This window comes from Solanum lycopersicum, chromosome 3, assembly GCF_036512215.1.
Source record: "Solanum lycopersicum chromosome 3, SLM_r2.1".
In the NCBI taxonomy this organism is placed as follows: Eukaryota; Viridiplantae; Streptophyta; class Magnoliopsida; order Solanales; family Solanaceae; genus Solanum; species Solanum lycopersicum.
In genome coordinates this window covers 11,464,688-11,527,889 of record NC_090802.1, presented here as the reverse complement: position 1 = coordinate 11,527,889, position 63,202 = coordinate 11,464,688, and the positions used below count along the sequence as shown (strand labels likewise).

Below are 63,202 nucleotides of genomic sequence, written 5' to 3'. Positions count from 1 at the left end.
CTACTCCGTAGCCCCGGTCATATTGTCAGATATATATCGCGCTTTGGGTAAGTGCAAAGAGGGACATCGGTACTTCCAAGGTTGTAATCTGCTCCTCCAATGGTGGATTCTCAGCCACTTGGCGAAGGGTGCCGGAACTCGAGAACTGCACACTCTCGACAACAAGAACACCCTCAAGGACTTGAACGACTTGTTATTCTGGGCAAACATGAACAATCGGAAAATGAGAGGGAGATGGGCCCAAATTTTCTCCGAGTTGAGAGAAGAGGACCTCCAATGGATGCTCGACCGCTTCATATCCAAAGAAGTTGTCGTAGAAAGTCGAAGATGTGTCGTGCTTCCTCTACCTGGCATTCGAGGAATTCGCCCTTACGCGCCATTCCGAGTCTTGCGACAGTTTGGAAGGAGGCAAACTGTGCCTAGAGAAGCGCATTATACCGCTTATGTGTACGATATTGGGGACGACAGGGTGGACGACGTTACAGAGATGCTCAGAGAATGGAAGAACGCCAGGCGTATGGGCAAAGACAGTATCGCCCCTGACCGATTCAACGCTGGATGTGACGAGGGCTACAAAGCATGGTTGAAGAGGGATATACAAAACATCTCCTTTCAAATTCCGCGTAGCTTTCGCAGTGTGACATACAAAGAGGCCAAAGTAGAGGCTGAATTGCGAGAGTTAAAGGAAGAAGCTAATGAGGTCTACGCCAAGTTCGTAGAGAATCAAGACGCACTCAAGAGGGCAACTCGAGAGATCGAGAGACTGAAGCAAGGGTATGAAGAGTTCGACAACTGGATCCAGCAGAAAATTGAGAGGATGCGATACGAGAGCCTGGAAGAGAAAGGGCGTCTGGGCGAAGGCTTTCTGTTGATGCTGAGGTACATGTTCCAACAACACAAAAACCAGAAAGACGACGACGGAGCGGGATCGTCCGGAGCAGCATAGTGGATATCGCCCCTGCGCGGGTTTTTTTCCTTGTTGTATTTGCATTACTTTAGCCCCTGCGTGGGCCTGATATTATCACACTTTCTAAATAGCCCCTGCGTGAGTTCGTTTATTTCCCTTTAAAACATTTCACTCCTTGTTAAATATTATTTTGGGGGGAATCACTTGACTGGTTTAAATTCACACGTACATCATTCGAATGCGTTAGGCCTACCCTTGACACAAAAAGGGTCCCCATGCATGATTAGGACGCGTTATCTATGTGCAGTTAAATGCTTATGTGTTACGTTGCTTTGAATGAGGATATTGTAAACCCACTCCTAGCTAAAATCCCAAAGAGTATACAGAAGCTACTATCACAAATGTCCGACCAAAATCCCCGAGTCTCAAGTTTCTCACGCAAAATCCATCTCCCACCACAAATCCTAAATACCGCTTTATCGTCTCAGGAAAGGTGAATCACCGCTATGGAAAAGGGCAAGAACGTCCAGACGGAGCTCATTGAGAAGGAAATGCGAAGAAAAATCGAGCGAGTTACTCGAGAAACTCAGAAGATTAAAGAGGAAGGGCTCAAGATAGAAATGACCACGGCAATCTACAAAGCTGCGGTCAGGACTTTGGATGAAGATCTGGCGTCGCAGATGAGAAGAAAGAAGGAGGTTGAGATGGAAACAGAAAGCCTAAGGAAAAGGTTGAACTTGCTCCGTTTGGAGATAAGCGAAGGAAAGGCGAGAGAGGCGAAGATAGATATCGAGACTGCCGTGTTGCTGGCCAGAAGTGCGGCGCTCGACGAGGAATTGGCAACCCATAGCAACCTAAAGGGCGGAAAATACCTCGCCCGTGATTAGGGAGCAGATAACAGTGGCCCTGACCGTGAAGTAATTGAGGAGGACGACGAGGAGGAAATCGTCTATAAGCCTCCATTCCCGACTGTTTGAAAGGAATGACGTAGCCACGAGACGAGAAATCGCCAAATGTTGTCTTCTAAAATTTCAATGTTGTTTTTCAATTCCCTTGTAATCGCGGTGAAAGAATGAATGAAAAATTCTCATCTCAAAATCCGAACTACGTTGGGCCTGAATTCTCCCCGTGAGATACGTAGGCAGCCTTCCCGGCCCGGCCCCTATCACAGAAATTTTCATTCTCCTCCATGTTTCGGAGATGCGAAGATGAGATCAACGGACGTCGAAAAGCAGCTTCAAGAAGACCATAGCTCAACGTGATTCATCTTTCCCGAGATGACGTCGAAACAAACAAATTCCTGTTTGTTCAAAATATATTTCCGTCCTCATTCGTGGGTTAAGATATCCTCAAACAAAGCGACCTGTGTGTTTATCTGTTTTATGTGCGATATTATGCATTTTGTACTCTAGATATGCACTAACAAATTTGCCTTTGAGTTGTTTTTACCTCTCAGGTACCTCTTACTGATCTGTGTCGATAAAGCTGGCAGATCACCACTACTTCACCAGATCAAAAGGTCACGCCGATTCCTTCCCCGGATCAAACGCAAATACAGACATGGGCGACAACAATGAACAAATCAGCCTCATAGATGTCGTGGTGGCTCAGCCAACTGTGGCAGAGCAGAATGAGCTTATTACGCAGTTGATGCAGCAAATAGCTGACATGAGGGTAGAGATGCAACGGAGGAAAGACACCCCTCCGCCCGGATTCGGCCCCAACTTTCTCGACGCAAGACCCCCTACATACTTCCCCTCGTCCAGCTCGGATCCTACTCAGCAACGTCCATCGACACCCGTGCACAACCCGTCTGGGGTAGACATGACAACCCAAAACCCCCAATACGTGTCGGTCTCCTATCAAACTCCCTCCCCACTTCCAAACAATCCTCCGCAAATGCCACCACATCCCCAAGATACTCAAACAGCCCCACTACCCCAAAATCAAACCCAAAATCCCACCACCTTCAATTCCCAAACACCACACCCCCACTTAAACCAAAATACCAATCCCCAAAATCATCCGCAAAACTATCAAACCGCACAGAATGTCCCAAGCCCTTCCATAGTTGCACCTCTCCCCAAAAGAACTACTTTCCAAGTCCCTGTCCCGACCGAGCATGAGGTGCACGGCTCTGAGTTGGACCATTATAAAGAGCAAGAAAGAGAATGGAGAGCGAGGGAAGAAGCGAAGGTAGACATAAAGGAAGAGATCAAGAGGGCGATGAGAGAATTGCAATGTACTCCAGACGTCGCCGGGTAAAGCTACGCAGAACTATGCATCCACCCAGACTTGAACCTACCTGAAGGGTTAAAGATCCCGAAGTTTGATACCTTCGGAGGGGTGGGCGACCCCATGGCACACCTCAGAGCATACTGTGACCAACTCGTGGGAGTTGGTAAAGATGAAGCCTTGCTGATGAGGTTATTCAGTCGGAGCCTGTGTGGTGAAGCCCTGGAATGGTTCACGTCACATGAGACTCAAAAGTGGCCCAGTTGGAGTGCACTGGCTAAGGATTTCATCGACAGATTCGCATATAACGTCGAGATAGTTCCTGATCGGTACTCCTTGGAGAAGATGAAGCAGAAGCCCACAGAAAGCTATCGAGAATTCGCGTACAGGTGGAGGAAAGAGGCAGCAAGGGTGAGGCCTCCGATGACAGAAAAAGAGATTGTGGAGGTGTTCGTGCGGGTGCAGGAGCCCGAGTATTATGACAGGATCATCTTGTTAATCGGCGCCAAGTTCGCCGAAATAGTCAAAGTGGGCGAGACTATTGAAGATGGCCTGAAGTCGGGGAAGATAGCCCGAGTGTCTGCATCGCTTGGATCTTCCGGACTGGTAAGGAAGAAAAGAGAGGAGGTTAACGCTATCTCGCACGGGGGAAGAAAAATCCCCAGAAACTTACCACGTCCCCAAGGCCGCTCCAATCCTCCATCAAAGCCTCATCGAGCCTACCATCCACACGCAAGTCACTCCAGCCACTACAATGCTGCCCCTCATTATCCAGATGCCCATATTGTGTCGTATCAAAATCCACCCCCGATTCCCCAAAATCTTCCCTCCACATATCCAAACTACCCCCAAGCTTATCAAGTCCCTCCTCATTACCAAAATGTCGCTCCTAGCTGCGCTAATGTACAACCAAGCTATCGAGCACCGTCCCCCGCATATCAAATACAAACCCCAGCATATCAAAACCCCCATCCGAATTACCGAGCCCCAATGCCAAACTACCAAACAAATCCCCATCCCAGAGCCCAAGCTCCACGACCAAATGCCCGCAGTTATCAACAAGTCCCTCCCCCACAGCAGGGCGGGTATGATCCCCCTCGCCCCAGGTCTGAGAAGAAGCCCTCCAGAAGCTTCACCGTGTTGGCTGAAAACAGAACTAAATTGTTCGAAAGATTATCCGCGGCCGGATACATCCACCCTGTGGGCCCCAAGCCCGTGGATGTCAATTCCAGATTCTACAGACCGGAGCAGAGATGTGCTTACCATTCCAACAGTGTTGGACATGATACAGAAGATTGTATCAATCTCAAGCACAAGATCCAGGACTTGATTGACCAGGAAGTGGTCTCTCTTCAGCCCACGGCGCCAAACGTCAACACGAATCTGTTGCCAAATCATGGGGGTGGAAACATCAACATGATAGAAACTGACGAAGATGAGCGTGAAGCCAAGAGAATTACTCCTTTTGTTCAGGAAGAGTTGAAGAGGGCTGTCGCTTCTTTGAGCGTCAGGGAGAAAGGAGAGTTTGTCATTCTGACACCTGCAAAGGCTATTGCCTTGGTGCCCGCAAAGACTCTCGCCAAGCCCAAGTCCGTTATAGAAACGGCCGTGGCTCAGGGCATGACTAGATCTGGAAGATGTTACACTCCTGATGAGCTTACTCTCGGAGGACAAAAGAAAGATCATGCCAAGAGACCGATCAGCGAAGCAGAAGCTGAGGAGTTCTGGAGGAGAATGCAACCCAAAGATTACTCCATCGTCAAGCACTTGGAGAAAACTCCAGCCCAAATTTCGGTGTGGGCCCTGCTGATGATCTCCTGGTCCCACAGACAGGCTTTGATGAAAGCCTTGGATGACACATATGTGCCCTCGGGTACGAGCAGCGAAAATGTAGCTGCTATGATTCACCGGGTCATTCGGGGACACCGTATCAGTTTCTGCGACGATGAACTGCCGGCCGAAGGGAGGGCCCACAACAAAGCTCTACACATCACCGTGATATGTCACGAAAAGGTCATCAACCGTGTTCTGGTAGACGACGGATCTGGTTTGAACATATGCCCCTTGTCCACATTGAAGCAGCTGAGGTTTGACCTCGGAAAGTTGGAGCAAAACCAGGTCAATGTGAGAGCATTCGATGGTGTGCAGAGAGACACGTTGGGAGTTGTGAACCTGACCATCCAAATGGGCCCCGCAGAGTTCGAGGAAAAGTTCCAGGTGTTGGACATCGACACCAGCTATAACCTTCTGTTGGGAAGGCCATTCATCCACGCGGCTGGGGCCATCCCCTCCACTCTCCACCAAATGATAAAACTGGTGTGGAAAAATGAAAAACTGGTGATTCATGGTGAAAAGGGTCAATCGGAAAGGCAAGTGCCAGTCTCGGACGAGACACCGCAAGGTTCGGACTTCTACACGGTGGAGTTGGTAAATGCCACCGATGAGGGCTTGGCCCCGCAGACTCCCATGCCGGCCGTGTACAAAATGATCGCCACGGTAATGCTGCAGAGCGGATTCGAACCAGGTTTCGAATTAGGAAGAAATGCGCAAGGGATCATCGAGCTAGTTCCGGTCCTTGCTACAGGATCAAGTTATGGTTTGGGGTACATCCCCACAGATGATGATATGAAGATGAAGAGGAAAAGGGATCAAGGGTTGACTAAGCCGATCCCGCATCTCTATCAATCCTTTCCAGTCCGGGAGCGTGCCGAGCCTGAAGACGATGGGGAAGGGATCTGTGACCTTTTCCAGGAGATCAATGCCATCATCGAGGAAGAGGCTGAGCCAGCTGGCATTCGTGACGCTGAACCAGGGGAGATGCTGCTGAATTGGACGTCCACACCAATCCTGATGTCCCGAACTCTGTGTAACGTAAGTTACAAACCTGCCAATATCATGTCATGTCATGGGCTAAATGAGCAAAACGAGGAAAATGACGACGACGTCGATGGCCATGACGAGGAAAATGGGGAACCGGACTATGTGGGCGAAGAATTTCAACACTTCGAGAACCAACATAAACCGAACCTGGAGGAAACAGAGACGGTGAATTTGGGCGATTCAGAATATGCCAAAGAGGTTAAGATCAGCACTCATTTGAGTGACACTCAGAAGGAGAGCCTGGTTCGCCTGCTTGCCGAATACCATGATGTGTTCGTTTGGGAAGTCGGTGACATGCAGGGGTTGAGTACTGATGTCGTGTCTCATAAGCTGCCTATCAATCCAGGGTTCGAACCGGTGAAGCAAAAGACTCAAAAGTTCAAGCCTGAATTGAGTCTGAAGATTAAAGAGGAAATCACCAAGCAGATAGAGTCCCGATTGGTAGAAGTGACACTATATCCCACCTGGTTGGCGAATGTCGTTCCGGTCGCCAAGAAAGATGGAAAAATCAGGATTTGTGTTGATTACAGAGATCTCAACAGGGCTAGTCCAAAGGATAATTTCCCGTTGCCAAATATCCATATTCTGATTGACAACTGTGCCAAACATGAGATGCAGCCATTTGTGGATTGCTACGCGGGTTATCACCAGATTCTGATGGATGAAGAAGACGCGGAGAAAACGGCCTTCATCACACCTTGGGGGGTATATCACTAAAGGGTGATGCCGTTTGGGCTCAAAAACGCCGGTGCCACTTACATGAGAGCCATGACGACGATCTTTCATGACATGATTCACAAGGAGATTGAAGTGTACGTGGACGACGTCATAATTAAATCCCGCGAGAGTTCGGATCATGTGACACACCTGAGGAAATTCTTTGAACGTTTGCGTCGGTACAACTTGAAACTAAATCCCGTCAAATGTGCTTTTGGAGTCCCAGCTGGGAAGTTGTTGGGGTTTATAGTCAGTAGAAGAGGCATTGAGCTCGACCCTTCCAAGATCAAAGCAATTCAAGAGTTACCTCCGCCGAAAACGAGAAAAGAGGTGATGAGTTTCTTAGGGATGTTAAACTATATCAGCCGGTTTATAGCACAATCGACAGTGGTGTGTGAGCCTATTTTTAAGTTGCTGAAGAAAGACGCCCCGACTAAATGGACTTTCGACGCTATCAAGAGCTATTTGTCTAACCCACCAGTATTGGTTCCTCCGCGAGAAGGGAGTCCTTTGTTGCTATATTTGTCTGTTTCAGATAACGCCTTTGGATGTGTACTTAATCAACACGACGAGACAGGGAAGAAGGAAAGGGCTATCTACTACATCAGTAAGAAATTTACTCCGTACGAGTCTCGCTACACTTTACTGGAGAGAACATGCTGTGCTCTGACGTGGCTTGCCCAGAAGCTGAGACACTATTTGTCGTCATATACTACATATCTTATCTCCAGAATGGACCCATTGAAGTACATTTTCCAGAAAGCGATGCCGACCGGGAAGTTAGCTAAATGGCAAATGCTGTTGAGTGAGTTCGATATCTTGTATGTGACTCAGAAGGCAATAAAGGCACAAGCTTTGGCTGATCATCTCGCGGAAAACCCCGTTGACGAAGAATATGAACCACTTAAGACGTATTTTCACGATGAAGAGGTGTCATTTGTGGGTGAATATATCTCTAAACCTTATCCAGGTTGGAGATTATTCTTTGACGGAGCGGCGAATCACCAGGGTAAAGGTGTTGGAGCGGTCTTAGTATCAGAATCTGGTCAACATTATCCTATGGCAGCTAAACTGCGATTCAACTGCACAAACAACATGGCTGAGTACGAAGCTTGCATTCTCGGTTTGAAAATGGCTATTGACATGAACGTCTACGAGCTACTGGTTATTGGAGATTCAGACCTCCTGATTCATCAGGTCCAAGGAGAATGGGCTGCGAAGAACCCAAAAATTGTACCTTACGTACAGTACGTCCAAAATCTGTGCAAAAGGTTCCGCAAGATTGAGTTCAAACATACTCCCAGAATACAGAATGAACTAGCTGATGCTCTCGCAACCATCGCTTCAATGATCAAACATCCGGATACTAATTACATCGACCCGCTGGATATAGACTTGAAGGAACATCCAGTCCATTGTTCGCACGTGGAATCAGAACCAGATGGTTTGCCTTAGTATTTTGACATAAAGAGATACCTGGAGTCTGGGACATATCCAGAAGATGCCACATCTAATCAAAAGAAGTCGATACGTTGTATGGCTCTCAATTTCTTTCTGAATGGAGAAGTCTTGTATAGGAGGACTCCAGATTTGGGTCTTTTAAGATGTGTAGATGCTGCTGAAGCTGTGAGGCTTATTGAACAGATACATGCTGGAGTTTGTGGTACACATATGAACGGGCTTACTTTAGCAAGAAAGGTTCTTCGAGCTGGTTATTTCTGGATGACTATGGAGAATGACTGTTGCAAATTCGTGCAAAAATGCCACAAATGTCAAGTTCACGGCGATTTGATACGGGTGCCACCTCACGAACTTAATGTTATGAGTTCACCTTGGCCATTTGTAGCTTGGGGAATGGATGTCATCGGTCCTATAGAGCCAACCACTTCTAATGGACACAGATTCATTTTGGTTGCCATCGATTATTTCACCAAGTGGGTGGAAGCAGCCTCTTACAAATCGGTAACCAAGAAAGTGGTGGCCGACTTTGTCCGCAACAATCTGATATGCCGATTTGGAGTTCCAGAATCCATCATCACTGATAACGGTGCAAATCTCAACAGTCATCTGATGAAAGAGACATGTGAACAATTTAAGATTATTCACCGAAGGTCCACTGCTTATCGCCCTCAAATGAACAGAGCTGTAGAGGCCGCCAACAAGAACATCAAGAAGATTCTGAGGAAAATGATTGATAAGCAGCGGGGTTGGCATGAAATGTTGCCATATGCTCTACTGGGTTATCGAACGATGGTCAGAACATCAACTGGGGCTACTCCATACTTGCTAGTATACGGAACAGAAGCAGTTGTACCTGTTGAAGTCGAGATACCGTCACTGAGGATCATCCAAGAAGCTGAGCTAAGTAATGCTGAGTGGGTTAGCAAACGGATTGATCAACTAGCTTTGATTGATGAGAAGAGGATGGTTGCTGTTTGCCATGGCCAGTTGTATAGACAAAGAATGACTCGCGCTTTTCACAAAAGAGTAAGAGCCAGAAATTTTGAAGTTGGTCAGTTGGTTCTTAAGCGTATTTTTCCTCATCAAGACGAGTACAAAGGAAAGTTCGCACCGAACTGGCAAGGTCCTTACATGGTTCGCAAAGTACTATCTGGAGGTGCTTTAGTCTTGTCAGAGATGGATGGCGCTGTATGGCCCAAGCCTATCAACTCAGATGCTGTCAAGAGATATTACGCGTGAAGTTCGTTTTGCATTTTCCATCATTTACTAGTAATCTTCTGTTTGCTTGTATTTGTTCGAATTTGAATTCTTATCCCTCCTGTAACGAACTACGTCTGACCTGAATTCTCGAGCACGAGATACGTAGGCGGCCTATGTCGGCTTCGGTCACCCCATTTACCCCCTTTAATTATTTTCCTTGTATTTGAACTACGTTCGACCTGAATTCTCAAGAATGAGATACGTAGGCGGCCTTTGTCGGCCTCGGTCGGTTTCTTTGTAAATTTTATTCTTGTTAACCTTTAAGGGGAACTACGTTTGACCTGATTCCTGCCTCAACGGGATACGTAGGCGCCACAAGGGCTCGGTCATATCTCTCGTAAGAATTTTATTTCCCTTCTACAATAAAAACTGGGACAGAATTTTTGAGAGGGACTCAAAAATTCTCCAGAAGAAGTCTCCTCTTCAGCAAGCCAAACTAGAGACATTTCAAAATTTGCGACTGGGACAGAATTTTTTGAGAAGATCTCAAAAATTCCGCGACTTGTTCGGTCACAATGGAAAGACAAGCAAGATACTAAACTGGGATAGAAATTTTGAGGATGGCCTCAAAATTTCGTCATGGGTCTTCCCTACAAGTCCGGAATGCCTTTATGTTCATTCAACAAGCGTCGGACTCAAAAGAGCTCGTTAAGCCTGACATGACATGACTTGGCAATGACTTTTTCAAGATACTATTTCTTAAGAAAATTTTTTTCTTGTTTCTCTTAAAAATTTCCCTTTTATATTTCATCTGTTTTGGCATAAGATATTTCCTTATCCATCAAGAGTCGAGAAATCAGAAAATCAACCGGAGACATCAAGACAAGGAGCAAACAACCGAAGGGATCGACACAGATCAGTATGTTTAAAACTGACAATTTTTCTGTGGATGCAGGTTTATAGCTTCGCTTCGAAATCGGCTGAATTCTACCGACTGATGAATACGGAGAAGGAGAGAACTATCTCCAAAACCAGTGATTTTATGGAAAGCAGGAATATTGTTTGCGTCAGGATGCTTATGAATGTGTTTGTTTATTTCAAACCATTCTCAGCAATGGGAAATTTACAAAGTATCCAGTCATATTCAAAGGTGAATCAAACGGGAATCTCAGCGAAGATTTTGTGATTTCTATAAAAGGCGCTATTTGCATTGCGTTATCAAAGCAAGATGATTATTGTGGATCAAGACCATGCATTACCTCAGAAGAGACAGTTATGCAATTATTATTTTGTCATTATCGATCAAGTCGATATATTATTTGGAGATCGTCTTACCGTTACTATTCACAGGGGCAATATAAATATTCATGTATCGCGGAATTTATACACTGAAAAATCATGCATAGCGGAATCATGCATCGTGAAATCATGAATCGCGGAAATCATGCATCGCGAGTCAATAATTATGCATGACGAGAAGATTTCATGCCTCATCAAAATTTATACATCGCGAGAAGAATTTATGCCTTGCTGGAATTCATGCATCGCGAAATCATGCATCGCGGAAATCATGCATCGCAAGTCAATAATTATGCATGACGAGAAGATTTCATGCCTCATCAAAATTTATACATCACGAGAAGAATTTATGCCTCGCTGACAATTATGTATGACGAGAAGATTTCATGCCTCGTCAAAATTTATACATCGCGAGAAGAATTTATGCCTCGCTGAAAATCATGCATAGCGGAATCATGCATCGCGGAAATCATGCATCGCGAGTCATTAATTATGCACGACGAGAAAATTTCATGCCTCGTCAAAATTTATGCATCGCGAGAGGACTCCATACCTCGCTGAGATTTATACATCGCGAGAAGACTTCATACCTCGCTGGAATTTATGCATCACGAGAAGAATCCATGCCTCGTTTAAAATCATGTATCATGGAAATCATGCATCGCGAGTCATTAATTATGCACGACGAGAAGATTTCATGCCTCGTCAAAATTTATGCACGATGAGAAGAATTCATTCCTCGTCAAATTTGCACATCGCGAGAAGGTTTTATTCCTCGCTGAAAGTTATGCATCACGAGAAGATTCATTTCTCGCGGGAATTTACGTATCGCGGGAAGATATTCATGCCCCGCAAGAGGACGTACATGGATAAAGAAAGAGCAATACTTATCCATTGGCCTCGACTGCATTCTGTTATTTCTTATAAAAGTAAACATCAAGGAGAGCATCGAAGATGACAACAAAAGAAACATCAATATCGCATCAGCATTTATTTATTTATTTCGACATCAAGTATAGAGTACACTGAAGATCTATTACAAAGCACAAGGCATAAGCTTTATTTGCCGGACGTCAGACCGATCGAGTCGACGTCAATTTGAGGAGAACAGTGAAGTATCGACACGGTAAAAAGACACTGTCACCCATCCAAATTGCATTTTTTAGCTGACGACTTTTATCTCAGTCTTTGTCGAGAGCATCAAAAAGGATGAATTCTCCAAAAACCACAGGTGCGGACGACACCAAAGGGATGCAGCACAACGTGGAACTTTTTCTTAGCAGCGAACTGGGACATAGTCCAAAGAGGAATGTCAAACTCTTAGGACGCGAGCAGAGGAGCGACTTCCACCACAATCGAACCACCCTCTCAAGGAGTTTCGGTCTTTCTTTAGTTCTGTCAGTTTCAGTCTCGCATCCAGAAGTTCCGACTTATCGGAAGCAGTTTCCGATCTGAGTGACAATGCGCCAAGAGCTTTGAAAATTATGTCTGTGTAAGTTCTTACCTATGGATATGAAGAGCTCCACATTCATGGCTAAGAGGTTACAAGCCTCCTTTTCACACTCGTTAATTTGTCACTTGTCCAAAACCAAAGGTTATCTAGCACAATAGATTTCCTTTTCCACCGATCGAGTCGAACTACACACAGCCTGATTCCAACGGTTTACGGGTATGTAGGCAGATTCAATGTTGAAAACTCGGCTGTATTCTAACATTCGCCCTCGAATTCCATTCTCGAGCATTTCGATACCTTCATAATTTGGTGTCGAGGTGGCTCTTGATCCCTTCAAACCGTGCGGCAAATCAAGCTTATCGAACTACAAGTGGCCTGAATTCTCATATAGCCTGAGATATGTAGGAGACCCGTGTTCAAGGGTTCGGCCATGGTTCCTAAACCCTTTGTCGAATCCTTCCTTTAAAACGAATGAGGTTGGTCAAAATTGGTTTGGTCAATTTCATTTTCCTTGAGTTGCTTGCATCAACCCAAGAAAAATGAGGGACAGTTGTTGACACCCAATTTTTGACCCACGTTGGTAAATTAGTTATCGAGCTTCGTGAGTTTTTCAAATTACTTAAGTTAATTAGTTTTAAATCTTGCGAATATATATATATATCCTAACGTTGGATAGTATATATATTATATAATTGTGTATATAGTTTGTATAATATATATATATATATATATATATATATATATATATATATATATATATATATACACATATTATACATATATGTATATGTATACATGTATATCCTAAGTCTACTCCTAATTTCCAGGCGGCCCATTTCTCTCCTCTTTCTATTCTCAACCCCTTTTACTCCAGCCCGACACCTAGGCCTACTCCATTTTAGACAACCATCCAATTTCCCAGCCCAACACGAATTGATCCCAAGCCCATTCTGTTAACCCAATTCCTTTCCCTACCCAACCCACTAACTTAAAATACCCGCCCAATACTTGACCCGACCCAATACCCTCTCCCTTCTTCCCCTCACCCACGCCATTTCCCAGAACGGAAAACCTCCAGACACACCAGAAAATGCAGAAAAAGCAAAAAACAGACCTGATAGTGAAAATACCTTTGTTATCAACATTTAACATCAACTTGTCCTTTTTTCTGTAAGGTTGAGATTTTGAGGGAGCGTATTCTAAAAGTCTATTATAAGTACACTTTCCAATCATTTAATTCCTTCTTAGGTGAAGATTTCAACCTTTCCCTGTCCATAGTTCAGCTGCAGTAGCATCTTGGACCTGGCATAAGTTGTAAAGTTCAAGAAAAGTTTGATTCAGAGGTCATTTCACACATCATATATCCTTTTAAGAAGTCACCTTCTCTCCATTTCCAAACTTGCAACTTGTTATTGCTGAAACTAGTTATCATAGTTTTCTGATGGATCTCCTACACTACAATTATAAGGAGTTGTCACCTCCTCTGTCATCTATCTATCCTTCATGTCATATTTTGACCTGATCACTTATTTCAGTAGAGTTTTTCTAGAAATTAAAACTTCCATAACCACTTCATCATCAAACTTTTGTCCCCCTCATTTCTTGTTTACCAGTATCTCCTCCCATATCACTAGATGATACTTTTGTTGTCGTCACTTCCTTTCCATATAAAGATTCTCCTAACAACTGTTGACACCCAATTTTTGACCCACGTTGGTAAATTAGTTATCGAACTTCGTGAGTTTTTCAAATTACTTAAGTTAATTAGTTTTAAATCTTGCGAATATATATATATATCCTAACGTTGGATAGTATATATATTATATAATTGTGTATATAGTTTGTATAATATATATATATATATATATATATATATATATATACACACACACACACACACACATATTATACATATATGTATATGTATATCCTAAGTCTACTCCTAATTTCCAGGCGGCCCATTTCTCTCCTTCTTTCTATTCTCAACCCCGTTTACTCCAGCCCGACATCTAGGCCCACTACATTTTAGAAAACCATCCAATTTCCCAGCCCAACACGAATTGATCCCAAGCCCATTCTGTTAACCCAATTCCTTTCCCTACCCAACCCACTAACTTAAAATACCCGCCCAATACTTGACCCGACCCAATACCCTCTCCCTTCTTCCCCTCACCCACGCCATTTCCCAGAACGGAAAACCTCCAGACACACCAGAAAACGCAGAAAAAGCAAAAAACAGACCTCCCAAAACGGAAACCTCCCTCCCCAGACGCGACCTCTCCCCGCGTCTCTCCCTTACGCTCTCTCCCTTCCTCTATCCCCTACTCGTTTTCCCTCCCCCCACGCGATGCCCCCAACGTTCCCAGAAAAGAACAAACAATTCCCAGAAACAAAAAAATGCAGAGAAACAGACACCCCCCGAAACGGAAATCCCTTCCCTTCACACGACCTCATCCCCCAAGCGCGACCCCTCTCCCTCTCTCCCCACGCTACTTTTGCCTCCCCCAACGTCTCTTTCTTCAACACTGTACCGTGTACAGTGCTTTTCGGCAAGCAGACCTGCATTTTCGTCCTTGAGACGGGAGATGAGGACACGTCGCATCGCCTAGGACACCCAACTGATCTCGACCGTCTCTCCTTCCTTCCTCGTTCGGAATGGAGTCGAATTTGCAGGAAAAGTGTGTTTCTCCTTTAAGGGAAAGGATTCGAATTTCAAATTGGAATCTGAAATGGGTCGAGAAATTCGTAATCCCTCCCTCCCTCTTCCGAAAACCCTAATATCCCCCTATATAAACCCCTTCCGTCCTCGAGAAAAGGGGTTAGAGATTTTCATCGAAAAAATCGGAAAAGCAGAACTTAGGTTGGACATTTTTTTGGTTTAAGAAATTTTCAAAGGGTTAGAAACTTTGGAGGTTTCTGAGCGTCGGAATTCTTGTGGGAAAAACTCTGAAAAAGCTTTGGTGTTTGACTTCTGCTCGTATAGAAGAACAGGGAATCTTGTGTCTAAAGGTTTAGTTTGAATTTTCGTGGTAATATTTGATTCGATTTCTACTATTTAACCAAGAAGAACAGTTGAGAAATTTGGAGAGAGTGTTCTGTTCCTCTCTTCGCTCGCTCTAAAGAAATTCACGAACAACAGTGGACTTCACCTGCGTTCCATCCTTCTTCCCCGCCTTGTCTTGTCGTTTGGAATAGCTCGCACCCGCTTGTCATCGTCCCAGTTGCTGCTATCGAAAAGGTAAACTTCCCCTGCCTCTTACTATCTTGTCGCCTCTTTTATCAAAAAAAAATGCTTCTTCGTCGCTTTGTGTTTTGAATGCCGTTGCTGGTCGATCTGCTATTTTTTTTTTGTTTGCTTATTTTCGTTGTGAAATCGAATCTGTTAAATGTTTGAATGTTGGGTACGGGACCTGTGTTGCCATGAAATATAAAATAGTATGTCTGTCTGTTTGCTCGATTCCGAGACTTAGTGCACGTTGTGATTTTGTGTTGTTATGCATGCTGGTCTTGTGTGGCCTCCTATTTTGAGTTTGTCATAGTTAGCTGCAATCGTTTTCATTGTTTTAGCCGTAGCTCAACAATGTGACATTGTATTTCTTCGCTCCTACGAGATTGCTGGTTATGCTCAAGTTTCCTTAAGCTGCTAAAGTTGTGTATATCCTATTTCTTTGATGTAATGGTTATTGTGTTTTTCTATCTCAATCTGAGAAAGAAACGATAATGAAAATCGAGTGAGCTTCTAGTTAGTCAGCATGTTCTTGATTTTCTGATGTTCTCCTTTTATCTCCTACTAGTATGGCTTTGCTTCACAATCTCTCGTCTAGATCCTGTTTAAATAATTGCTAGAATGACTCATTACGAGTTTTCACTTGAAGGAATTCCTAGTTTCTAGTTGCTTAGTCTAAGTCTTTGTATGGCATGAAGTGGTTAGCTATTAGTATTTATTTCGCATTGTTTAGGTAGTGAAAATGTATATACACAACACTATTGGATGTTTTCATGATCATGCTCATCACTTGTTCAAGATTAGTTTTTGGCCATTCTCTAGTCAGATTATCATTCTAATTCGACAGTATATGCATTCATTGTTTATCTTCTATGGCTTTTCGTTGTTTTGAGATCTAAAGGATATCACTTTAGTGCTTGGTTTTCCTTCGAGGCTAAATTGGTTATTGTTTATTGATAAATGATTTGTAAAGTTGCTTCAATTCATAGCTTGTTCCGTTGCTACTTTGCCTCATGCACTAATTCATGACGTTTGCTTGCATGTGAACCTCTTTTCGAGTCTATTTCGGACTCCATTTCGCTATTTACATTTTCGGGGAGCCATGGATGCTCAGAAATTTCTATCGAGTCAATCTTTCCGAGGCGTGATACATAAAGACTAGATTTTACGGAGATTGAAGAAATTTGAAGAAAGCAAATCAGAAGACCCTTTTTATATATATATATATATATATATATATATATATATATTTATTTTCGCATTTCTTTTGTAATGGGCATAAGCCCTTGTTGTTTTACTTTCTCGTACTCTATTTAGTATGTTTAAACTAGGACAGGTACAAATGGGTTTAAAAAAAACCCAAAAAGCAGGTGGGTTCAAGTTTCGGCCAAGGCGAACAGCATCCGAATCTTGGACCCGAATCTCTCTCTCTCTCTTTCTCTCTCTTTATTATTTGCTTATGTTGTCTTTTTGTTTTGAATGTCGTACAGTCTAGGATTAGAAACTCCAAACCCCACCGAACGCCTTTTACTTTATCGAAATTAAAACGTAAAATTGAAACTTTAAAGATAGATGTTTAAGTTTGAGTGAAAAGTTTAAAAGGTTTAACTTTAACGGAATCTTAAAATGATAAGCGTGCAAAACTTGTAACTTGTTTAGATGAAGCTTTAAAGGAGTTTAACTTCGGAATAGATTCGCAAATTACAAGATAAATAACAAATGTTTCAAATCTGTAAAGTTTGGCTAAGAAATTTTTGATAGAGTTTAAACTTCGATCGCAAAAGTTAAAACAAAAATAGTCAAATAGTTAGTCGCCGGAAAACCGTATTTAACGGAGTGTCTTAGGTACTTTAAACACCTTCCTAAGACACTAATATGAATCCCGAACCCCCTAAAAAATGTTTCAAAACAATTTTTTCTGTTTAAGTTGTTTAGAAACAAAGTTTTTTCTTGATTTTTCTTAAAAATTAAGTGGCTACTCCTAAAAAATACCTTAAAATAAAACGAACTCTTTTCGAAACCAATAAATTTTCGATAAAAGAACAACATCCAGTCTATCAGTAACATTGTGTGGGGTAGGAAAGAATGACATCATATATGAAGGGGTAGAGTCCATTACACTGCTTACCAAAGTGAGTTTGCTACCTATGGATATGTATTGGCTTTTTTAGTTTGCTAATCTTTTTTCACATCTCTCTATCACGCCATTCCATATGTTCTTGGGCTTGCTCTTAGCTCCCATGGGCATTCCTGGTTGGAAGTTCACACACTTTTCCCCCAAATTTTTCTGTCAGGTCTTCAATAATTGGCACTGTATTAGTTAGGTATATGAAACTTTTACCCTATTTATGTGCAAACCAGAAACCACTTCAAAGATGTTGAGAAAATAACTTTGAGAATTAAAATTTGTTCCCCTCTGGAACCATGAAAGACTAGAGTGTCATCTGCATATTGCAGATGTGTTATCTGTATATTATTGTTGTTATGCCTCCCACTTGACCCATCCTCTAACTTTTGCTATTTGTATGAGGTTGCTTAGTCCTTATATTGCAAGAATGAAGAGGAAAGGGGAAAAATGATCCCCTTTCCCTAAACCCCTACCACAAAATAAAAAGACACATGTACTTTTGTTTATCAAAATTGAGAATTTACAGTTAATAAACTGTTAGGTCCACCGGAGGTACCTTGAACCAAAACCCATCCCCTGCAACATATTCATTAAGAGTCCCACTTTGGGTGATCAACTGCTTTTTGAATGTCCAATTTATGTAGAATCCCTGCTTGTTTGTTCTTTTCTCTTCAGTCTGCACACTCGTTTGCCACCAATAGTGCACCATGATATGTCTATTCTTGATGAAAGCCATTTGTTGCCTGTCCACTAGCTTATGCATCACTTTTTTCAACCTTTCTATTAGGACCTTCATAATCATTTTATATAATCTCCCCAAAAGACTTATGGACCTAAAATCATTATGCTCCATTGCACCTAACTTTTTGGAGTTAATATCAAAAGTAGCATTTATGTTTTTCACAAAAGTCCCCTGCTTGTGGAAAGCCTTGATTGGTGCCACTACGTCATTATTGATGATATTTATGCAATGGCTGAAGAAAGTCATTGTGAAGCCATCTAGTCATGGTGTCTTGTTCCCATCACAGTATCTAATGGAATCTATGATTTCCTGTTCTTCAAAAGGGGTTGTTAGCATATTGTTGTCTTCTTATGACAATCTCTCATAGTCAAGTCAGACCTTCATTTTTCAGTTTTTCAGTTCTTGAATACAAATTTCGTAATACTCAATTATCAGCTTTTTTTTACCTCTTTTGGTTCATTCACTACCATATCATTGATTTTTAGCTTATCAATTGTGTTAAATCTCCAATGTGCATTAGCTATTTTATGGAAAAACCCCGTGTTTATATCTCTTTCTTTGAGCCAAGTTGTCCTAGATTTTTGCCTCCAGGTTGTTTCCTCATGGTTTATTGTCCCTTCAAACTCTAAAATGAGTACCACTTACACTATGTTTGCATCATTGTTATTCATTGTATTGTATTGTATCGTTACTAAAACTACAATGTTTTTTTATTGTTACTTAAAATGTATTGTATTGTATTGTCAAATTTCGTTGTTACGTAACAATGAGAACCCCTATTTTATGGAACAACCAATTTGGTGTGTTCCCATTGTTACTTAATTTCTTATTCTAATGATATATTTACATAATATTTCAAAATATTATTTTACCCTTCATCTTAATTATTTTAATCTAGTCAAACCTCCTACCCTAAATAATTAAAGATATTTTAGTATATTTATAATTTATGATACAGTACGATACGATCAAACCAAACAATTAAAATGTTATTAAACAAAAATAAATAGTATAGTCTAACCAAACATTGTATCTACCATACAATACAGTACAATAGAGTACAATACAATACAATACATTATTAAATAATGAGTAACAATGATCCAAACAAAGTTTTAGAGGCTATCTCCCATTCCTCTAAGCTTCTTTGTTCTTGTATAATTTCAAGATCAACTAACTTTTTCAAAACTTTTTGTTTTTGTAATTTCAAATCACCATTGACTGTTTTGTGCCATTATTTTTTCAAGGCCCTCAATTTTGATACTAGAATGAAATTAGGTTTACCCTGAAAGTTGTAAGATTCCCATCATCTCCTTATTCTGTCATTGAAACCCTTTGTATTTAACCACCAATTTTCAAATTTAAAGTATGGCTTAGTCACCTCTAATTCTGAGAATAAAAATCTGTCAAGTCTGGCAATTGTGGTGTGTCTCTCCCCTCTTCTCCCAGTATAATTTCCTCCAGCTAATTCTAGGTCCATAAACTCCATATCCTCAATAAACTCTGAGCTAATTCTAAGTATATTTCCAGACTACTAACCACCCCTTCTCAACTTCTTTTGTCCACATTATGACAATCCCTCCCCTTTCCCAGTTGTGTCCAATTGTAAAATTTTTAACTTTTGTAAACCTTTTCTTTTGTCGTTACACAGTTCATTTTTTTACCCTAGCACCTTGTTTATTTCTCTCTATCTTCATCAACAACTCCTTGATTTTCCTTCACATCCCTTAAAATTGACTCTAAACTCTACTCAATTTGACTATATTATGTTGTATCAATTCGGATATTATTGAATCAAATTCTTTTTTTTTTTTGGGAATTGGATTTGCAAGGGTACTACATCTTCTACTGTTAGGTTATGATTATTTTCTATTTTTTGTTTCGAGGTCACCATATCTTTCTCCCCCTAAACATCTCCTTGTTTCTCATCCGAAATTCCCATTAAGTTCCTTATCTACTATCTCCGTTGTAAATTATATTTCCATTGTATTAATTTTGCTTAGGCTGGTTGTTCCATTAAGATTGTTGCAATTTCAATATTAATTATGTCAAAATCTTAGTTCATCTCTGCAAATTTACTTTGTTGCCATGTTAATGGATCCTTGAATGGGCCAAATACCTTTTTTCTGGGTAAAAATTATGTAAATCACATAGTGTAAAACATAAATTACCTTCTATCCCTACTTTTTTTCAATTTATAAAAAATCCCTTATTTTTAAGAAGTTTCTGATACATAATAAAACAGTCGGATACATTCTATATTATGCTATTTTATCCGTTTGTTGAGTGATTTGGGGGATTAAAAACTAAAATTTGAATTAATTCCTACTTTTAATATGCTACAGTTATTAATCCCATAAAAAAAGCATTAACTTGTGTGTTTCAAAATCAGTTTTATCCAATATAAAACTCTAAATTAAATTATAATTTTTCATTAGTGATCTTCCCTTTTTTTTTTGGAACACTAATTCTTTTTTTTTTGTTAAACACTATTTAAATTTTATATTATATTTATATATCAAATACTTTATTTTATAATCTTTGTTCAAACTTACTTTAATCAATATTAATTGCGGATATTTCACCCAAATTATTGTCAGTTCTAATTTAATTTAATTTAGTAATATAGTATCATGTGTGTAGATACTTAAAAAAATTTCATATTTTGAAGGACAAATAATTGTTCGTAATATATATAAATCATAGTACTGAATATATCTTATTTGTACAAAAGATATTAATTTTTTTTTAAAAAAAAGTGGCGTGTATCTAGTGTAATAACTAGTATCACTGTTTGTGATATTATATATTTTTATATTTCATGTATCATATACAAAATATAATTACGTATATAATTTTCTTTTTTGTATCATGCAATATATTTACGTATATATAATAAGTGTTTTTTTATGACAATAATTACATTAATGTAATTATTATTATAGTTTTGATACAATAATGACATTCATGTCCCAATAATAGTATACATAATTCCTGAATTCATAACGGTAATAAAAATAAAATTAAAGTAATAGAATAAATAATTTTAAAAATCAAAACACTTTCATAATTTAACAATATGTGTTGTTATGTTAATAAATACTTCAAACATCTTGTTTAACTCCAAAAAACAAAAAAAAATCAAACATTGAAAACTAACTAGCCTACATTAACAATTTCATCTTCAGATGATGGGTTTAATACATTCTTCATTCTTGAAGGGTCATCACTGTTGCTAACATATCCAGCATTCATCTTGTCGAGACAATACTTCAATAAAAGAATCGCATATCTTTTGCGAAGATAGCTACTCTTAAAACTATTACATGACATGTTGATTTTGTCACTCAGAATTCTGCATATACAACTACGAATAGTCCGCAATCACTACAAAAACAATAAGAATAATTATAAGGATGAATAGATACAAAAAATAAAATAAAATAATAAACAATACTCACAGGCTATCACTTATTTGTTGCATGTTGTCTTGAGCAAACTCCACATTAAACGAATGTTGTGGACCCAAAAGTTCTCCAGTTTTCTTGTCTTTATATGCATCCAATGCTGCCCAATTTGTTCTAACAACATATCATAAGTTAGTCAAAATGATACTTAACAGACACTTTATAGCCTAACATGATACAAAAAATGCAAAGTTGTACTTGATACGTAAAGGTAACTACAATTATAAGTCTGTCTACTTGATACTAACAAATGCAAAGTTGTTAATATGATACATAAAATGCAAAAATAAACTTGATACATAATTCTAACAACATATCATACGTCAGTCGAAATGATACTTAACAGGCACTTTATAGCCTAACATGATACAAAAAATGCAAAGTTGTACTTGATACATAAGTGTAACTTCAGTTATAAGTCTGTCTACTTGATACTAACATGATACAAAAAATGCAAAGTTGTACTTGATACATACGTGTAACTATAGTTATAAGTCTGTCTACTTGATACTTTATATAAACGACAAACTTTAAAGTATAGATTTGTTTAGAGTTTGAAGTGATTATTTGAGTAATCCCAATACTAAATGACAGATGATCCATGAAATATTAGAAAAATAGAAGAATGAAAAGAGAGAATCGAAGAAGAACACAATACCTTTCAAGAATATTGGACGAAAATGACGGAAAGAGTAGACGAAATTGGCGATTTGATTTTTTAAGGCGGATAGAGTAGACAAAAATGGCGGACAGATTAGACGAAGACGGACGGACGGAGAACACAATTTTGATTTTCAAAGGCTGACAAAGTAGACAAAAATGGCGGACAGATTAGACGAAGGCTGACGGATGGAGAACACAAATTTTGATTTTCAAAATTGAGAAGATGAACCGTTGAGAAATTGACGCATTAATTTTGGGAGTGGTGTAAATGGGTTCTTTATTTGGGGAAAATAAAGAGTAAAATTAGGGATAAGATTTAATTGGTTAGGATTTATTAGGATTCTAATTTAATAATGTATCTATTAAATTAGACTTATTAAAAAATAAGAATTTTAGTATTTTTTAAAAAAATAAGGGAAATATGGAGAATATGTAAACTTAAGTTGTATATTCAGGTAATTAATCCTTTTTCTGGCCCATACCCCTTTTATCTTTCCTTTTACCCGCTGATTCTCTTAAAATTGGTCCTACTTTGGATCTTGCCCTTCACGTGATATGCCCACGTGCCCCTCCACAAATTTTGTTGACAAATATTTTAAAAACCTTTGACCTATCTGTCTTTAGTTAATATCGAGTGGATATTTTATTTTTCCCTTTCCTTTGTCCTCTTATGTGAAATTCTCACTGTCACCACAACTTCACACCACACTGAAATTGTGAATGTGATTCCATCGCTGGTCACCTCTACCTCCTCAGGAACATCATTTTTGTCCCCTCTCACTTTAATTTTGGCTAGTGAAGATGATTTTTCGTGATATGTTCTCAGTCGTCTCGATGTATCCTCCACAGATATTTCCAATTTCCTAGAAAAACTTTTTGGAAAATAGATTCATGTGTTAACCCCTTAATTTGATCCAGACTCAATCTCTCTTGATTTCTACCAACTAACATCCAATGGTTGGCTTAAACCAATCAAGATCGAACTTCATCTTCTTCTAGATCCATCTATTTTCCAGGACATGCTCTATTGCTCTCCTTATCGAAAGTTCAAACAAAAAGTGTCCATCATCATCATAAATGCATTGACTTCTATCGCTAATTTAGAGGACTTGCAAGCCTATCTCCTTACATCATTCAAATAGAGAGTTTCTTAACCTGGGTTGTGAAATTTTTCGACGATGTATCTGCCCATGAAGTCATTCTCTTTTTGTGATGTTTCTTCGTTGATGTCGATGTTGTTTTTGGTGTTGGTCTGCCACTGTTATCCATCTGCTACATTAGCAACTTTTTTGTATGATTTCTGTTGTTGCAATTTCTCCAATTTGTTCGTCCGATATACTCTTGTTGGTTCATAATTTAAACTAGCTATATTGAATATCCAACACCCTTTGTTACTTGTTTCAGGTGTAATAATGATTGATCTGCTCATGCCCTGAATGGAAATGAAAATGATGTATCTCCCTATTTCATTGTATATAAAAGTGCTATAAAACTTAGCAAAGTGGTTCTTCACGCTCCACCTCTCAACTATCCTCCCCTGTATTTTTGAAGCTTCAATAAATATAGCTACCAACCATCTCAAGACCTTAATGTTGACTTTCACTCTTCTCATATGGTATTGGCTGTTCTCCATCCATTCGAACCAAACTTTCGCTCCATTCTTAAATCTAGTAATCTCACACAACTTGAAACTTATGTTATAATGGATTCTCTCATTCCCCGCTTGATGTGCTTTGGCTGGGTTGTCGAGGGCACCCAATAGAACTCTAAATAATAGTGTTTTTTGTTTAAAAGCTGCTAGACCTCGATTTTTGTGCCTGGGAAACTCTCAGAAATTCTAAATTGCAAGTTAAAAAGATGTATCCATAATTAGTCTCAATGATTCTTCCTTAGCAGAGGAAAAAATTATAGTGTCATCAGCATATTTTAAATGATTTATGTACGGGCTCTATTTTGGCATGCCAAATCCTAAGAACCTATGATCTGAGTGCAAGGCATTTAATGCACTTGACATGCATTCTGAGGCCAAGATAAATACGGTTAGGGATAATGGATCACCTCGTTTCACCTCTCTAGTTGACTTGAAAAAACCACATGGTTGCCCATTTATCAGAATGGAGTACCAATTATTATAAATAATTATGTATCCCACGTAAATGAGTATCTCTCCGAATCCCATTCTCCTCAACTGTTTAGTAACAAATAACTACGAGACTTTATCATAAGCTTTTTGTCATGTCAAGTTTCATTACTACATTGTTAGTCTACCCCTCGATCGCATATCATGTACGATCTCTTGAGAAAGTACTATATTCTCTACAATACTTTTTCCTTTAACAAAACCAGCTTGTTGAGATGATATTAATCCAGGTAGCAACTGGACTACCCTTTCATGCATAATCCTAGAAAATATTTTGGATGTGAAGTTGTTGAGACTAATAGGTATCAAATATGAGAAAGTATTAATTTCCTTTTTCTTTGGAATTGACACCAAATTAGTACAAGTGATGTATCTAGACAGTTCATGGCCACAAAAGAATGCTTTGACCATCTTCACTATATCCTTAGCAACGATATCCCAACAAGTTTGGGAAAATTTCCCAGTGAAACCATCAGGACCACTTGCACTATTTGAGTTCAATCAAAATACTATCTTCCTTACCTCTTGATCCTATGGTAGTTCATTAATAATTGTGGTTTGTTGTAATTATCATAGGAATATGATCCAATATTTCAAAATTAGTCAGAATCTATTCTTCTGAGAATTGCTCCCCACAGAATCTAATAGCTTCTTGAAAATTTCTGGTTCTTGCTCTAGCCATACCCCTTGTTGATCTTTGATCCTTTTAATATGTAGTTTCTTTATTTTACCACTAACATGAGCATGAAAAAAAAATTGTGTCTCTTCCTCCATTTTTAAACCACTGCATATCAGCTATTTGTTTTCAAAATTTCTCTTCTAAAGCATAGAATCTAATTTTCTTGGCTTGTACTTTTTGCATTTCTCTAATATTTTAGGTGGAATTTTGTTCAAATTCAATTTCATGATCCTTTACTACCTCCTCCAAAGTGGTCACCTGTTTAAAAATGTCACTGAAGGTTTTTTTTACTCGATTTTGTTAATGCTCCACTCAACTTTGTCATCTTATTGTGAAAGTTAAAAAAAAAGGTCCTGGTTGTACCAAACTTCCCTATTTGTTTTGATTGTTTCCTCAAAGCTTTCATGGTCTGTCCAATAGTTGAGAAACCTATTGAAGAGTAAGTATGACACCGAAGAGGTTAGAGCGAAAAAAGATGTAACTAGTAAATTTTTTTATTTTACAAATGGTGACAACAAATCAATGGTAGACCAAGCTCAAGACTTTATAATGATTGTTGGAGAGCTTAGATCTGAGGAAGTCAAAATTGGAGATAATCTTATTGTTGTGGTATAATAGATAAACTTCCACCTTCTTGAAAGGAATTTCAAAAAAGTATGTGTTACAAACAAAAGAAAACCTCTCTTGAATGATAATGAAAATCTGCATGAAAGAAGAGGCAAGGGGTCAAGATGCACTTTTACAATCATAAGAGATAAACATTGCAACGAAGGCAAATTTAATCACTTCAAATAATCCTACTCTTGAATCTCACAAAAAAAAAATTCTTTGAAGCCTACAAAGAAAAGAAATGTTAGACCTCCCCAAAAAAATAATGCTGAAAATAATCAAGCACAAAATTAACTAATTCAAGATAAGATTGTGCTTTGTTTATGGCAAGAGTGAGCATATTACTTGACTTTACAGATTTTGAGAATATGTTCCTAACCCTCATGTAAACGTTATCGAAGAACCTTTAGTGGCGGTGAATACCGACATAAACATAATTAAAAGTATTGATGGATGATGAACTGATCCTGATGCAAACTATCATGTCTATTATGACAAAGATTGATTTAAAAATAATACTCATTTAAGGAACCCAAAACCATCATGCTTGGTGATTCACACATTACTCAAGTGCTTGGAATTGGAGATGTCGAATTGTGTTTTACCTCTGGAAGGGTGTTAACTTTGAAAGATATACTTTATACTCCTTCCATGAGAAAAAAATTGATGTCTAGTTTTCTTCTTAATAAAGCAGACTTTAAACCTATTGTTGAATTCGATCAATATATAATTGTGAAGAAATATTTTTTTGTGAGAAAATGATATGCTTGTGATAATGATATGCTTGTGATGGAATGTATTAGCTGAATGTTGTAATAAATAAAGTGTTTGCTTATGTTTATATCCATTCTTCTACCAATTTTTGGCATATGTCCATTTTTCTCATATCGATGATCGTTGTGTTGGAAATATGAGTAGTTTAGGATTAATCTCAATGGTTAAAAAGAACTTTAAAAAGTGTGGGGCTTGTAATAAAGCCAAAATCACTCTCATTTTCAAGTTGAAAGAAAAACTAATTTGTTAGAATTAGTTCATACTGATATTTGTGAATTTGGAGAAATTTTAACTCATGAAGGTAATAGATATTTTATCACTTTAATTGATGATTTTTCTAAGTTACATATTTTTACTTGATAAAAATAAAAGTGATGCTTTTGAAATTTTTTTAAAAATTATCTCCATGAATTTGAAAATCAGTTTAGAAGAAAAATAAAAAAATTAAAGCGATAGAGATCATGAATATGAATCAAATAAGATTAATTCTTTTGCTAGATCATTGAGAATAATTTATGAAACTATCTCTCCTTATTCTCCTTTAACTAATAGAGTAGAAGAAAGGAAAAATAAAATTTGATTGAATTGACTAATGTTATGCTTATTGAGTCACATGAACATTTAAATTTATGAGGTGAAACTATTTCGACGGCTTGTTACGTATTGAATTGTGTGCCTCATAAAAAATTTAAATAGACACCTTTTGAATTGTAGAAAGATCACAAACCAAGTTTGGATAATGGATATCTAAGAGATTGAGGTTGACTAGCTTTTGAAAGACTAATAGATCTCAGTACTCCTTCACTCTCTTGTTCTATTATGTAATTATCATATTAGTTTCTAGTTTTAACTTCTTCTTTTTTATGGACTCTGTCCATTCATGAATCTATTATTACTGTTCATCTCTTTCTCTTAGCCTTTGTTCTTAAAAGTAATCTTCTTTAACCACACCCCGAATTTGGTTATTCATAGTTCTTTTCTCAGAACATTAAACCTAAAAATTTCCTAGGAATTTAAAGGTTAATCCGTCGATACTTTTAAGAATCTAAGAGACTAACCATATACTAGGTAATATAGATTCATGAAAATATTAATAAATTTACATAAATTTAAGTAATTAACCTATTACAAGTAATTTACCAAACACACATAATTTACATATATGGGAAGTTTACTAGAAACATAAATGTGAAAACTTACATTATTTAGAACAGAGTGGAGTTTCCCTTTCGGAAACGAAAAGCTTCCAATTGACTTTACACAAGCTTTGAAATAAAGAACTGAAAACTTTTTTATATTCAAACTTTATAATTTTAAAGAAGAAAAAGATTTGGCTTTTTTGGAGATTTTAGAATATTGATGGTTGTGGATTTCTTCGCCTTTTTTCGCCTTCTACTTTTCCTCTTCTGATTATTTCTTCTTATATACACACACTTCTGGACTTCAAACTCCAGACTTCAAAATGAAAAAGAATCTTATCTTCTCGGTCGGGTACACATTGGGCCCCATTGCACGTGAAATTTTGTTCTTTCTGCATTATTATCAGTCCTTTGTCTGATGTATTGTCTGTCAATACTTATCTCTTACCTATTTTTTTTTAATTAAAGTAAAGACGCGTCCCAACAGTTTTTCCACATGTGAGGTAGTGAGTAAAGTGGGACTCACATTTTTTGACAAAGAGGCATTCCTCTTTAAAACTATAATAATAGATTTTTTTTTCAAGTGTCTAAGTTATGTAATGCAACTGAATCAAAAATCATACCAGAGTCATCATCGTTTGGGTCTTGAGCAAATTGCATTGAGTCTGAAATATTATCTGAATTATTTGAGCTTGAAACAAAATCTGTCTTGGGCTTTCTATTGGGCTTGGGTTTATATTTTATCTTTTTCTTGTTGTTGTTTAAGTAATTTTTCTACGGTTTGGGTTATAAGAGATTCTAGATCTTTATTTTTTGGGGAATTTTTTATTTTTTCTCTAAGAGTCTGGTTAAAGGAAAGAGGTAACCTTCTTTTGGAAGATGAACCTTCATCCTTTTCACTTTTTGGCGAAGTGACAATCATCAACGGATTTGAGAAGTCTTTACTGGCTACCGTTTGAACCGGACTAGCTGTATCTTCATCCGATATAGTGGATTTCTTAACATTCAGTGGTGAATGCACACCCATCTCATCCATTTTTATTTGGGATGGAAAATCCTGTATATCTGTCTGAGTTTGTACATCTTGTTTAGTCTTACCTTTGCTTTCCATTCTTTGGAGTCTTTCCCTGAGCTTGGCATTTTCTTGTGTTAGAGCTTCATTTCTTAGATTTAGCCTTCTGAATGCTTTGGTCATGGATGAGCAATGATCAGAGAATATTATTTTGTCTGTATCTTTTTGGATGTTGTATTGTGGAGTTTTATCGGGGTTTTGTCTAAGGGCTGGAGAAATATAGTAATTTGGCCCTAATATCCCTCTAGCATAATCTAAAGCTTATGTAAAAATCATTAAAACCTTTAAAAAGGGGTTTTTGAAAACCGTTAATAGAGTCTAAAACTTCTATCCATGTCTGAAAAACACCATTTATTTTACCATGAATTACCACATAATATTTAAATCTATTTTCTTTATTTTTGCTAGTAAAATAATATCCTAAAGCATTTAAAACAGTATTTACATATTTAGTGTCTTTTTTATTATGTGCTATCCATATATTATCTATGAGGCATGTTTGTTGTTTGTCTAGTTGACAGTTAGATAAGTGTCTGAATGTCCAGTTAGACGGCTCATGCTATTAAGTTTTGTTGTCCAAACTGTAGTCTTTCTATTCTAACATCATTAATTTTATCTAGAGGTTTAAAATGCAAATTTGATAACATTGTCTGTTTGTAAGAGTCTGCAAAATCTGAGGTTGAAGGTTGAACCCTTTTACCTTTGTCTGATAGTAGAGGTCTCATTCTGTAAAATTTAAACTTTGATTAGTAATCTACTTAGTTGATCTGCAATACTATTATCATTTCCCTTGATATGCTCATAAATTATAGAATGATAAATTGATATAGTATCTAAAAAATTTAGCAATCGTCTTCTATTGCTAGTTTTATCATTAATTTTTTGATGGAATTTTACTATAGCTTCACAATCTGTTCTTATTAATATTTCTGGTTTATTTAGAATATAAATTCTAAAACTATTTAAACCATATATTACAGCTAAAATTTCAACATCTATACTAGCTTTATTACCCTTTTCTTTGAATTTTCCACTTTGGTAAGCACATATTTTTTCTTCTTGTTTAGAACTGTATTTATGTGGTCTTGATTTTAATACTGCACCCTATCCCTCAAAACTTTCATCTGTCTCTATTATTAAATAGTCTGATTCTAATGGCATATTAAGATCGGGAATATTTTTTATTTTTTCTTTTATTTTTTGTACTAATTTTATGTCTTCGATATTAAAATTTCTTTGTCCCTTAGTTCCTGTCTTAGAGTATAATGGTCCTGCCATTTTTCCTAAATCTTTAATAAAAGGTCTTGCATAATTAATTATACCTAGAAATTTTTGTAAATCTTTTAAATTATTTAATTTATCTGGCATGACTAGAACTTTTTTAGCTATATGAGGTTGTAGTTTAACCTAAAGTAATTCCTAAAATGTTTATATAGTTTTTACATAATTCTATTTTCTTTTTGCTAATTATTATTCCATTATTAACAAATAGCCTGAAAACTGTTTGTAAATGTCCTAAGTGTTCTTTTATATCTTTACTAAATACTAAAATATCATCTACATAGACTAAAACAAAATTTTTATATTCTCCAAATATTTGATCCATTTTTCTTTGGAAAATTGGAGGTGCGGTTTTTAACCCAAATGTCATAACTAACCATTCAAAATGTCCTTCAGGACAGGTAAAAGTAATCATTCTATACTATCAGGATGCATTTTTATCTGCCAATATCCTGACTTACAATCAAATTTGCTAACAATTGTTTTTCCTTGGATTCTATTTATTAATTCTGCTTTGTCTGGTAATTTATAACCGTCTGTTCTGGTATTATCATTTAGTCTTTTGTAATTTATAACCATTCTAGCTTTTCCTCTAACTATTTCACTATGATTTCTTACCATAAATGTTGCAGATCTATGTTTTGAAGTAGATCTTCTTATTACTCCTAATTCTAATAGTTCTTTAATTTGTATTTTAAAATCTTCTTGATTTTGATTTGTAGCTTCTATTGAGGCTGTTTTTATTACATATTGTGGGTTTATTATATCTAACTTGCATACTATGTGATTATTCTCCCAATGTTGTAAGGGTTTTTCTCTTATTATTTCTATTTGATCTTATCAAGATCTCATTGATTCTTTATTTGTCATATTTGCTGAATTTAAGACTTGCATACTATGTGATTATTCTCCCAATGTTTTAAGGGTTTTTCTCCTATTATTTCTATTTGATCTTATCAAGATCTCATTGGTTCTTTATTTGTCATATTTGCTGAATTCATGTCTTAAAATTATATAATTCTGTTTCCATTTCTATTAGAACATAGTTTTTATTAACTATTTCATCTTCTTTATCTATCTCTAGTATATTCTCATATAATGTATTGCATTCTGTTTTAGTACATTGTGTATTATTTTCACAATTCTCACAACATTTTTCTTTATGTCTTATTTTAGTATTAATTTTATCAGTTAAGACAACAGTATAAGTAATGTTTTTCATAAAAAGTATTCCATCTTTTGTTATTAAAATTCCTACTTTATTGTATAGTATAAAATCTAATCCTAACACAAAATCTACTCTTATATCTAAATCTCTTACCCATATCTTATCCATCTTATAGGTAGGTTTATAGAATTTTGAACAAGTATTTAAAAAAACTTATTTGTGCTTTATCTATGTAGTATCTATATATATTATGTGTTCCGTCCATTTGCATAGCTGCAAGTGGTTTTTCTAAAGTTTTTATTAATTCTGGAGGTACAATTTTTTTATTTAAAATACTTTTGGTACATCCTGAATCTATTAATGCTAAAGTCTCTATTTCATATTTTCCAATTTGAAGTTTTGCTAATATTTTAACAGTATTTATATTTTTATCTTCATTACATATTAAAGTATTAGATTCTTCATTCATTAATTCTTGATTATCTAGTGGTAGTTTTTGTTCAACATTTTTTCCTTTTTCTAATCTTACTATTCTTTCTTCTAGTTCTTTAACTTTTGCTTCTAATACTAATACTTTTAAATTTATTAGAGGTTCATTTGTATGTACCTCTTTTCTTTTCTGAGTTATTATTCCTAATTGTGTTTCTATACAACTTATACATCCTTCTATAAAGCATTTATTACATTTAGCTCTTTTATATTTACTTGGATGCCATTTACACCAATTACATGGATTGCTGTCTAATCCTGTATTATGTTCACATTCTATTATATTCATAAAATTAAATTTTAAGTCATTTATATTTAAATTTTCTATTCCTATTTCATTAATTAATTCTTCTCCTTCTGAATTGGAAGAATCTTCTTCTTTGTTATTCTCATCTATGTCAATACTTACTATAAAGTAGATGTTTACATTATCTAACATATATTCATCTACATTTAATAATGCTTCGTTAAATTCTTCTACTAATTGAGCATTTCTAGTCTTAGCATTATATCTTTTAGGACAAGTATTTGCTAGATGTTCTATACTTCCACATGTAAAACATTCTAACTTATTTTTATAATTTCTATCTGTTCTATATTTTCTAACATGTCTATCCCTATTCAAATATGGTTTCCTTGCTGAAGATTTTCTAAGAAAATATCCTTTTTCATTATATCTCTTATTGTTTTGTGGGTTATATTTCTCATACTTTTTCTTTTTATATTGATTTTTATCATAATTTTGGGTTGTATATATTATATTTTTTCAGAAATTCATTTCATTTTGCTTTAATTATTTTTGTATTTGTAAATTAGTACATTTTTCTTGTAATATTTCCATTATATGTTGTATTCTATGTCCTATTGACCACTTTGCTTGAGGGTTTTGTGCTACTCCTTCTCTTTTAATTCTTCTTTCTTCTATTTCTCTTCCTAAAGCTCCCGGTATTTTGTTAAATAATTTTTTACCTAAATCTTGGTCAAAGGCATTTCCACTAATTGTACAATAATAGAAATAATCATTTAAAAATTTCTTTATATAATACCAATTACTTATACTTAATTGTTCTAGTTTTATTACTGCATTTCGTTGTAAGGCTACTAATCCACTATTTGGGTCTTCTCCTGTTATTAAAGTATGTATTTTATTTGTAAAATTATATGGGTTTGGTCCTAATGATACTAAATACTGAAATTCTGATGGGAATTCTACTTTATAAGCTTCTCATAGAGCTTTGGTTGATTCTGCTAGGAATGTTTTTAAGTATTTATACATTGTTTTCAGCATCAGTTTCTGTATAATTTTTTATAAAATCTGCTACTACTATTCCTTTCCATAAGTCTATTACTGAATTCCATCTTTGTGGATCATGTGCCGCTATATTTAAAAATTTTCCTTTACTTCCTCCTTCTTGGAGTATTATTGGTTCTTCTATAGGCATTCTTTTTCCCATAGGTTTAACTTCTATTATTGGAGTATCTCCTTGTCTATATACTCTTCTACGTGGTATATTTCCTGTGCTATTATCGGCAGTATATCCTTGTTCATTTGTTCTTTGGAATGGACTACTAGAACTTGTTGTTTCCATTAATTCTTTTTGACTTAGTATAGATTCTAACTCAGATATTTCACTATCATTATCTTGTATTTCTGTCATTATATTATTACCTTTTTCTAATTTATCTTGTAAACTCTTTTTTAATCTATATCCTTTATTATCAGTTCTTTGTTCACATATTTTAAAATGGGATATTGTTTGTTCTAAATTTAAGTCTCTTAATTTACATCCTTTGCATGTACATAATCTATTCTTATTGTTTTTACTTATTTCTTTAGCTTTTTCTATAGCCAAATCTACTGCAAAATCTTCTTCTAATATTATTCATATATTCATTCCTTCTAAAGGCATTTCTTCTACAACACTTTCTTCTTCAAAGTCTTTTTGAGCTTCGTAATTGTAATCTGTAAATTTAATTGAAGGTTCTCCTTTAGAATTTGTATATATTAAATGAGCATCTGGTATTAATGCTTCTTTTTCTTTAAAATCTTCTAATTTCCATTCTAATCCTGCATATTCTTCAGAATTTATTTTTATAGGTTTTATTAATTTTATCTCTTTATTTCCCATTACTTCTACTACATCTTTTATTTGTAATTTAAATCTAGTGCTACTATAATCTGTCATTTTTCCTAAAAATCCTACACACATTAATAAATTCTTTCCACTATGCATTTCTTCATATCCTTTAGTTTGTATTCCTATTCTTATTTGGGTTCCAAATTCATTTAAATTCATCATAAAATCTGGACTTATGTAGAAAATTCCTCCATTATTAGTCATATCTACTTCTGTTAATCCTATAATTGCCTTTTTTATGTCTGACCATCTATTATCATATATTGTAATTAATGTCTTTGTTCTTAAGTTTTTTCTAGTTAATCCTTTAATTCCTATAACTATTAATCCTATATGCATTAAGTCTTTTTTAGCATGTTTTATTTCTTTTACAGATTCAGAGTTTATGAGTAGTAGAGATACAGAATTTTTTCCTAATACTGATAATTGTTCTTCTCTATAATATCTATATAGTTGAGATTTTGAATTTATATTATATAAAACTTTTGGATTCAATAAATTTAATTGATTTTGTTGGAAGATTTGTATATTTTTATCTGTATCTATTATTTCTTCTAATTGTGGATTATTTTCTTCTTTTGTCTTTCTATTTAATATTCTTGACAAAAAATTATTGTTTATCATATTTTAGGAGTAACATGGTCTTGGTCTTTCTTGTCTTTTATCTCTTGGTCTAGTTAGAAAAATATCCGTTTTTTCTGTTTTTTAATTATTTTTTCTTTTTGAGGAGTAATTTCTATTTTATTTAACTTTTCTATTAATTCTTCTATTCCATTTGTGTTTATATTTTTACCTTCTACTTTTTTTTTAAAGTTTTTATCTATCTTATTATGTAGTTGTAATAAAAGTGATATTATTATATTGTTCTGTTGTATAATAATTTGATCTGATTTTGAAGATGGACTAAAATCTTTATAATCTGATGGAAAGACTATTCTTTTTTTTATTAATTTTATCACTTCTCTATATGTCTCTGACTCTACTAAATCTATCATGAAAGAACTATTTCTTTTATTGATGCTAATTCTGTCTTTATTTCTTGTACTTTTATTATTAATGTATTACTAACTTCTTCTTTAGATTTATTTTTTAACTCGTTTAGTTTTTTACTTAAATCTACTCCTTGTTCCTTGAGGTAATCTAAATTATTTTTTATCTTACTAAAGAGTTGTTTTTGTTTATTTTGCGTTTCTTCTTGTTCACTTAATGTTTTTATAATTTTGTTGTTTGATTCTTTTATTTTTTCACTGAGATTGATTATTAAATCTATTAAAGTATTATACTCAGCGTCTTCTGTATGTAAGCAATGATTTTTGTTCTCAAAGTTACACTTAATTATATTGTCTGATTTTAATCTTTGAAATCTTTTTTCTATATTGATTTGTAAGTCTAAATATTCTATACTTTTTAATGAAGCTATTGTTACTATTGTTATTTTATCCTAAAGTAGTTGGGTAATAATATTCATAAAAATTTTCTATTCTTTTATTGTAATTATCTATAACATGACTAATTCCTTGTAATTCTCATTTTAAAGCACTTATATATTTGTCGTTATTTATAGTTTTTTCGAAGTAAAAAGCTTGTGGTATGAAAAATTCATTTTCGTATATATATATATATATATATATATATATATATATGTATATATATATATGTATGTATATATATATATATATGTATGTATATATATGCTTTTATTGTTTTTTCTGCTCTTTGTAATCTTTTCTTTTCTTCTATATCTCTATATAATATTCAATATTCAAATCTTATTCTTTTAGCAAATGAAAGATTTCTCATAGGATGTTTTTAATTTGAAAATTTCTAGATATAAGGTGTCTTATTAATTTTTGTTCTAATATTTTAGCTAAGAAAAATATATAATATAATTTATTAGTTATTTCTTTTTTAAAGCTTGTAGCTTTTAGATCTTTTAAAAATGTATCTGCTTTTACATATAAATCTTGTAATTCTCTTTTAACCTTTTTATATTCTCTTATATTTTTATATGGTCTTCTCATATATTATCCTACAGAATTATAGTAATAAGGATTATTTTTAATTATTTTAATTCTTTCTCTTACTTCTTTTATTTCAAACTCTACTTGATTTAATTATTCACTAATTTGTTTTTGAGATTGTCTAATAGTTTCTCTAAGCGTTTTTAAAGAATATTTATATGTATATGTTAAAGATAATCTTAGTTTTAAAGTAAATAGATGGCTTTCTAAAGATTCTTTATATATTTTAACTATTTTTAAATGTTGTCTTTTGTAAAATAAAGTTCTATGGTAAGCAAATGTTTTTCTAAAATAATAATATTTTTTATATAAGGTCTTTTAGATCTAAGGCTCTGATCCAAAATATAGGGATGTTTCGATAAATTGGATATTTCGATATCATGTGTCCGCGCCAGCGTAGGCCCAATGTACGTTAGTATTTTTTCTTCAATTTATGTGACATAAATGAAATTTGAAAAAGTAAACAAAATTTATATGTGTTTACTAAAAAAAATATTTTAAATTCTTAATTTATGTAACTTTTATGTTATTTTTGAATAATATATGTTAGTCCATTTTTTTTATTTTATGTGATACAAGTGATTTAAGAAAGTAAACAGAATTTTTTATATGGTTCTCACGTATTTTTAGTTGTTATTTTACTATGATTAATAGTACTTTTTAGTTCTTACATTATTTTCAAACAATATATGCAACTTTTTTTGTTTCGATAAAAATAAGGGAGTCAACCAAATTTCATTATGTTTTTAACTATGTTTTTCTAAAAATATCTTAGATTGTTACATTGCGTTTTTAAGCTTCTTTTTTAATGTAATTTTCAAATATGTAACAAATTAGAAATTAAACGAAGAATTAAAATTTTCAAATCATTATATTTTTATATTAAAATGTTGTCACGACCCAAAAATGAGTGTGATGACACTCGTCTTATCCCACCAAGACAAGTCAGCCTAAAACCCAATATCTAACAAAGTGCGGAAGTAAATGACAATCCAACAACAATTTCTATTATGAAACCAAGTCATATTAATTCAATCCCCAAAACCAGGTTGTCACGTGCACAAGCCTCTAATGTAAATATTAGAATTGAAATAAAATAGAAGTCTAACATGAAGTTGTCTTTCAAGTAAAAACAAAGTCATAAACTGGAGTAGGAAAGTTCGCTGAGATGACAAACAACTACCTCACAACCCTCCACAAGATGCCTCGGAAACGAAAAGAATGACAAGTATCACGAAGATCCGGGCTCGTAACCTACAAAAATTTGTAGAAGCAAGGGGTGAGTACCAAACCACGCGGTACCCAACAAGCAAACCTCTAAACACAAGTTAAGTGAAAAAAATACGGGTACTCCTTACACCCTATCTAAACCTCCACGCTACAGCCTAACAGTTTACAGTTTACCAAACACACAACTCAATAACCACACTCTATCAGTTTACACATTCTCAATAACAACTCAATATTCAACAATCACAAGCTTCACAGAGAAACAATCACAAGATCAGCAAACACATGTTCAAATTCATTAATAAAATGTGCAATGCCATGAGATGCAATGTCAAGTATAATGATGCATGTCTTTCTTAACGATACACACCCGCTGTCTCTCAGTCCGGGACCCATGGGGGACATATCTGTCCATGCATCTGTCGCGGCGCACGACATGACCCTTGATAATAGTAACCTTCGCGGCGTGCGATACGTCCCTCGAATTATAATACCCATCGCGGCGCGCGATACGACCCTCGAAATGGTACATCCTCTTACCACGACCATGTCTCAGATACAATGCAAATGACATGCTCAAATGAAAAGGAGGAGATAACCATTTTGATAACAAAGTACAATTTACAACCACGAATACAACACCAACAAATAAGCGACAAGTCTCCAAGTCATTCTCAACACCACACAAAGAAATACACGAATTTCATACGCTTAACAAGGGTTTAGAGATCCACTTGCCTCAAATAGTAGAACAATCACTTCGGAACTTGAGTCTTCCCTTTTTGTTGAACTTCCAACTCAAAACAATCTATTCAAATAAGTAACCACGATAAGATTTTTGAAACTAACAATACCTATATGTCTATCTTAGACCCGAAACTCACTCAAGTGCGTAACAAAGTTCCCAAATCTTGATTCCGGTCAATAGGTCAAATCTTATATTTTCTAAATTTCAAGTATGACATTAAGTTATAACTTTTCCAAATAATACAATCATACAAATTTTCTATAATATAATATATCAATATTTAACACCTTGACTCACTACATTAAAATTTCTATATATATTAAAAATTGTAAAAATTAAACTAAGCCCTAATAATTTTTTTTTTTTACGGACGACCACTGCATTCAAAATATAATGAATGGCTTTAGTTATTATGATGATTACATAGCCATCAATTGCCATAATGATAAAAAAATGCACGAAAGTCAATTTGTGCCAATTCTAAGTCACTGCAAACAAAAATATAATATATATAATATATAGTAAATTGAAATGTGAAAGTTGTTACCTTCTTACCTTTTCCTCTCATTATTATAATAATTATAACTACCATTTGAATTTGATCCATATTTCAATTGCACAAATAAGAAATTATTTTTGTTACCTGATCGTGAAGTGGGTAGTCTCCCCGCCAGCCGCCACTCGATGCAGGTTAATTTCTTTACCTTTTTCTCTTATCTCCTTTTTGTTTTTAGTTAAAGTAATTAGGTATTTAAGTGGTAAATTTTACTAACTTAATTTTATTATATGGAACAAATGGTATAAGATCTTAAATAAAAGATACTTTAGTCCATGAACTATCAATTAAGTCAATTGTCCATAAATAATTAACTAAAGTCAATGAATAGTTCAAAATTATCAAAAATGACCTCTGGGGTCTACAAATGTTCAAATCTTTAAAACTCTACATATATGCACAAGTTAATAAAAGGAAGCCAAACGATTTTTTTTTAAAAAATAATATATGAAAGCTCATTTCAAAAATAACACGCACGCACGCACTCGCACGCACGCACGTACTCGCGCACACATTTCATTTTTAATAAATGAACTTATTTTTTATTTTATTTCAAAAAGAAAATCACTTTTGAATTTTAATTTTTTTATGTAGCTTATTCAAGATCACGAAATTAAAAAAATATTTTAATACACAAAATTTATATAAACAATTTTGATTGTTTTCGCCTAACATTATACTTGATATATAATTATAAAGAGCTAAGCGCAATCATTAGTTATTTATCTTCATATAATAAATACATATCGCAATAATTCATAAAAATGAAGAAATAACAAAAATGAGGTAATATTGATAATAATAACTAAAGATGTTTCTAGAACTATGTATGTTTCTTATTATCATTCTTGGTAGATTTTTGCTTGCATGAAGTTATGTTTTTACCTTTGATCATCATTCACTTCATATATAAAAAGATGTTTCTAAAATTATTTATTTTTGGTAGATTTTTGTTAGAATGAAATTACATTTTTTTTCTTGTTCATCTTTAATACAAATATATCATCTTATTCATTTTTATTTGTAAAGTTACTTTTTAACATCTTTTCTTTAATTTCAACCTAATATATATTATTAACTTTATCACATTAATTTATTTTCAAGTATATTAATTAGAGCCAAAATAAAGATTGAGATAGTTAATTCATTATATTTTTATATAAAAAGTTGGTTTTTTTTTCATAAGCATAATGAATATTACAATAACTCATAAAAGAAAAAAAAAAGAAAGTGAAGTAATAACAAAATAAGTTAATGGTGATAACAATAACTTAAGATGTTTCTAAACTATTTGATTTTTTTGTTATCATTCTTGGTAGATTTTTATTAGTGCCAAATTACATTTTTGCCCTCGGATCATTATTCACTTCATATATAAAAAAATCATTTTAGAATAATTTATTATCTTTCTTCATAGATTTTTGTCAGCGTGAAATTACATGTTTGTCCTTGATCGTCCTACACTTCACTCTTCTATATAGTAGTAATATATATATAAAGTGTACTAAAGTTTCGAGACACTTACACCCAATACGAACCAAAAAATTAAACTTTTGAAAAAATAACGCCTAATTTAAATTGAAAAATCGAAGTATTAAATAATCAAATTAGTTTAATTTGATTTGATTTTTAGATATTTACGTCACCTCTAATCCCTGCCAATTACACTCAATTATCTACTTATTAAGTAATTACATGATTAACCAAATAAAATAGATAGTGTAATTACATCAATTAAATCAAATCCAATTATAGTGTGGCCTTCCAAACAGGACCATTTTGGTCATTTTGTTCATAGGTTTTCTCTTGTGTGAGTCGTCTTCTCCAAGGAAACCTAGCTCTTGAACACATTTTTGCTGTTAAACACATTCCGATTCCGATTCCGACCCAGATGAGTAGCTTCAAAGGAAACAAAAAGACGTGTATAATTTCCTAAATCTAAGCAGGTTTTGAAGGTATTCTGCTTCCCATTTCTTCAATTCTGTAATGTCAGAAATCAAATATTCCTAAATTGATTTCTGTTTAACCTCTATTACTTAGTAAGCCTCGTTAATGCTGTGTTTTAAAAATCTTAGAAACACCAAATGAACGAATGGGTGATCAAACTGTTAGTCTCAACAATGACTTGGGAAGTCGGGTTGGGACGGATCAAAACAAGTTGAGCTAATAAATGTGTGGATCAAGTTTCAAACCTGTATGGATTGGATAGTTATTTTTTCATATCTGATTTCGCCACCTCTAATTTTACCTATAATGTTTGTCATTGTTCACCTATTATGTTGGAAAAACTCGATATTAAGATAATCGAGACACGAGTACTTGCATATTACTACTTCTGTTAATCTTGATGTTGTTTCTTCTTTGGAAATCGTATAATGAGTAGCCTATCTGTAATCAGTAATTATGGCTGTTGGAAGTATCATTAGAATACTAACTGTTCTCTGTGTACAGTAATCACATTCCAACTTTTTCTGCTTCGGGAGTCTTCAAACCTCAGCTTACCGGAGACGGCTAACGGAGGCAAATGGAATCAAATAAGAGTAAAATACTGATAATCGGAGTAACAGGCCGTTTGGGTTTTGAACTAGCAAAGGCCAGTCTCAATTCCTCTCATCCCACATTCGGACTTGTTAGAGATTCAGCATTCTCTGACACTCATAAATCCCAAAAGATTCATACCCTTACCGAAGCGGGCCTCACAGTAATCAAGGGTTCATTGCAAGATGAAGATATCCTGCTTGAAGCACTCAAGCAAGTTGAGATCGTGATTTGTGCTGTTTCATCTAAGCAAGTCCACGAACAAAAGATTCTGATTTCTGCTATAAAGCGTGCTGGTTGCATTAAAAGGTTCCTCCCTTCAGAGTTCGGGGCTGACCCTGACAGAACTCAAGTTTCTGATTTGGACCACAACTTCTACTCGAGAAAATCCGAGATTAGGCGTATTATTGAAGCTGAAGGCATTCCTTACACCTATGTCTGTTGTAACTTATTTACTAGTGTTCTCCTACCGTCACTTGCTCAACCAGGTCGGAAAGCCCCTCCGAGAGATGAAGTCAGCATATTCGGTGATGGAACTGCTAAAGCTGTCTTTATGAACGAAAATGATGTTGCTGCCTTTGTCATAAATACAGTGGACGATGCACGGACTCTGAACAAAGTGGTATACATGAGGCCAAAGGGAAATGTGTATTCAATGAATGAGCTGGTAGGGATTTGGGAAGGAAAAATTGAGAAGACGCTAAAAAAGATTTACATCACTGAAGATGAGCTCTTGAAGAAAATCCGAGATACCCCATATCCTGAGAATATGGAGTTGGTTTTCATATACTCTACATTTGTTAAAGGAGATCAGACATACTTCAGCATAGAGTCTTCTGGTGGTTTGGAAGGGACACAGCTATATCCACAAATAACATACACCACAGTAAGTGAATTTCTAGACACCTTGTTGTAATATTTGTTGCATATTTCTGAACAAACAAATGTTTTTCTGCCTTTTATTGATGCATTCTAAACCTAGATATGCGCTATATTATTGTTTGGTGCAATTACATTACGTGCAATTTTCCAGGCTTTGTCACGTAGAGGCACTCCATTTCTATAGAAAAAAATATCAAATTCCAGTAGGCATACTTTATTTGATTATGCATTAAATTTATCTTGTCTTATTTTGAATATATATAATTACATGTTTCCATCTTTGTTCATATTGGACATTGACATTTATTGTCTTAATCCTCTTCTCAAACACTTATATTGTGGATGCAAAAAGTTTAAAAGTTGCAGCACTCTTGCAGTAGTGAAATTATGCTATGATTGTCAGTCTGCATTGTTGAGCTTCGACTATGGAGCATTGAGGGCTATTTAAGTCTACAATTTATAGACAATTTTTCATAAAAAATGCAAGTATGGTTGGGATTGATATGACGGTGTTATTTCTTGGATCGAATGAGTTCTTCAAAATTTGTGTCTATCACTGTGTATCTTTATGAATGACACTGAAAGGATTAAAAACTTGCATGCATGATCTTGTCGGTGGGAATGATTACATAGGAGATCTAGTTTGCTATCATGAAATGTTCAGATGAAGAATCAACTCCAACAAAAGCTTCTTTCTCAGTGATCCCAAAGCCAGTGCCTATAGGATTAACAGGGTGAGAGATTGTACAAGTTACATAGAGAAAAGCTTCCCTTCCGTACATATCTTGGATCCCAATTTGCGTGGGAAGGAAGAAAATCTCATACTTTGACAACATGGCTACTAAAGTAGGCAAGGAAGGATGTTATCTTATTGCGAGGGGTGTGGGGGTTGTTCTGATCAAAAGCATTCTACAATGAATTCCCACTTATACTCTCACTACTATTAACCCTCCTAAAACCACTCTTAAACCTAAGTCTATCTGTTTTAATGTTATCTATTGTTGAGCAAGGTATGGCAAAATCCAATTCCATTCAAATTCTAATTCCTGATGTAAAGGCTGTTACAGCAACATACCCAGTATTGTCCGACACAGTGGGGTCTAAGGAGGGTAGAGTGTTCGTAAACCTTACTTCTACCTCAGAGGTTAGGTACTAGAGGAGGTGATTGCTAAGCTTTGAAATCAAATGGCATCTAGATGCTCTTGTTGCTCTAGAGACACTATTTCCCATGTGTTCTGTGAAGGGGAAACTGCTAAGTATATTTGGAACTACTTTGGGGCTCAGGGAATAAACTAGGTGATTGGAACATCAGAAGAATTGTAAGACAATGGGGAGAGTTCAAACCAGTCAACAACATCCATAGGCTATCGCTGTAGATTATTCTAATTTATATTTGCTGGGAAGTTTGAAAACCATATACCTCTTTGAAGTATAGAGAACAAAATATGCTTTCCTACAATAGAATGGAATGCTATATCGATTGGCACATCACTATTGTTGCCTTACACAATACCTTCAACATACCTGTGAATTTTCACAAATGGGGTCTGAGGAGGGTAGAGTGTGCACAAATCTTAGAATTACCATGTGGAGGTACAGAGATTGTTCAATCTCTGAAAGACCCTCAGCTCAAGTGCAGCAAATCCAAGTGCAAGGGAGAAGAAAATAGCATAAAAACCATAGCAACTAACAAGGGGACAGTGCAAATCCTACAAGAAGGAACCAAGAAAAATCATTCTGAGACTTTTGCGTCTAAGTCCGGGCTTTGCAACTATGACTTGGAAATGGATTCATTGATAATGAGATTGATTGTCACTTTTCATTAAATCAAATAGCCTTCAATTTAGGAACTTAATAGTAAAAAATTAGAACAAATCTCACCAATTTTTGATATGGAATTTTCCCAAATCAATGTAGTCTAACTTCTTAGTTTCTTTTCATGTGAAAGCAAGTTAGCAAAACGGATAAGAGCTTCTTCATTGGTGCCCTCCCCATGAACTGGTTCATATTGGCCTGTCTCCAAGTTGACTCTAGACACTGGCTTCTTCAATAGATTGTTACCAATTTGCACAAGTGTCTCCATGTTTTCTGTGGTTGCTATATCCATTGATGCAGCATCCCCGATCAAATTATCATCCTGTCAACATTTGAAAGAGTATACACTTTTATTTTCTTAATAATTATACTTATTCAGTTATAATATTCGTCCCCAAGTGTGTCAGTTTGTTGTTGTCTCCAATGTTTTCATCTCATCTGTTCTAAAGCCCATTCTTTTGAGCCGAGGGTTTATCAGAAATAGTATCTCTACCCCAACCAACATAGGTGTAAGATATATGTATACTCACCCTCCCTAGATCTCACATGTGGAATCACACCGAGTATATTATTGTTGTCAGATAATCTTAGTAAAGTCTAGCCTTGTTACCTGAATTCTGAGGTAATTTTTTTCATTATGAAGGGTTTGAAACATGGTTGAAACATGTATGTCCACCATATCAGCACTTGCATCACTATAAACATCTATTATTGGAGTGTCACCATTGTTGTATACCCAACCAAGCAAGCCCCACTTTGTAGCTGATGCTGCATTATACTTCCCTTGGTGCTTCCCAATACCTGTCCCTAATGATAATACCAACATTTTCTTGCTGTCCATTCTTTCCATCTCTTCATACTTTAAACTTCCCATCATTATTTCTTTTGAAATGTGTGTGATTGCCATTAGAGTCTGCCAATAAAAAAAATTCTACTTTAGTCATTCAATAACCATTCTGCATAGAAAATTACCATTATTCCTTGTACCAAATGATGGATGACAAGTTACTCACAGGATTATTAGCAGCTACACCTCCATCAATAAGATCAAATGTGTGGATTCTCCCTGCAGCATCCCTAGTCTCAAAATAGTGTACTGGGAAATAAGTTGGGGCTGCAGAGGTACTCAGACATATATCTGACAACAAGGCATCCTTTAACCCATTTGTTCTGCCCTATAAACAATTTTTCAATAACAATAACCATCATGTTCGCGGCGTAAAAAAAATATAAGAATAATTACAGTTCAATATCGTTGAGTAATGTAGTTTATAAATACCGAAAATGTATAGATTAGAATGTGTATACATCAACAGTAGTGAAGATAATGGGTTGAAGACGCTTGATATCGAAAGCTGGAATTACTGTATGAGTTAACATCTGCTTTATAGTAAGGTTCCCTAATATGGAATCAACCAATAATCTCAAGTACTCTCCATCATACTTTGGTCCACCAAACAAATGTGCCACATTATTCACGAAGTTTCTACGCCTGCATGTGTACACTAAAATTAGTTTATAAAAATATGATTTATCGAACTTACATTATTATTATGTTCAATCGATCCATTGATATGTTTTCCAAACCGAATCATGAGAATCTTGTCAAAATAATAAAATATTTATTTTATTTGTATGTTAATTATAATATGTGAAAAAATTAGTTATATTAGGTACTTAAAATTCTATTAAAGATCAAACAAAGAAATTAAAACTTTGTAAAAATTGACGGGATTGAGCTCGCTTTTGAGTCATTTCGACTCTTGAATCATTTCAGTCAAAGTAACTTTTGTACAGATCAATGGCATGCCAATTTGACATCCTACACTGGAATATGACATACTTTCTCCATTTCTATTTACATGATACTATTTTAGATTTCACATATTTCTTAAGAAACTACATAAGTTTAGCATTGTGCCCTTATTATAATGTTCTCTTGAGCTCAAGTTTCAATTAATGAACACAAATTAATTTATTTTGATTAATTAAGTTGACCAATTATTACTTAGTTTTTCTATATTGATCAAATTCATATCTCGAAGGCTAATAACTCTCAAGGGTATGAAATAATGTCATTTATGCGTTAATTTTGTAAAATAACAAATATTAAGGAGTATATATTTTTAGTAAGAACGAAATATAAATAAGAACATAGAGAGTATATAATTATAATAAAGGGAATTTCTCATGAATATGTTCATCATTAGAAGTGTAGATGAATTCAGAGTTTAAAGTTAACATTAACAAAAATGAATATGATATACTTTATAGTTATATATTTTTAAAATTCTCTTGCACATGTTGTATAATATACAAGTGACACAAGATGAAAGTAATTTGTTCAGTTGAACTCGTTAAGACTCAGCATTAGAATAATTTACCGGGTTTGAGGAAAGATGTGTGGGCCATGCTCCATGTAGAAGGTAGAAATATCTTTTGCTGCATATAAAGGACGATTATCCCTATTTGGAGCTGTTAGCATAGTAGTTATTAGTCCACCTGTGCTTGTTCCAGCAACCACATCAAAGTAATCTGCTATTCTTGCATTAGGTCCATCAAGCTCCTACCATAATCAAATATATATATATATATATATATATATATATATATATATATATATATATATATATATAGGCTTAAGTCATCTACAGCCCCTTAAAGTTGTCCGCATAATTCACTTAGACACTTCAACTAAGATTTTTATCTATTGAACACCTTTACCCTCCCAATTTGAACCATCTGAACATTTTTTGCTTACTTGACACATTGTTTGTGTTTCACCCCAAAGAGGCGCGTGAGAGGCCTTTAGGTAGGCTTTTTTTAGGAAAAAACTGTTCTTCTTCTTCCTCCCTCTTTACCCATCACTTCCTCCACCACACTAGTCATTGCCGCCATTATACATCCATTTTTTTCCTCATTTTTTCTCCGGATACTTCACTTCTATCTCCATCATTGTTTTTTGTTTCTCCATTGCCTTCTACCTCCAATTTTTTTTTTCTATTACCATCGTACTAGGAGAGGATTGGTGGTACCTTCATTGCCGCCATGACAGCCACCATCATTAGAGAGCTTGAAATTTGAAATTTTTTTCTTTGTTGTTAATGTAGTGTTTTGGTGTTAAACTGATGGAGATTTGTGTGAATTTTGTTAAAGGACTTTTCTATTTATTTTTTATTTTGCTCACATTTTTGTAGGGTGTTCTTCAATCGAAAAATATAATCACCTCTGAAACTCAAAAAGAAATCCACTATTCATCAAAAACTGATTAATTTTCCGACCAAGTTCATCTTTTCGTCAAAAATGAAACGAGGAAGACAAGTTAAATTTTATTTTATTTTTTACCTATGGCCAACTCTTCCGTAACTCATCAAAAATAGCAATAAATCTTAATCCTTTTGCTTGAACTCTATGATGCAGATGAACTAAGAAGATTAAAAAATAATAGAATATTTACAGAGAGGGTTGTCGTGGGGGCTGGGGCACTGTAGAAGGAGAAGAGTTTTGGACTCCATGTAATAGAAGGGTAGGTAAGCTATAGGATTTATATGATTTCTTTTTTAATTTTTAACATAAAAATAATTTCTTTTTTTTTACTTTATAATATATTTTATATTAAATTTTTTGGACTCTAAAATACCAAATGTCAGTATTTAATTCGTCAAATTGCCATGTCATCGCGAGTGTATTTCACACACATTATACTTTTAGCTTATTGTCAAAAAAATGTTTAAATGGTTCAAATTTGGGAGGGTAAAGGTGTTCAATTGGTACAAGTCTTAGTTGAGGTGTATAAATGAATTATGTGGACAACTTTAAGGGGCTATAGATGACTTAAGCCATATATATATATATATGTGTGTGTGTGTGTGTGTTATATGTTGAGGATCAAATATTAGATAATAAATTTTACTTATATACAATGATAATGTAAGAAAAATTATACAACCAATATAGTCTATCTATTGAAATGTACCATAACGTTCTTTAGATTTTAATTGTGGTCTTAAACATATCACATAGTATGTTAAAACTAAAATTTTACTAAATTCAAATAAAGTGATTTTTATAAACAAACTAAAAATGAAAATAAGACATAAACTATGTAATATTTAAAAACAATTCGAATAACATTCTCATTTCATCCTTACTAGCTTTATTTTTTATAACCACACAAATTTATGACTTACTTGGACCATATTCAAGAATCACTACAAGAAAACAACAAATTAGTAACGCACAAAATTTCATAGTTAAATAACAAAAATCTTATACTAATACCATTAAACTTGGACTATCAACAGATTACAAGAAAATTCAGTTACTAGTGACCTTAACTTTGGATTATTGATAAAGTCTATAGCTAATCTCATGTTACTATTAGTAAATCTGTCTTTCTTGCTTAAACTTCGCGTAACACCATTATGAAAATTGATAGAAAAGCAACAACCCTAAAAAAGTAGATACCTGAAGTTTGGATTCAAGAAAGGCAAGAAGGGTTCCAGGAATAATGCCTCTAATTCCACCTCCATCAATACTCAACACTGTCACCAATTTCTTTTCATTGGTAGCACCACAAACAATTCCAACTTGAAGACATACTAAGAGAGTTAAAATAATAGGTGAACCTAATAAAGTTAATCTCCCCATAGTGTTGTAATAATATTGCTAAAACTGGTGTGGAGTAAAAGAGATTAGGCCTATGTGTTATATATACATATAATATATATACTACTAGAAATAAAAAAAAATTCATACTAATTTCATTTAGCTATGTGATTAATTAAAAAGTAAAATAAGCTAACAATTTTTTAGTTGAATTAGTTAAATTTATCAATAAATTTCATAGCTTACGGGGAACTTCATCCATCACATGGCCCTTCTTGATTTGTTGTCTGTCTTTATTTTAAATTTCTTACATACCCGTGATTTACTTCATCACGTGATTGTCTTTTTTTTCTTTGTCCAAAATGATTGACTTTAACTACGGTAAATATTTACATGAATTTCATTTGATGTGTGAAATAATATATTATATAATTTAATAAGGTGAGGATGGGATACATATTCTAATATTTCTCCTTATTTAAACGTGATCTTGAAATTAGATACTATATAACTATCAAGTAATTTTTTTTTATTGTGACTTACTTGCCTAACCACAACATTTACAATATATTTGTTCATATGATTGAATTTTCTTTTAACTTAAATGATTTAACGGCTTATAAAATGTATAATTGAGATAACCATTATTTTCATTTTGTTATGTTGTATTTCGTGACATGAAATGTTGGGACTAATTATTTTAGTAGTAATTTGTTGGAAAAATTATATAAATTGATAGATTTTAATAAATAATTATTGATTTTAACAATATTTTTTATTTATTACCATTTATAGCAATACTATGTTAAATATGTCATATGTATTAAAAGTGAATTATTTGCAACATATATGAATTATAATTGTTTTTAAAAATATATTACGTTTGTTTGGTAAAAGTTTGACATATTGTAATATAAGTGAATTAAAATGTGTGATAAATGAATTATTTATCATTAAAATTTGTATTATATGTGAATAAAAAATTGTTTTTTGTAATATGAATTAAATTTGTATTATAAATGAATTAACAGTGATCAAGTGAAAAAGAAATATTATTACTATAAATGGTAATATTTTGTTATTATAGTATATTTATGTAAGTTTTCAAAATTTGTTTTGGTGTGGACACATTTCACAGTGACTATGTTTCAATAATGTACTATTTAGTTCATTATAAAATTGATAATTTTGTGTCAAATTTATATATATTTTTGATAGTTTTTGGTGTGTGTATATATATATATAGGTCATAAATTGTAACTGTATTTGAACTTGTAAATAATTTTTTTCTAATATTCATACATTTAAAATAATGGAAAGATATGTTCCTAAAAAATATTAGCAATAATCCAACATGACTTTAATCATTTGTCTTTATCACATAACTCAAGAACCTTAATGAATTAATTATTCACGAAATAATAAATCATTATTTCTTTAATCAACATTAAAAGGAAAATAAAGAAGAACATAAGAAAGTCATTTCGTAATAAAAAGAAACATTTAAGTTTAGATTATACAATTGTGAAATATGTCTTTGGAGAAATTTCAAAATTTGTTAACATAATTTAAAAAATAAATTATGCTTGAACATGAAAGCATTTATAATTTTAGAACTTGCATAATGAATTTCTTCAATTGATAAGTGAAAAACTTCATATCTATTGTTACGACCCAAAAATGGGCGTGATGGCACTCGTCTTATCCCACCAAAAAAAGTCAGCCTAAAACTCAACCATTACAATAAAGTGCGGAAGTAAAATATAAGTAACTTAATAAAACCCCCAAAACCTGGTAATCACGTGTACAAGCCTCTAAAGTATTACAATTGATTCAAAAGAAAACTCAAGTCTCAAATGAACTTGTTTCTAGAATAGAACAAGATCATAATTAAGGAGAAGAAAGTCTGCTACGATGGAAACAGCTACCTGACAAATCTCCAAGAAGCCTTGGAAAAGAAGAGAATGACAAGTACAACAAAAATCCAGGCTCATAACCTACAAAAATTTGTAGAAGCAAGGGGTGAGTACCAAACCACACGGTACTCAGCAAGTAAACGTCTAAACACAAGCTAAGGGAATGAAATACGGGTACTCCTACCACCCCAACCGAACCTCCACAATTACAAACTGCATAAAATTCAGTCTAACCTAACAGTTCATATTTACATAGCACGTAACCCTACAACAACACTTAGACAAATTACATATACATTCTCCACAACCACACTTTACCAAATTAAATATCCTCAATAACAAGCTCAGTATTCATCAATCACAAATTTCACAGAAAGTCAATCACAAGATCAGCAAAACACAATATCAAGTTCACCAATGATAAGTATGCGTAATGCAATGTCAAGTATAATGATGCATGTCTGACCTAGTGATACACACTCGCTGTCTGTCAGTCCGGGACCCATGGGGGACATGTCTATCCATGCATCTGTCGCGGCGCACGACACGACCCTCGATAATAGTAACCATCATGGCGCGCGATACGTCCCTCGAAATATAGTATCCATCGCGCCGCGCGATACGTCTCTCGAAATGGTACATCCTCTTAAGTACCCATTCTTTCTCAATGCACATAACACTTGTCACAACCAATGCCTCAGAATAATGCAGATGACAAGTTCACACATATAATGAGGAGATGACCATTTCCATAACATCACACAGTTCACAACCACACAAACATGAAGTTACATCAACAATGATTCAACAAGCCTTCAACCCTTTCTCAACACAACAGACATAAACAATTAATCACGTTGCCTTTTGTTATCCCCATTCTTTTCATCATTAGAATTAATCAATGTGGATAAGTGAACCCATCACCAATCCCGTTACTCCCAACATATACCACAAGGACATACACGCATTTCATACACTTAACAAGAGTTTAGAAATTCACTTGCCTGAATCCAACAAGAATTTACTCCAGAACTTGAGTCTTTTCCATTTGTTGAACTTCCAAATCAAATAAATCTAGCCAAATAATTAATCACAATAAGATTCCAAAATCAACAACACCCATATTTCTACGTGTATAGTCAATAACTCAATCCCAATTTATAATCACGTTCCTAATCTTGATGCCAATTAATATTCCAACTCTCATATTTCTCAAATTCGAACCTTGAGTTAAGTCATAATTTCTCCAAACACTACAACCCTAATACTTTTCTTACAATAAAATAACCCCAAAATTTAATTAGATATAACAATATATCAAACCTCGAATCAAATATGTTACCATGGATTTTTTTTTGAAAACACTGAAATCATATTATGAACAACTAATGGTAAACAACAATCTAAGAATTTTAAATTCCTACGCCTTATATATAAATCCCAATTCTCAAGCATAATTACTCAATTATGGCACCCCAATAATCATTAGTAACATAGCAATAAAAGAATTAGAAATACTACCTAATCTGCCAACATTACTAACCTTCAACTCCTTAATTAATTTCAACTAAAATAACATATTTCATACTTTAAAAACTTAGTAATTAATGACTTTGATTATTGTAACAACTTTTGAATAAGAAAAATCTCATCTTAACTCAATTAGAGGCGGCAGTCCACGCTCCGCACGGAGGAGTTTATACTCTCCGTTTCTTTCTTTTCCTTCCTCTTTTCTTAAATAAAATAATTAGGTATTGAAATTAACAAATTCATTAACCTTTTTGTTTTTAAATATTTGGGCCAAGTGAAATTAAGTATTACATTAATTATAAGTTTGGCCCATTAACCATCAATTAAGTTAAAATCAATTATTTAATAAATGTATGTCAACTAATTAATTGTAGTTATCGAATAATTTAAAATTCTCACACCCACTTCATCGAGTTATCATAAATGACACGGGTTAACTATCGGGAGGATGAAACTATATTTTTTTTTATAAAAAAATTCTATTAATGACTTTTCGGGTCATTACATTATCCACCACTAAAAATCATGTTCGTCCTCGAACACAAGGAAGAAGAAGATAGAATATTTGACATTACCAAAACCTGAGGTATAATTTCCATAGTCAATATTTATCTCTAAAAGTGAGCTCCTCTTTAAGACCATTTCATCAAAATCAATTACTATGGACTTAAACTTTCGAATCAAAATCTAACCGATTCACATATCAGGATTGATTATCATACAGACTAACCTATGAACTCAATTTGAAAAGAAATCTTACAAACAACAACACACCATCAGGACAAACCCTTTGTCACATTACTTCGAGAGAATTCAGAATCAATACTGGTTAAAACTAACAGCGAACGTGAAGCAACCATCAAATCGTCATATTGCTCAAACCATCATAAATCTTTTCAAGATTCCTTTCTCACAACATAACTATCCCATGAACCTTTTCTATAAAACTCGATCTTTGGACATTGGGTACTAATCAATGGCTGATCAAACATATCTAACTCAAAGAAGAACAAGATTAGTAAACACCTAGCAAGTGGTATATTCTAGGATCTAGAACCTTTAATAACATTGTTGGATAACTATAACTATTCATGAAAACTATACGTTCTCATAAGAGAGGTCGTGCGTGTAGAACTACTAGTATACTTCTACTATCTCAAACAACATCAAATATATCATATCTAAAATAAAAAAATTTAACCAAGGATGTCATCCTACTAGGAGAAAAATCTAACGATCGGTACACCTGATCCACCACTAAGAATTCACCCATAGAAGCGAAAACACACACGAACGTAGAATCAGAATCATACTCTAAATCATGTCCAGAATGAAGTAGTTGGTCACATAAGAATATATAGAAGCAAGGTTGAATAAAACAAGATGTTCCTCCATAGGAACCTTATAAGTTAAATCCCATTTATCTGACTCCATCTCTTGATTTTTAATCACCCACAATCAACCAGTCTGACCTCCCATCACAACATAACAAATGCTTGATTAATCAAATTTCACATACTTTTTCAAGTACTCCATTGAAGCCAACACTCTAAAAATAAACAAAAATCATAACTACACCAACCATTCACCTTACTCCGAAACCGTCCCTAGTATCAAAATCTCCATATAAAACACATTGTAGCCTCTACAAATTTCAAAATCTGTCTCTCTCTCTCTTTTTCCATTTAAGCATTACATGACATATATGAGTCACACCTAATACTGATAGCACTATTTTCAAAATACTTTTCCATCGAATTAAGCTAATTGAATCACATCCAATGTCAACTTCGCACATAATTTTACATACATTCCCACTACCATTCATACCATCATATACCTCATGCCAAAACTCAACGAAATCCGTGGTCACTCCAATAATTTTATATACTATAAGCTCTAAACTCTAATCACCGTCAAATGATTATGTAACATAGCATGACAGTCTATGTTGTCTCATAAAAATAGTAATCTCAATCCCCTCAAAATTCTTAATAACCCTGTTTAACTATAGGTTCATATTGTTACGTATTATTAAGTTACCTATCATAATTGGGACAATCTATCTCGATATAACCACATAAATCTTTCACACCTAATTGCTTGTCACCCAATCAAAAATTCAATCTTTAGAAAAGGCGATGATAACTTTCTTGTAAGTCTATACCGAATTAGTTCACATCCCACATTCATATCTATACTCATAGATAAAAATCAATAAATACTTCAAGTACAAACCAAGGCCTTATACGAGAGTTCTTATTCCTTCATTTTTCTTAAACTCTTAAATTCTTCGCATGACAGAAATTAAAGAAAAATCTCAAACTCTTCAATACATCAAAATTTTGTTTTATTTATTTATTATTTTCTAACTCACTTACAAGTCTTATTCTTTGTCCAACAACACATGACATTTCTACCTTATCCTTTAAATAAAAACTTCAACTAAAACCATTCCTTAGGTATAACAATCAAAAGTAACCAAATTTACTACTCAAATTATTTTTAAGTCCTTCAAATGCTTCATATTCAATGTGATCAATCATTTCTTACCCCTTACCAATTCATACCTTGACAAAACATATTACCACAATTCTAAACTCACAATGAAAATCTTTGATTTTTTTTTATCCCAACTATGTAAAACAATCCCATTATCTATTAACATTAGCTCATAACTTAAAGATTTTTTTTAATTCACGCATCTTAGCTTTTCATTGATCACCTCTCCATCGATCTTATCATATCTTTCGCTAAAATTCTAACATATTCATTATAAAACTCAAAACCACAAATGAACTAATTATTATACTCGAGATGAATGATCGTTCACTCCTTTTTCAAGATTTATCCAATAGTTTTTAACCAATCTGATGATCTTGTGACACTATATATTACCATAATCAAAGAAAATATGGGTGAAATCATGTGTCTCTAAATCCAATTCTCAACCCATGTGAATATACCTCTTTAGCCCTTGCAATCAAAGAAAATATTCTTACTCTCACCTCTTTTCAAAGGCTACACTATATCAGCTAATTTATTTATTAGTATTATTTTTTCATTATGACTCTAGCTCCTTTAAATTCTATTCGAGCAGTGTTGCAACACCTCCTATAACTTTACTTGAAACCAGACTACTCATCGAACTATAGCAAACTATAACATTATATACTCGCAAGTTGTCATTACTATACAAAAATCCATTTAACAAACTATCTTTGTCATATAGCTCATCCCAATCTCAATCCATCACAAACTCTTACTACCATTATGCTCGTTTAACCCTTTCCATCACCATAGAGTAATCTTTGTCATTGCCATGACATCTCAAAACCAACTTTACCAATAAAATTCACAAGACTAACCCAATATCATATGCACTTTTTTTATTAAGATTTTCAATTCCCTTCACACAAGTATACTCTCTGAGACTTCATTTACCCATAAGCTTGTCATTATGGTATCTATCCCTTCCCTTGGACCTTAAAATGAAATTATTGATCCTCATTTAGAACCCTCTGACTAGACTTCTCAACTCTAACACATTAATATCGTACTGAAGATCCACACTAAATGCTTCCTTATAAATTACGCTTAGCTCAAGCATCCGTAGTAACAAACTAGTTGGTTTCTCAAACCTTATTCAATACCAAATCTAATTATCTGAACATATGATACAACTAATAACTCTTTAGGTATTTATTATTCACACTTAACAATCAACATATCCATTTTCATATACCACTAGTGCCATATTGTGAAGTCTGTTAAATCCACCACTAGAACACATCATACCTATCGAAAAGATTATACCCAAATAGCCCACACGTTTCTAGCCATTAACTAACTATATATAATACACAACCAAATTGGTTCGGCTTCTCGTCTAACGTGATGTGCATTTTTTATAGATCAGGTCCATAACAAGAGTAGCAAAAAAAACATTACTTTAACCAAGTGAGAAATTGGTACCATTGTAATAGTCATTTCATAACCACCTTTGGTATACACTCAATCTATAAAACAACAAAAGAGGATCTGACCTCAATTGGTGTAACAACATTCTTATCATTCACCAAGCAACTCATACATATTATGACAATTTATCTTACTGTGTTTTCTCAAATTGCATTGCACATTATCTTGCCATCAGTTTAATTGGTTCACTTTCAATTATCGAACCACACATTATTTTCATAAGTATATCACTTCAACCCTAGTACCAAATCTATCATTCAATCCATACGCAATACCAACTAGTGACATGACGAACTACGCACGAGTCATCACAAAATGAGGGGGAATGGAATGAAGCGATGATAGTCAAAACTAAACCAAATACGCACGATTGAGATCCAAGAAGTGAGGATTTTTCTTAAAAGTTACTATAGCCTCTCGAATATAAGTACAGATGTCTCCGTACAAATCCTCAAGACTCTACTTAGACTCGGCTTGTACACACGTGAGACCTATGAACCTGGGGCTCTGATACCATTTTGTCACGACCCAAAAATGGGCGTGATGGCACTCGTCTTATCCCACCAAAAAAAGTCAGCCTAAAACTCAACCATTACAATAAAGTGCGGAAGTAAAATATAAGTAACTTAATAAAACCCCCAAAACCTGGTAATCACGTGTACAAGCCTCTAAAGTATTACAATTGATTCAAAAGAAAACTCAAGTCTCAAATGAACTTGTTTCTAGAATAGAACAAGATCATAATTAAGGAGAAGAAAGTCTGCTGCGATGGAAACAGCTACCTGACAAATCTCCAAGAAGCCTTGGAAAAGAAGAGAATGACAAGTACAACAAAAATCCAGGCTCATAACCTACAAAAATTTGTAGAAGCAAGGGGTGAGTACCAAACCACACGGTACTCAGCAAGTAAACGTCTAAACACAAGCTAAGGGAATGAAATACGGGTACTCCTACCACCCCAACCGAACCTCCACAATTACAAACTGCATAAAATTCAGTCTAACCTAACAGTTCATATTTACATAGCACGTAACCCTACAACAACACTTAGACAAATTACATATACATTCTCCACAACCACACTTTACCAAATTAAATATCCTCAATAACAAGCTCAGTATTCATCAATCACAAATTTCACAGAAAGTCAATCACAAGATCAGCAAAACACAATATCAAGTTCACCAATGATAAGTATGCGTAATGCAATGTCAAGTATAATGATGCATGTCTGACCTAGTGATACACACTCGCTGTCTGTCAGTCCGGGACCCATGGGGGACATGTCTATCCATGCATCTGTCGCGGCGCACGACACGACCCTCGATAATAGTAACCATCATGGCGCGCGATACGTCCCTCGAAATATAGTATCCATCGCGCCGCGCGACACGTCTCTCGAAATGGTACATCCTCTTAAGTACCCATTCTTTCTCAATGCACATAACACTTGTCACAACCAATGCCTCAGAATAATGCAGATGACAAGTTCACACATATAATGAGGAGATGACCATTTCCATAACATCACACAGTTCACAACCACACAAACATGAAGTTACATCAACAATGATTCAACAAGCCTTCAACCCTTTCTCAACACAACAGACATAAACAATTAATCACGTTGCCTTTTGTTATCCCCATTCTTTTCATCATTAGAATTAATCAATGTGGATAAGTGAACCCATCACCAATCCCGTTACTCCCAACATATACCACAAGGACATACACGCATTTCATACACTTAACAAGAGTTTAGAAATTCACTTGCCTGAATCCAACAAGAATTTACTCCAGAACTTGAGTCTTTTCCATTTGTTGAACTTCCAAATCAAATAAATCTAGCCAAATAATTAATCACAATAAGATTCCAAAATCAACAACACCCATATTTCTACGTGTATAGTCAATAACTCAATCCCAATTTATAATCACGTTCCTAATCTTGATGCCAATTAATATTCCAACTCTCATATTTCTCAAATTCGAACCTTGAGTTAAGTCATAATTTCTCCAAACACTACAACCCTAATACTTTTCTTACAATAAAATAACCCCAAAATTTAATTAGATATAACAATATATCAAACCTCGAATCAAATATGTTACCATGGATTTTTTTTTGAAAACACTGAAATCATATTATGAACAACTAATGGTAAACAACAATCTAAGAATTTTAAATTCCTACGCCTTATATATAAATCCCAATTCTCAAGCATAATTACTCAATTATGGCACCCCAATAATCATTAGTAACATAGCAATAAAAGAATTAGAAATACTACCTAATCTGCCAACATTACTAACCTTCAACTCCTTAATTAATTTCAACTAAAATAACATATTTCATACTTTAAAAACTTAGTAATTAATGACTTTGATTATTGTAACAACTTTTGAATAAGAAAAATCTCACCTTAACTCAATTAGAGGCGGCAGTCCACGCTCCGCACGGAGGAGTTTATACTCTCCGTTTCTTTCTTTTCCTTCCTCTTTTCTTAAATAAAATAATTAGGTATTGAAATTAACAAATTCATTAACCTTTTTGTTTTTAAATATTTGGGCCAAGTGAAATTAAGTATTACATTAATTATAAGTTTGACCCATTAACCATCAATTAAGTTAAAATCAATTACTTAATAAATGTATGTCAACTAATTAATTGTAGTTATCGAATAATTTAAAATTCTCACACCCACTTCATCGAGTTATCATAAATGACACGGGTTAACTATCGGGAGGATGAAAAAAAAATTCTATTAATGACTTTTCGGGTCATTATATCTATGTAAAAATAGATAATATCTAAGTTTATATATAGTACTTTTAAGTTATAGAAATTAATATAGACTATCAATACATGAATTTTTGGAACCGAGTATAATAATTATTTTCTGCACAATGAATATAAGTATTATATGTGTATAAATTCAATCTAACTAGATACAACAACTTCGCAGAAACATAAACAACAAAGTATAAAATATGTACTCAAAAACAACAATTTATATCATAAGCATAAAATAATGAGTGTAAAATAACATACCAAGATATGTAAAACTAGAATGAGATATAAACGAAAAATCTTAGTTCACTTAATGCACAATGTTCCCTTTAAGAAAATCACCCCCTCCAATACAAGAGGTTTAAAGAATTAGATCCTTTCAGGATGGAACGATTTTATTCACCAACTTATTGTAAAAATAATAGTGTTAGTAAGTCACTTAACACGAGCAAAGTAGACAAATATTCAATTTTGCGCAAGTAGTAGAAGAAGATTACAATTATTTGGAAAGGTTATATCCCTTTGAAAAGTTCACAACCTTTCACAAAAGTCGCAACTTTTCATTAAGTCACGACTCTTCATTAAAGTCGCAACTTTCTATAAAAGTCGCAACTCTTCATTAAAGTCATACCTTTTGATAAAAGTTACAACTCTTCATTAAAGTCACAACTTTTCATGAAAGAGGAAGGCTAGTTTTAAAAATGAATAAATTTAAAAGGATGTTATTGCTTGTGGTAGGGCCACGTAGACGGGCCTAGGATTCTCTTTTATATGAATATATTTATATATATATATATATATATATATTCTTAAAAAATGAAATATGTTTCTAAAAATTATAATCAAATACATATTAAAATTTCAATTCAAAACATCAATAAAATTTAGTTTCTTAAAAATATGTAAAAAATTATGATCAAACACTAGCTCAGATACATATAATAAAGGAAAAGGAAGGGGTGAACATGACTAGATTGGGTCAAATTTTTCAAATATCAAAATATTGTCAAATTATAAAATCTATAAACCAATCAAACTAATAAAACTCAAAATTTTCAACCTTGGGTCTTTTTCGGATTTCAATTTTTTAGTTAAAGTATTCATATAAACATATAACTAACATGTACTTTAAATGCATCTTTAGTCTACCGAAATATAATCATCTAAGATATTGTTTAAAAAAATAACATAAAATATAAAATGAGTGATCACATAAAAAAGTTAACAAAAAATAATAATACAAATTTCATAAGACAAATACTACAAATAAATAAATCATAAAAATATCATAATTTGAAGTAGTACAAATTTAAATCATTAGATTGGGTGAGAATAAAAGTACAATGATCTATTTTTATCCACTTTAGGTGAGAATGGAAGCATAGAGTAAGTAAATTTTTTACTTCTTTTTTATCATCAATATAGCTAACTGAGACTTTGCTGTCAAGATTGATGATATTTTTCTAATTTTAGTAGATATTTGGAGCTAGATTTTCTACAATACAATAATCAAACAATTTTTTTTAAAGAATAAATGCTATGTAGGCTTGAAAGAGAATATTTTTTTTTATTGTTATATTGATATGTAAAATTTAAATTCGAAAAAGGACCCATAGTAAAAGCTTCTTCTGAAATAATGAGCTATGTGAAATATATATAAAAAAAAAACTTAGCATGATATATAAGCCGTCTTAGCTCAGTGGTAGAGCGCGTGGCTTTTAACCACGTGGTCGTGGGTTCGATCCCCACAGACGGCGTTGTATGTTTATTTTTAAGATCATAATTAATATATCACTTTAATTTATTTTGGGTAGGACCTTTTCAAGACACTAGAAATATAAAAATGGGCTGCAAAATGCAGTATATGAATTCTATGGTGTATTTTTCTTGCATCTTTTTATTGGGTGGAGATATGTTTCAGGTTATTCGAAATGCATATGAGGATGATGAATATTCATTATCAATTTCTACCTACTCTATCTTCAAATGAAAGTTGGGTTTCTATACTTTCTATTTTCATCAATGTAATAGTTTTGTTAGTTGTCCAGACTAGTTTTTTTTACAGGTGTCAAAAAGAATTTGGCAATAAGAATGATTTTTTTTTTTTACATTTGGATTTATTATGTTTATTTCAAATATATTTTTCTTACAATTTTTTATAAGACGTGAATAGATCATAAGAATCTGCTATGAAATTAAAATCGAGTACATATGTATCACTCTCCACACAATTTAATGATTTGGATTGTGACATTTTTTTGACATTGCATCTGCTTAATAAATAGCCCGAGTATTTGTCTATTGTGCATGCTTGTCTATCCTTTTCTTGATTGGTAAAATAAGGCTTTTGCCTTAAAGGCCCCAAATTTCGGGGTTCCTAATTCTTATCAAATATAAATTATGTGTTAAAAATTTTATATAAAAAATAATTATTTATGATAAAATGTATAATTTTTAAAATATATATTATTTTACCCATTTTAATTAATGTCTTTTGTACTTTGTTAAAAACGTGATTTAATAGTGACAAGTGTTGAACAAAGTGAATTACGAATTCTTTTTTACTTTCGGTTTCAAGGATTACTACAAGCATATTAAAATGGGGTATATCAAATCATCAACTTCTTGTGTCAAATTCTATGGTTCTAACTCTTATTTTTTTTTAATTTGTCAACTTATTACTTATAGAATTACGTTAACAAATAATATAATAATTACTTCACTAAAATGATGTTTTTCAATGTTGAGTTGATAAAATTTACCTAAAACTAATAATTGAAAAAAATTTATTAAAATACTAATAATTTTTTAACTAAATAGTGTAAGAAAAATAATTTTTGAATAAAAATAAATATAAAATTTGTTTATATTTTAGCCTTAAATTAAAATTTCACTTTAGGTCCCTAATCACGTTGAACCGCCCCTGATCTTCATTGGAGAAAGCTTCTTTTTTAGGTTGATAAAGAAGTAGTTACTTCTATATACACTTTTCCACCTATCAAAATAATAAATGAGCACAAGTTGAAGTATTTACTAAACTTTCGGAAAGCAAGATTATCTAATAAGTATTTTTTATTGTAAAACTTAAGAGCAAAAGTAGAAGAGAAGAAGAATATAAGATAACAGAGGAACAATATAAGCTTTCTTTCTTTCTTTCTGTCAAGTGTATCAACATTATTTTCAACATCACTATTTATAGGATTACATTGAGGAATACCAAAGGATGATAAACATTACATTAAACCTTGAGAATTACTACCTATTACGGAGGAAATAAAGTTAGGAGTTATGCTCATCCATTTGACCACCTTATCAACAACATTACTACCAATAAAGGATGAAATTAACCTAGGAATTATGGTCATCCATTTGATCACATTATCAACAACATTACTACTCATAAAGAAGGGAATCAACCAAGGAGTTATGGTCATCTATTAATCCACAAAAAAGATTCACAACACTCCCCCTTGGATGACCATTGATAATAATATACCTCGTTAAAACCTTACTAAGAAAAAATCTTGTGGAAAAAAATTTTAGTGAAGGAAAAAAAAGTACACATATCTTGTTATACGCTTTATTTACAGCCTCGTTAAAAATCTTGCCAGGGAAACCCATTGGAATAAAACCTATACCAAGGGAAAAAGAGTGCAGCGTATAGTTTACTCTCCCTGTTGCAAACATCATTTAATTTCTTGGAGACGACGCATTCCAATCTTAGATACCAACTTTTCAAATGTTGAGGTTGAGGTTGGTAATGCTTTAGTGAACAGATCCGTCAAATTATCAACTGAGCGAATTTGTTGAACATTTATTTCACCTTTCTTCTCAAGATCATGAGTGAAAAAGAATTTTGATGAAATGTGTTTTGTTCTATCTCCTTTAATGTATCCTCCCTTTAGCTGAGCTATACATGCAGAATTGTCTTCGTACAATGTAGTTGGAATATCCTTTTTCAAAGGAAAATCACACATTTATTGAATATGTTGAGTTATTGATCTCAACCAAACACACTCCCGACTTGCTTCATGGATGACTATTATTTCTGCATGATTTGAAGAAGTAGCAGCTAATGTTTGCTTCATTGAACGCCAAGATATAATTATGCCTTCATATGTAAATAAATAACCTGTCTGAGATCGAGTTTTATGTGGATCAGACAAATATCCAACATCTACATAACCAATCAATTCTGACTTGGATTCATTAGAATAAAATAAATCTCATATCAATGGTTCCTTGAAGATATTTGAATACATGTTTGACTCCATTCCAATGTCTCTTTGTAGGGGCCGAGATGAATCTTGCCAATAAACTTACTGCAAAATAAATATCTGGTCGAGTATTATTATCAAAGTACATTAGTTCTCCAATTGCACTAAGATATGGAGTTTCATCACCAAGAAGCTCTTCATCGTTTTCTAGAGGTTGAAATGGATCCTTATGTATGCCAAGCGATCTCACAATCATAGCGGTACTCAATGAAAGTGATTTATCCATGTAAAATCGCTTTAAAACCTTTTTTCAGTGTATAGTGATTGATGGACAAATATTCTATTTTTTCAAATGCTCAATCTGTAGGCCAAGACAAAATTTTGTCTTACCAAGATCTTTCATTTCAAATTCTTTGTTAAACACTCAACAACTTTTGAAAGCTCATTAGGAGTGCCAATGATATTTAAATCATCAACATACATAGCTATTATAATAAAATCA

The 63,202-nt window shown here is 34.0% G+C and overlaps 4 protein-coding genes, 1 long non-coding RNA gene and 1 other non-coding gene across 7 annotated transcripts; 4 read left to right on the top strand and 2 right to left on the bottom strand.

Moving 5' to 3' along the window:
* Positions 1 to 3,265: 3,265 nt before the first annotated feature.
* Positions 3,266 to 6,739, top strand: LOC138347398 (uncharacterized). Its single transcript, XM_069295695.1, has one exon. The coding sequence runs from the start codon at positions 3,266 to 3,268 to the stop codon at positions 6,737 to 6,739; it is 3,474 nt and encodes a 1,157-aa protein (XP_069151796.1).
* Positions 6,740 to 8,275: 1,536 nt separating this feature from the next.
* LOC138347397 (uncharacterized) lies at positions 8,276 to 10,586 on the top strand. The gene is made up of 3 exons (XM_069295694.1): positions 8,276 to 8,673; positions 8,803 to 9,226; positions 10,356 to 10,586. The coding sequence occupies exons 1-3, from the start codon at positions 8,276 to 8,278 to the stop codon at positions 10,584 to 10,586; spliced, it is 1,053 nt and encodes a 350-aa protein (XP_069151795.1).
* Positions 10,587 to 21,292: 10,706 nt separating this feature from the next.
* Positions 21,293 to 38,713, bottom strand: LOC138347189 (uncharacterized). The gene is made up of 4 exons (XR_011219887.1): positions 38,510 to 38,713; positions 37,072 to 37,926; positions 21,710 to 21,829; positions 21,293 to 21,635 (listed from the first exon to the last, which is right to left on the bottom strand). It is a non-coding gene; the product is annotated as an uncharacterized lncRNA (long non-coding RNA).
* A 1,392-nt stretch (positions 38,714 to 40,105) lies between these two features.
* On the top strand, positions 40,106 to 41,941 carry LOC101250667 (probable pinoresinol-lariciresinol reductase 3). The gene is made up of 2 exons (XM_004234625.5): positions 40,106 to 40,377; positions 40,874 to 41,941. Exon 2 carries the CDS (start codon positions 40,947 to 40,949, stop codon positions 41,874 to 41,876), a length of 930 nt encoding a protein of 309 aa, XP_004234673.2. The 5' UTR covers positions 40,106 to 40,377; positions 40,874 to 40,946; the 3' UTR covers positions 41,877 to 41,941.
* A 1,675-nt stretch (positions 41,942 to 43,616) lies between these two features.
* On the bottom strand, positions 43,617 to 48,421 carry LOC101250374 (patatin-like protein 3). Of its 2 annotated transcripts, none has more exons than XM_004234624.5 (6): positions 48,125 to 48,401; positions 46,042 to 46,223; positions 44,966 to 45,149; positions 44,671 to 44,832; positions 44,268 to 44,570; positions 43,617 to 43,979 (listed from the first exon to the last, which is right to left on the bottom strand). In XM_004234624.5, exons 1-6 carry the CDS (start codon positions 48,305 to 48,307, stop codon positions 43,761 to 43,763), a joined length of 1,233 nt encoding a protein of 410 aa, XP_004234672.1. In that variant the 5' UTR covers positions 48,308 to 48,401; the 3' UTR covers positions 43,617 to 43,760. The 2 variants fall into 2 exon arrangements, with proteins under 2 accessions (XP_004234672.1, XP_010317808.1); XM_010319506.4 differs by having other exon boundaries at positions 43,727 to 43,979; positions 44,268 to 44,588; positions 48,125 to 48,421.
* An 11,747-nt stretch (positions 48,422 to 60,168) lies between these two features.
* TRNAK-UUU (transfer RNA lysine (anticodon UUU)) lies at positions 60,169 to 60,240 on the top strand. Its single transcript has one exon. It is a non-coding gene; the product is annotated as a tRNA-Lys (tRNA).
* Positions 60,241 to 63,202: the final 2,962 nt, after the last annotated feature.

What these genes read in the sequence shown, in the direction of transcription:
- LOC138347398 (XM_069295695.1), top strand. Translation starts at nt 3,266, where the DNA reads ATGGCACACCTCAGAGCATACTGTGACCAACTCGTGGGAGTTGGTAAA.
- LOC138347397 (XM_069295694.1), top strand. Translation starts at nt 8,276, where the DNA reads ATGGCTCTCAATTTCTTTCTGAATGGAGAAGTCTTGTATAGGAGGACT. An exon ending in GCCATCGATTATTTCACCAA is followed by an intron (nt 8,674 to 8,802) that starts GTGGGTGGAAGC and finishes AAATCTCAACAG; the next exon opens with TCATCTGATGAAAGAGACAT. An exon ending in CTCGCGCTTTTCACAAAAGA is followed by an intron (nt 9,227 to 10,355) that starts GTAAGAGCCAGA and finishes CTGTGGATGCAG; the next exon opens with GTTTATAGCTTCGCTTCGAA.
- LOC101250667 (XM_004234625.5), top strand. Translation starts at nt 40,947, where the DNA reads ATGGAATCAAATAAGAGTAAAATACTGATAATCGGAGTAACAGGCCGT.
- LOC101250374 (XM_010319506.4), bottom strand. Translation starts at nt 48,307, where the DNA reads ATGGGGAGATTAACTTTATTAGGTTCACCTATTATTTTAACTCTCTTA. An exon ending in TTCTTGAATCCAAACTTCAG is followed by an intron (nt 46,224 to 48,124) that starts GTATCTACTTTT and finishes TGATTATGGTAG; the next exon opens with GAGCTTGATGGACCTAATGC. An exon ending in GTGTAGCTGCTAATAATCCT is followed by an intron (nt 44,589 to 44,670) that starts GTGAGTAACTTG and finishes TGACTAAAGTAG; the next exon opens with AATTTTTTTTATTGGCAGAC.